A 71,636-nucleotide genomic window follows, 5' to 3' on the forward strand; every position below is an offset into this window, starting at 1 on the left:
TTTCTCCTTCCACAATCATTACTTTCTGTACTACAACAACATACGTTCTTAACCTAAGAAGAGTCACTTGACTCTAAATCCATGACTTAAGTCCTTGTTGAAATCCATATCTCGGTTTTGGATTTGTGTTTCCTCTTCTGGGTGATTTGGTGAAGTGGCCATTTTATAAACCCGATGAGCAATTATTTAGCAATCCGATATCATGACATGTATATCAAAAATAACTCTTTTTATAATAGTGGATTATAAAACTTCCAAATTTTATCCATTCGCGCATTCAATCCTATTACTACATAATTCGCTCATCGGTTAGGGTTTTCACATGACAAGAGACTGGTTATCACAAAGGTATTAAACAAGAATGCTAAGGAAACATGTTATGCAAATAGTTTATAAATTTCAAATAACCGCAATGAGTAAGCAAATATATGTAGATAAATAGTTTAAAGTGCAACAAGTTCTGGAATCAAGGTAAAACAACAGAGCAGGGTTAAATAGAGGAAAAACTGGTATCCCCTATCTACCCCTAACTTCTACCTAACTACTACTGATAAACCAACACTAAAATAGATCAAAATAACATATCATAAGGAAAACCCTACATCTTACCAAGTATTCTAAGCCTACTAACGCTGAGAAATAACAACATCAACATACTACAGGCTCTACCAGATGCCCTGTCTGAAACTCACATCCACAACTAAACATGGCGGTCAAGAATCTCTCTCAACACTGATAGCATCTATATTAATAGCTTATAAACTCCGCGGGCCTCGGTATCAGCATCACTGGAAGAAGAACCCTCATCCAAACGCCTACGGGCAACCTGCTCAACACTCTCAATATAAACACGCCACTCAGGCTCTGGTACCAATATCTATTGTCGAGACTCACGTGCCAATCTATCAACCAGGGCTCTCAACTCAGGTATACGAGAAAACACTAAGTCACGGTCCCGATCCAAATCATCACTAACATGGGCAGGTATAAGCACAACATAAACCCTATCAGGAACTGGGGACTGAAGCATATGAGCGGGAGAATCTGCCCTAACAACCAGGGACTCAGGTTCTGACATCATGGGAGAAACAGACATAGGGGTCACAATATCCTCCGAAGGATCCTCCTCGGAATCTGAACTAATATACAGGGGATCCTCAGATGGGGGTGGAGGGGTATCCACGGGAGAACCAAGAGGGCTAACAAGAGGAGACGAGTCAACATCACTACCATCTAAACTACTATCAGGATCCTGAGATAAAACATAAAACAACAACCAAGAAACAACATTAGGTTAATTCAAATCTCCGACCCACTCAACTCCCTAATCTAATCATTTTCTCAATCTACTCAACATATCAGACTATACCTAATAGTTTTAAACTGACTCTATGTGAGTCAAACACTCTCGTGATTATCATAATATCCTAATATCCTTTTTAATCCAAACTTGTCTTAGAGACTAAATCATGTAGCTCTGATACCAACCTGTGACGCCCTCAAACTCGGGGTTTGGAATGAGGACCCACAACACTAATATACTAATATAATTTAGCAGCAGAAATAAATTAAACCCCGAAAGCTACAAGGATCTAAACAGGATGAAGTATGAGACAAGATTAAAATTATCAAACAGAAATAATATTATTATACAACCTTTTTATAAATATATCCAAAAATACGATTCCGTCTTGGAATCGCCAGATAACCCAAGAGTATCTGAACAAGCTATTACAATTCCCACAAACTATCGCCACTTTCTCACGCATCATCTACTTGATCTGGCACCTGAAATCTGACGGTACGGAAAGGACCGCCCGGAAAACTCTTACGAGCGGTGTGCCTAGGTCTGACCATCTTCTTGCTTAACTGTCAAGGTTAGATCAACACAAATAAATGAGCTAAAAGGCTCGGGAAGTAACTAATAAACAGTTCTAGATATCAAAATAATAATGACATTCTTATTCTCGACAAACTAGGTGGCAGTATCTTAGCAATATCTAGGAAAGGATTTCAAGATAGAGGTTCAAGGCATTTGACATTCAAGCTCTGAATAAATAGGTTCCACTTAATATAATTTTGAAGGCTTAAAGTTTGTAACTGATTGAGCGGGGGAGATGAAAAGCCAGCAATTTGAAACTGACTGGATGTGAGAGTCAAAAAGTTATAAAAGTGATCAGTTTCAGGATGTCTTTGAAATGAGAGAAGGACAATTTGGAGGATACTGAGCACTGACACGTCATACTCCCGAGATTTTACTTTATATAGATATATAGATTTGACATAGCATACATACAACTTATCAATGTATATTCTTCAAAATTTTGAACAACATGCTTAGTATTATCTTGGATACACCTTTGAACGACATTTAAAGGGAGAAACAAAGAAGATCGAAGGAGCCTTAAAAGTAAAACATAATTTTGTATGAATCATAATAACTGAAAAAGAATTCACTTATTGAAGTATATTAAAATATACGTATATAAAGATCAAGATATCAATCTAACACTAAATATTAAACAAATTAGAGCTTAAATTACATGATGTAAATCGACATAAAACCAAACACGTGTGAAATACATGTAGAGTTGGTACAAAGATAAGAATTATTTGTAAACAACTAACTTCGATTGTGATGATAGAGATGAAGCGAGATATAACGTAATTATTGTGAGATGGCACTAAAGTGGAGTGTGTAATGAACATATATTTGCAAATTTTTTTAATTTTAATATATAAAAAACATATAATTGTAATAAATAAGTGAAGAATGTAAATTTACAAATATTTTACCAAAAATCTGTATATTTGCTAATTTCATTAAAATTAAATCAACCGAACATCCGAACCGAACCAAATCACTTGGAAACACATTTATTTTGTTATTTTTTCCAAAGTTAAAATTCGTTATTTACCTTCGAGGGCAAAGGATAACAAAAAGCTACAAACAATTATTCTCGTGACCATCGCCTTCCGTACAAACTCAACCAAAACAAACACAACATGAACAAAGAATAAACCAATAGCATCATCATCACCTATCCATCATTCACTCTCGTTTCCACTCCTTTCAACACAAACCTATACACACACCTATACACACAAACATAAATAAAGACCTATCTCGAATTGATAGATTTTGATGGTTCGAATCTTGCCGATGGCGTCGTCGACGATTCGTCCTTCTATCTCCGCCTTCAGATTCTCCGGCGCCACTCGTTTCGGTGTTCCCGTATCGTCTCCGCAACGACTCTGTTTCCGTAGCGGTAACGCACTTGAGACTCACGTTTTGTGTGTGTGTTTTTATGTGTAGTTATTGTTGATTTCGTTTATAGTTTGTTGAAGTTGTTGGATTAGGTGTAATTGAGTGATTTGATGTAATTGCGATGATGTGGAATGATTAGGTGTTGTTTGGAGATGTTGAGTGATAGTTTTGTTTACAGAATTCGCGGTTAGGTGGAATTGAAGTTAGGAGTTGTGTTTTTTGTTGAATTAATACGATTAGGTGTGAATGATTGGTTTGATGTAGTTAGTGTAGTGTTTAGCTGCTTTTAAGATACCTAGACTGATGCCATTGGTTATGTAATTCGCCTTTTAAAGGAATCGAAGTTTGATTTCTGTTTATTTGTTAGGTTAATACGATTAGGTGTGAGTGATTAATTTTATGCAGGTGCTCTGATTTTAATTTGGATTTGTGATTATGTAGACTTTTAGACCGACTCTGTTGTATAAGTAATTCGCCTATTGTTCACAATCTATTGTATATGTGCGATTCAGCTAGATTGTGAACTCGTGATTAGTGCTTATTAGTCGAAGTAATTTGATTAGGTATGAATGATTGATTTGATGTAGTGACGATGTGTACTGAGATGTTTTTTTTGACACGTAGACTGACAGCGGTGTAGATGTAATTTGCATTTCCATGGAATTGAAGTTATGATTTGTGTTCATTTGTTGAATTAGTATGATTAGGTGTGAGTGAATGCTTTGATGTAGGTGCGCTGATGCTAATTTAGATTTCTGTTTATGTAGACATTTAGCTGTTTTTTGTAGACATTTAAACCAACTCTGTTCTATACGTAATTCAACCTATTGATGGAATTCAGCTTATGTATAGAAACGATTCAGCTAGATTGTTTACACATGATTTGTGCTTATTTTTTTTTGATATAATTCAGTTAGGTATAAATGATTGATTGGATGTAGTTACGCTGATTCTAATTGAGTTTGTAGGCTTGTCATGTGGACATTTAGCTGTTTTTTGCGAGTACTTGGACTCGCAGTGTTGTATGCGTAAGTTGCCTTTAGACGGAATTCAGCTTTTACATATACACCTTGGCTTGGTTGCGGATGTATAATCTATGTTTATTAGCCGAATCTATTCATTCAGGAGTGAATGATCGAATTGATGTAGGTGCACTTATTTATTTGGGATTTGTAATTTTATAGACATGTTATTCAGACATTTAGCTGTGTTTTAGTAGACACTTATACTGTTTATGTTGTATACCTGATTCGCCTTTCTGGAATTAAGCTTGTATCATTACATTTAAGCTAGATTGTGATTTATGAGTATATAGTTTGTGTTTACTAGATGAAATTATTCAACTAGGTATAAATAAATAAATTGAGGTAATACACTGAGATCCCATTATAATATCGATTCATGACTGCATAGTGATGTCTAGGAAATGTAGTTTGAGTGGAAAATTAGGAAGTCTCATGTTCGTGTTTTTCAAAAGTCATACTCCCTCTGTTGCATTCAATTCTATACAGTTTTTTTTTCATTACTCGACACGCATTTTAAGATAAATATAAACTATACCTCCATTACTCATTTTTAAAATTTTCTTTTTTTTGTAATAGACTATAAATATTGAATTTTTGTATAGAAGAAATTTTTTTAAAATTATTTATGCAACTATACTTTAAAAGAGCGTTAAAATGCGTGCCGAGATCCCGTCCCCCAATGTACAGTTCTCAATGGGACAGAGGGAGTACTATTCTCTTATGGCATAATTCTGAGAAATACATGAATAATGGGGTCAATAGGGATAGCCGGATAGGATATTATAATGTATTTTGTTTGTTGTACTTTTCAAATTTACATCCATTTTAATCTAAATAGGAACTTTTTTTGTTTGTTGTGGTTCCCCACTTCATTTCTAGAGATGCTTCGTTGATGTTTATGTATATAGCATAGTAGTTGAAACAAGTATGATAATGAGTTTTGTACACTTCTGAGAATTTTTACAGTACTTTTTAAAAAGAAAACAAGACTCATGACACAATTTTATCATGACATGTGATGTGTTTGAATGTGTGTTTAGTGGTGCCACAGTCACAGCTTTTCAACCTGAAATCTTTCAAGCTTCTAAGAGGAGATAAGAAAAGCATTATAGTTACCAGTATGGGAAATGCTGCTCAAGCAAGCACCGCTTCTACTGAAGAAAATGTTCTACAGTGGGTCAAGCAGGACAAGCGAAGAATGCTCCATGTTGTTTATCGTGTTGGTGATATGGACCGGACAATAAAGTAATATTATTTGTCGTCATGGTCTGCTTTATGAGTATTGAAATTTACTCGAAAGTACTGTCTTGCATTTGGGTTGAACTCTAATTGTTGCTGCAGATTTTACACAGAGTGCCTGGGGATGAAGTTGTTGAGGAAACGTGACATACCTGAAGAGAGATATACAAATGCATTTCTTGGATATGGCCCAGAAGATTCTCACTTCGTCGTAGAACTCACTTACAGTAAGTGATTTCAAAATTTCTCTGTAATTTTTTTAAAGTTAACGCATTGTTAATATGGTTGATGCTTAAATCTTTTATCTTATTTTTGGATTACTTTTTTACTGTCTTTTATGCCCTTCATAATTTGTTATTTTATTAGATTATGGAGTTGATAAGTATGATATCGGATCTGGGTTTGGACACTTTGGCATAGCAGTTGATGATGTAAGCTCTCTGTCCGAGTATTTAATATTCGTATCATTCATTTGTTAAACAAATCTTATAGAATAGTTATATACTGTGTGAGAAGTTAAAAGAACTTTTTAATGCAAATTACCATTTGAAGTTGACTATTAATATTAATTCCAATCTTTTTTTCTTCGTATATGGTTCATGGTTACAAAGTTTTAGAAAGGAAAAAAAGTGTACATATTTTAATATGCATCAAGTGTGTGACTTCCTATGGTATATAACCTATGATGCTAAACATTCTTAACTATTTACACATGTTAATCTTGTGTGAGCAAACGTCCTACAAATTATCTCTCATAAGCAATGGCTTACTGGATGTGGAAGTCCAAGAATATCCAAGAATATATATGCAATGACCATAGTACACACTTTTCATTTAAATCTTGAATAGTTGACTACTTCACACTCAAGACACTATTTGGCAGCAATCTGCTGGTAGATAGCTACTTTTTTAAAGCTGTTTTTATTTGATTACCTTGTTGCTTTTTTCTACCATTACTGGATATGCGCGCACACTATTTGCTTGCTCTCATAGGCGACTATGATCAGGAATAATTTCAAGTATTTTTATAATTAATACACAGAGTATATCTATGTTACTCGGGCTCGGCTAGAAGTGTCTGACAGGGAAACGTGTCCAATTATCGCACTCGGCAAAATTTTAAAAAATATACATGCTTTTGCCTAAAATAAGTGTCCAAGTCCGAGTGTTGAGTTGTCCGACATGGGTACTTGATGGTGAATTGAAGAGTCCGAGTAACATAGGAGTATATATGATTTATTTATTAGATGACGGGATGGCCATAGAATATTTTATTTTTTTTGTTGAGGGCAAAACTTTTATATACAGTTTCTTGTTCTTTTCGTTAATATATCTTTGGGTTCGGACCACACAATATAATGAAATTGAGTCTTCCAGGTTGCCAAGACTGTGGAACTTGTAAAGGCTAAGGGTGGGACAGTGACTCGGGAACCTGGTCCTGTTAAAGGCGGAAAAACAGTTATTGCATTTATTGAAGATCCAGATGGTTACAAATTTGAGCTTTTAGAGAGGGGCCCTACGCCTGAGCCTTTATGTCAAGTAATGCTTCGTGTTGGAGATCTTGATCGAGCAATAAATTTTTATGAAAAGGTAATATTGCTTGTCCAATTTACTAATTTTTGTATACCTTGTCTTGTTCCTTCTTCCTATAATTACTTTATGATTATGAAATTAGTGGATAAAGATTCTCTATGAAGTTTTGAAATTTCTATCTTATCTGTTCACTTAGGCTTTTGGAATGGAGCTTCTTCGCAAGCGTGATAACGCTGAATACAAGGTAATTACATTGGCCTGTTTATAGTTGATATTAGCAGTTTCTTCTATGCCTTGCCATCCACCTATGAAATAAATCGGGAAATAAATATTACAGACACATGCTACATGCACAGTACTGCAATATCTTAAGTTTAATATAATCCAGTTTTCTTTCTTTCTTCTTGTTCTGCTTCTTAAGATTGTACTGTAACTTTTAATTTGAACTGGTTTCTCAAGGAAGGAGTTGGATCTATTCTCATTTATCAGATATATTGGTATTGTTGTTCTTGAACTTGTTCGGCTCTACTTGGATCTGATTTAATGGTGCACTGGTGGTAGTAGACATGCTTTGTCAGTTGGTACTGGGTAGTTTTCTCAAGGCTTTCATTGATGAGAACAAAAAAAATGCTTCTTGCTGCTGAGCTGTGAAAATTATAAATTCGTACTATTACTTGTAAACAGTTACAAGTTAATCATCTCAGATGTTTAGTTTATTAGCATAATGCGATGTGTTTAAGTTGTCCTTTATCTATTTGACTTCCCTTGCATAGGTAATTTTATAAGCAATGCGGAGTTCATGAAATAATTTTTATTTGCTGGTTTATTTATAAGGATTTGGAGGTCTGCTTGTGCAAGAAAGCTGTAGCTTTATATTTCTGGAATTTCCCGACAGATTCCTTGCAATTTTAGTTTAATTTTTGGTGAATGTTCCATGTTTTTATGCAGTTCTTGTGTTATGTCTTATGTTGTGTTATATTGGTAATAAATTGTCTTACATTGTAGATACTGAAGCAAGTTGCATTCATCTCTGCAGTTTTTTTCTCTAAAATTTGCTTTGCTACCTATTGTCATGTTTCATGAAATTAACTTGCGATATTTAGTTATGGGGTATGTGCATTGTTGAATATAACTACTTGAATTGAGGATTTTTCTCTGAACTTTTCTCCGGGTTAGGCAGTCTATGTTTTTGCACAGGCTAAACTACTGTCTTGTTTTCAGTATACAATTGCAATGATGGGCTATGGACCAGAAGACAAAAATGCCGTGCTAGAGTTGACATACAATTATGGAGTCACTGAATATGACAAAGGAAATGCGTATGCTCAGGTTGATTCTTTTTTCCTTCACTTATGTTGTAAGCTATAAGCTATAAGATACTTTATAAGCTGATCATTACTTTTACTATATATACAGATTGCAATAGGCACAGATGATGTCTATAAAACTGCTGAAGCAATTAAACTCTGTGGTGGGAAAATTACACGGGAACCTGGACCCTTACCTGGAATCAGCACAAAAATTACTGCATGCCTGGATCCTGATGGTTGGAAATCGGTATGTTTTTATCTGAGAACTTGTTTGACGCTAGTGTTTATAATTTTTTTATATGAATGAGATATTCGCTTCCTTTGGTAAAAAAGAGTTATTTTTTTGACCTTGGATCTTGATTACATCATCTGAGTCTCAAGATTACTTGCACCTCCTTTCCATATATCCAATTGAGCCTCAACATAAGTGTACACCTCCTTCCATATAATTATCTAGGACTTGGCATTATTTACAAAGTCAAGCATGCTTTTGCCTAGTACATGATCAGACTATCAGGCACAAGCTTTTAGATATTCTTGAACACTATTATTTAACTGAGACTCCCATAGTATTCGGCCACTTGATCAAATCAGGAAAAATTTCAAATCAGTTATATATCTAGATTCTAGACTATGAAGTAGAATTCTATATTCATTATAGAGGGCAGAGCCATGAAATGGTGTGGCCTACCAGCGGGCAGCTGCATACTTAACGCTCAGTTCGCCCCCTGGCTCCTCCTCGTCTTCTCTTTCCCGGAGTGCGGTGTAGCCGTGTAGCTGCTTGTAGGGTTTCTGCATAATAAATTAGGGCCTTTTAACGTATTTAGAAAGGTGTTAAACTTGTCTTTAGCCAGTTGAAATTTTATATGTACATGCTATCAGTTGAAGAGTAAAATGTAATACTGTATATCAATTGAGTACTTTATGTAATAAAATCTGTAGATATAACCTTTAATACAATAGCCGTAAGCTATATTGTTTAACTTTATAAAAATTGTAATTTGGTTTCAATCATCCTAGAAAAATTTTCTGCCTCCACCACTCGTTAATGGATGAATTAATTTATTCAAATTATCCTAATCTGATGATCCTGCCTTTTATACTGAAAATGTAGAATACTTGGTGAGAACAATTTGTGTTATTCGATCTTTTTAGTGCTAACTATGTGCTGATCACTCGTAATTTATTCACAATTTTGTAGGTTTTTGTTGACAATCTCGACTTTTTGAAGGAACTGGAATGACCTTAGAATCATTACATAATTCTCTTGTAACAATCGATCGTGTGGTCAGAGAGTAATGTAAAACTTTGTAAAGTTTTCGATAGTTTACAAGATCAAAGTGAACTGTTCTTTCAGGAAGTCCTGGCCGTAGAATGTATGATATCCTTTTTGCAGTTCAAGTTTTTAATATAATGAAAGCAGTAATAATTAGCATCTTGGTAATAGGCGAGTGGTGGCCAGATTTGTGCTGGCTAGAATTGCGAATGTTGATTCTTTTTTTTTTTGGATGACAGTATCTGCGGGCGGTAATGAATGAAAGGAATAATACAGGATAGATCATTATGCACTCTGTCCTCATGTTGGGACATTAATCCCAGTCGGTTCTCGCCTGTAGTGTAGTTGCTAGGATCTCCGTGGTGGTACCAAAATATGATCGATTATATTGTTTTATCCTTCAACAATTTCCCCCCCCCCCAATAAATAGTGTGTTTTTGGCTAAGTTCACAGTTTTTGCAGGACTATATTACAGTTGAGATGACTTCTGCTTAATATCATCCCCACTCTAATAGTAACTACATAAGATCCAAAAAATTAACAATAATGAAATTCAAGAAAAAACTATATTATATATTTTAGTACTTTTCTTAAACGGTTGTATCATAATACCAAATGTAAAACTTCTGCTTTATGCAGCTATTGCCATACAAGTGCCTTCTGAGAAATGACCTCAAAACACAAAATTTTAAATTTAAATGCATAGCTACAACTTACAAGTTTGTAACCCAAATCTATTACAGTTACCATTTTTAGAAACACACAAATTCCACAAATTCCACTTCAAGTCGGTGTTCTAAAAATCCCCGATTCAATCCGATTAATTCCCTACAAAGTATCCGACCGGTTCGAGTTTTGAAATCCGATTAATCTTTACGAATTTTACTTTATTGGAGTATATATAATTATTTATTAAAACTAAAATACTATATTAATTTAAATATGAATAATTATAGAAATTATGATATAATAAAGATATATTTGTTAATAAATAACTAATATAATTATAATAATATATTAAATATAACCTAATATTATAATACATCAGATTTTTACTCCAATTGATCCCCGATTTTCAATTAATTCCAAATCGGTAGTGCTACCGATCTTCCCCAATTCCGGATTTTTATAACACACTACTTCATGTCGATTCTGATAAATTCCAGTTAATTTCATAAAATCAATATTCATACAATATTTTTTTAGTATTTTTTCATTTTTTAAACATTAACCAAAGCCTAAAAAAAGAACCAACAGAAATTCAATAAATTGAATAAAATTGAGCCCTTTGCTATTCCCCTAAACCCTAACACGTCTCCTCTAAACCCCTCTCTTTCAAATTCCTAAAACTCTCACCAATTTTGAGAAGCTCCACTCATTCACACCAACAATGAACGACGTCGTTAAGCTAACACCCAAAGCTAAAAACTCAAACTCAAAGAAGAGAAAACGCAAAGAAGTAGCTCTCTTCGGCAACTACAAAAACTACTACGGCTATCGTGTACGTCTTTCACATCTCTATTCCCAATGTCGTTCAATAACTCGTATTTTTAATCTCGATAAATGAATAAAATTTTCCGGTCTTGAAAGTATTCAATTTATTATTGTTTATTGTAATAGTGAAGAAATTGGATTACAGATTGGTCAGGAGCTAGAGGAAGATCCGAGAGTGAAGGTGTTTAAGAAGGAGTGGTTTGAAGGAAAGGATTGTCTCGATATCGGATGTAATAGCGGCTTGATCACTATTAATATCGGTAATTACTCTCGTAAATATGTTTAATTGTGTGTATAGAATTCTGTTTTATGTTTAGGAATGGGGAAGTATGAGTTAATGGTTGTTAGTTTTCTGTTGGACAGTTGTAACTGCCTAACTGATAGCGGTGTATGGTTTTAGCAATTAACACGTAGTTAGTTCAAACTATTTGATTAAATGATTTGGAATTGGATAGCTGCGGTTTCTTTAATTGTATTTGTAGGACTCTGTTTAAAATTTCCGAGGGGGGAAGTGTGTGGTTAATTGTGGTAAGTTTTCTGTTAGACAGTTGTAACTGCCTAACTGACGGCGGTGTGTGAATTTAGTTATTAAAATGTAGTTTCAACTTTTTGGTTAAATGATTTGGAAATGGATAGCTGCGGTTTCTTAAGCTTTGTTACCTGGACTCTTTAAAGATCATAATTTTTTGTAATTTTGGGATACAGTGGAAGAATTTTTAACTCTGTCCAATTCCAAAACAGGAGTCGGGAATGTATGCTTGTTGTTTATCATTGAAGTGACTTGTGTATATGTATCTGTCTATGTGTGTTACAATTTTAAGAATAAAATATTCTACCATGCTTCTAATTGGTTTCAGACATAGTCTGTACTTTCATATGTATATTATTAATATTTGTTAATCTTATTGACCTTTACACTGTATTTGATTAGTGATAACGTGATGAAAATTTTTAACTCGTTTGTTTTGCTTTTTATCTGATAGAGAATATAGAAATTTGAGCTACATCACTATTTTTTGACTAAAAATAGGTCAGTTTGTAGCTATTGTTTCTTTGGAAATAATGAGTAAATTTTTTTTTTTTCAAAAATAATTTGCTAATGCTGATGTTATGAACTTAAATTGCAGTTTATCTTGTTGCCACCCCATTTGAATTTTGACCACCTCTCTTGATTACAGTTCTTTCATACCATTTTTCAGCTAGCTACATGCCTCCTTTGCGGTGTCTAAATTAAAGAGAATGAATATTTTTTGTGAACCTCTGTTAGTTTAGAATAAACACGCTTTTTTGAAATTACTTTTGTCATGGTGCTCTATGCAAACATTATAAGCTCTTTTTTCTTATTTGTTTTGCCTTCCAGCATGTTGAAGGTAGTACCATGTTGATATTTCCATTTTGCAATACATTGGTGCTATATAATGTCATGCATTAGGTATGCTCTAGAAGCATATATCTTTTCTGATTATATAGCTGATAGTATATCCTATGCCTATGCTACTTTATTATTTCTCAACTGCATGTTTAACTGTTTTAACACAAAAACATACTTGGAAAACTCAAACTGTAAGTATTTGCAGAATGTTTCATATTAATACTAACATAGTTAATATCTCATCTGCAGCAAAAAAGTTTTGTTGCCGAAGCATCCTTGGAGTTGATATCGATACTGGTAAGTTCTCTAAATACGAAATGATAATGTCTTTGTTCTCTGGGACAAGAGTCTGTGTTGAATGTCACACGTGTTTGTTTACTTACTGCTTTCCTTTTTAAGTTTTGTTTTTGTTATTTAGACTACACCATTACAACATCAAAACTCTATGCAACAATGTAACTTAATTCTATAGCCCACACATATAATGTTGAAAAGAGCTACTTTTAGGCTATTGGTTAAGTATATAATTAATAACAAATAATTACGGTTTTTTTATCATGCAGATCGAATTGAGGAAGCAAAATGGAATCTTAGGAGGAATATGAGGGAAAGCACTGGTAAGCTACCAGCAAAAGCTTCCCGTTTAAAAGATGCTAAGGCTGTGGAAGTTTCTGATAACAGTGTTGCTGAGTCCCCAACTGAACGGAAAGGCGAAGATTGTGAAGGCCCATCTCCATGTAATCTGTCAGAACGAGTGTTTTTCCAAAGAGAAAATTTTGTGCAGAGTCGAATTTCTGATGATAAACGATATCACACAATTATGTGGTAAGTTTGTTCTTTATTTAAATCCACTTCATTTAAAATATGTTTATTGCAAGTTGCAGCATTAGTTAGTACTTAGTAGTCGGCAGTCCTATAGGTAAGGGAGATGGTCATGTCACTGTACGTTCAAATTTAAAATTAAGATGGCTGTTGTTTGAACTTTGACAGAGGGAAGAGTGTCAGCGAGTGTACAATACCAGCTGTAAACAGCTTGCTACTTGGTTCATTTACCGCAATATGCTATGTATAATATTAGGCAGACAGAACAGAATTATAAGAATAGTAAAGTAGATAGCTAAACACTTTGAATTTTAGCTAGGTTTGGTCTCCTGATCCTCTAATTGTGGCCTACTTTCTAATATCATACCAACTTTACAAAAGATTGTGTTGATAATTATAGAATTCAACGGTCACCTCTAAATCACTTCTTATTATTTATGACTTCCCTGCTTCTTGCAAAAACTAAACCATGAACACAAAGTTCTCGATGCATCTAGCTTGTATTGAGCCTACCACTCTCTAGCCTTCTCTTGCAGCCAATTACAACCTAAAGATTGTATGAAAGGTTTACAACTCAAAAGCTATAAACTGAAAATTTAACTTAATTGTTAGCAAGGCTGTCGGTTTTTTTTTTCTGTTGTAAAAACTAAATCACTAGACCATACAAAATAGCAATGCATATTTGTACATGGAAATTAATAAAATTACACTGGGTTTAAGATTTAAAGGTGTGGAGAGACAGGAGTGTAGCTTTTTTGTGCTTGTCAGTACAATAGAGAAATGGTTTAAGGCTGTTGGTAATTTGGTATAATATCATTATTCTATTTTGTTGACACTGTTGACTGAGGGTAAAGTTGAAAGTAATTAAAAATGTACTGTTATTAATGAATAATTTCTGGAGCTTTTGGAATATTGGGAAGGAGATTATCGGAGCATTAGAATTATATTCTCAACACACAGAATTCTTTTGGAAAGAAATTTAGGAGTAACGGAGTAAGTCTTTTATATCTTTCTTATTTCTTATGTTTGTTTTCTAATTTGAAATTAGTATAAAAAAGTTCAAACCTAAGATCTCTGTTACCTGGACTTCTCACCTCAATTATGCCCTCATACCCATGTTGACCAAACATTACACCTGTGTGGGAACTAGATCTGAGTCGGATCCTTAATCGGACACCTAAACTTCAAGCAAATTAAGTTCAAAATGATTTATAAGGCCTCACTACAACGTGTTTATAGGGAGGGATTTCAATAGATTACTATTTCCATGTCATCCTTTTGATTAATGCTAGAAGTTTGACACAAACAATTATGTAGTATAATTTTTGTTTTATTGGTAGAAAATACTAATATCCAAATGTAAATATATAATGAGGTGGTATAATTTTACTTTTGTGAAGGTTAAATGCCGAACCCCGCACCTGTGTCCAATTTTTTCAGAACTAAGAGTCTGATACTTTGTTCCACACCCGTGTCCGAAACCTGTATCCAAGTCCAAGTAACATAGCCAATGATGGCCATTACAACTTATCATGTGAAAACTAATATGCCATAGATACCATTTGGTATCAGATTAATTATGCAATTTTTTTTGTATTTTTGTTGTCGTGTATGATTGAAGATTTAAAGTAATAGTATTTCTGGATTTGTTGGTAATTAGATATGTACCCTACTTGTCTGCAGTTTGAGCGTGACAAAATGGATCCATTTGAACTGGGGTGATGAAGGGTTGATAAATTTATTTACAAAAATTTGGAAGCTACTTCAACCGGTATGTTTAGTTCGTCTTTAGTTTTACCTATTAAAGGGTATTATGTTTTGTGAAGGATTCTTCCTACTGAAATCCCTTTTCCACAAATAATTTACCAATATACGGTATGTTTGTTAATTAAGTATCCCTTCCTGATCTCTGTTTAATCCAATTATATGAGCAGGGTGGCATGCTAATTTTGGAACCACAACCATGGGACTCATATTCAAAAAACCGTAAAGTATCCGAGGTACAAGTTCTAGTTGTTTGGCTTACTTAAAAAAATATCTGTCTCCTAATTTTGTTTTTATCGATCTTAAGAAGTCCTTTTTTTAACATGGTTATTATGTCTGATAGTTCAAGTTATGTCTTTGATAAAGTATAACTTATAAGTCCTTTTTTAACACGGTTATTATATGTTTCATAGTTCAAGTTATGTGTTTGATAAGGTATAGTAACTTATAAGTTACTCCCTCCGTCCCCCTCAATTCTTGGGGCTCGGCACGCACTTTAATGCTCTTATTAAATGTAGTTGCATAACTTTTTTTTAATTTTTTTTCTTTTAAATATAAATATAATGTTCAAATTTTTATATAAAAAAAGAAAATTTTAAAAATAAATTACGGAAGTATACTTTATAGTTGTCTTAAAATGCGTGTCAAGCATGTGAAAAACACTGTAAAGAAGGGGGACGGAGGGAGTATCAGAATTAAACCACGCCCAAGTACTAGAAGATTCATATAGGGTGATTAAATTTTGATGCGCATGACTTCAAACCTATGATTGAATGTATTTCTATTATATTTAGTTCATTTACATGAAAATAGAAATACCTAGAGAGAGTAAATTTTCCAAAATGGAATAGGTACTGATGTCCATATATTTAATTAAAGGACCAAGTATTTAAAAAATGAGTACCAAATTATTGATAGTGTAGGGATTATAATTCTTGCAAACATCTCTTCTATATGTTTGCCAACATGTAAACAGTAGTTAGACATTTGTACCACAAGCCCATTATGTGCAGTTGCTATGGCTCTTTTATTTTACCGCTAGTCTTTCTTACCACGAGGAATTCATGTTTTCTGTTTTCTCAGACTGCAAGGAATAATTATAGCACTATAGAAATCTTTCCTGAAAGTTTTCAGGATATCCTTTTGGACAAGGTATGCACCATCTCTTCCATGTATGAGTATTAGATAGAAATGTCAATAATAGAGAATTTATATCTTTAACATCTTTTTGATGTCTTCACTCTATCGCAGATCGGTTTCAGGTTAGTGGAAGATATCAGTTGCCATTTGTCTGGTAGCAAAACTGGATTTAAAAGACCAATTTTGGCATTCTGGAAATGAATTGCATAAAATGCTCTGTTCTGGCGGGTATTTTTGTAGTATTGTGAATGTAAAGTACTTTTACGATACATTAAAGCTGATCAGAGCTTCATATTTCTTTATGCAATTCTCGCCTCTCTTCTTCATGGTCGGATGTATAAACTCTTTAAATTACTACACTCTTCCCGTCTCCTATTGATGGCTAGCAAAATTAGAACCGTGTTCATCAAATCTAGTACAAATCAGCATTAACAGAAATCTTGAGCACAAGAGGTATATTGTTCACAAGAGGTAATCTATCATTATTACGCACATGTAACTACCAAGTAGATTTTGAGCAGGAGGCTATTTGTTAGTTGGTTGGCCTTAAAAGATGGAGGTTAATCTTAATTTAGAATCTTGAAAGACTCCAACCCATAACACCATGGCTAAAAATAGCCTGATGAAAAAGTATAAAACCAAACTTAATCACCCAAAAAAATCCAAGGGCCAAGTAAACAAGGGGGAATATCTCCAATGGCTCCCTTGTTGAAGCCCCTTCTCCTCTTTCCTCTTTTACTTGTTTCATCGGTGGTTGCTGAAAACACATCTGATCATACGGTGCACAAATCTGTGTCGTATAAGCTAGGAGAAGGAAGGGCATTATTTGGGTTTTTCCATCCGATATTTCCATTTTTTGGGAATGCACCTGCAACAGAAAACCCCGGGGAAGATGAAAGGTCGAATTTCAAGACGAAATGGAACGGACAATGGAGGGTGACAGTTGAAAATGTCGGTGTGTCTGCAATGCAACTGCAGCTCATGCCGAATAATAAGGTGGTTTGGTTTGATACAACAGCTCTTGGAGATTCAGCTCGAAAGTTGACTCCTGAAGGAAACTGCCCCATCAATTTCGAGAAGGGTTATCCAGATTGTTTTGCTCATGCCCTTGCGTATGATGCTGATTCTGATGAAACCAAAGCCTTAGATGTATGTCCAATCTCGATCCTTTTTACATATGTTGTTCCTATTAGTTTACTAGTTCTCGTAAAACCTCAAAGTACTAGAATTGGACTTACCAGGATCATATCGTATTATTAACACTTCCCATGAAAAGTAACCCAATAAAAAACCTTACATATATACACATTTTCATGCTGGAAATCATAGGTTTATTATGTTCAAGCAAATTAATTTCTTTTAACATACATGACACCTGCAGATAAAATCCGATCCATGGTGCTCAACTGGAAGTCTCTCAGCTGAAGGCAGCCTAATCGCGGTTGGAGGTTATTTCAAAGGGAGAAGAGCCGTCAGAATCCACAAGCCATGCGATGACTGCAACTTTGATGAGAAACCTGACCTTCTCGGCTCTGATAGATGGTATATATCATAATTTATTATGTTGTTCTGTACACACAACCCTTCATGAAACGAGTAAGGGCCTAAAGCTAACCCTGATTTATGTGTTAATATATAGGTATGCTTCTCAACACATTTTGGAAGATGGCAGACTTGTCATTGTTGGAGGTCGAAAATCATTCTCATATGAAATTATTCCACCAGATACTCTAAACTTTCCTGTCAAACAGTTTGATTTCCCATTTCTCCAGGAAACGACTGATCCGGTTGAGAACAATCTTTACCCTTTCCTATACCTAACTCCAGATGGAAACCTCTTCCTTTTTGCCAATGACCGTGCAATCATTTTCAACCCTGACACAGCGGAGATCATCCGTGAATTTCCTAGGTTACCAGGAGGTGCTAGAAACTACCCTGCTTCTGGAATGTCAGCACTTCTCCCCATAAAACTCGATGCTCAAGATCCACTAAATGTGAATGTAGAGGTCTTGATCTGTGGAGGAAATACAAAGGATGCCTTCGCTCACGTTGATAAGGTCCAAAAGCCTAAACCGAAAGGTGTCTATATTCCTGCATTACAAGATTGTGGTCGAATGAGTATAACAGCAGATGAACCAAAATGGGAAATTGAAATGATGAAATCACCTCGAATTATGGGTGACATGTTGATTCTTCCCACCGGAGATCTTATATTGCTTAACGGTGCCAAGAAAGGAACTGCTGGATGGTGGAATGCTGATCAACCTAATTTGACACCCGAGCTTTACATGCCAAATAAGGAAAATGGACACAGATTCAAGAACTTGAAGGCTACGACAATTCCAAGAATGTATCATTCTTCATCAGCTGTTTTGCCTAATGGAGAAGTTTTGGTTGCTGGAAGTAACGAAAATAACAGATATGTTTTTCCTGGAGATGGCGAAAGGTTTATAACTGAACTAAGAGTCGAGAAGTTTACACCTCCTTACTTGGATCCAAAACTCAATCAACACAAGCCTATAATCAACGAAGAAATAACACCTAAGAAGCTAAGATACGGACAGAAATTCACAATGCCATTCCGCTTCAATGCTGATTCTGATGCTAATTCTGATTTACGTGACACAGACTTGAAGGTTACCATGCTGTCACCACCTTTCACTACTCATGGGTATTCTCAGCAACAGAGAATGCTTGTGTTGGGGACAGTGCAGGTTACTAACACTGCCATCACGGTGGCAGCACCCGAAAATGGCAGGATTGCTCCACCGGGGTATTATATGCTCTTCCTAGTTCATCGCGGTGTACCTAGTAGGGGAGTTTGGGTTCAAATGAAGTCGAATGGGTTTTAGGGCTTTCTTCTTGGTGATGTATTCTCTTGGCTAACATTTTGTAGCACCACCATGTAACTTTAAAGAGGAATGAAGGATAAATTTGCTGCTATCATAGCTAAATATATTGTTTCTACTTTTTTAAAATGGTACCTCAATTTGTTTTGAACTAGTAAAACATGAAAGGAAATTCGAACAATTAAGTTGCAATGTTCTGAAAAATTGCCGTTTAAGATACACTACAAGAAAATTCAATTTTATCAAGGGAAAATTCTGTTGGCATATCAAGGAAATCTGTTGGTAAAACAGTTTGCCAACAGAATTATCATGGATACATTTCGTTGGAGTTAATGTCGTTGGGAAGTCACTGCCAACATAATATTTTTTTGTTATTAAATTTACCAACGAAATATTAACAAACTAATAACGGATCTTTCATTTCACAGCTAACCATAAAAACACCAACTTCCGAACAGATTATTTGGTTGCTAAAGCTAATAACACTTTACTAACGAACGTTTCTGTTGTTAATTTTAGTCACAAAGTGCCAACAGAAATTGCATACTGGTAATTTTTTGTAGCGACCCGATAATTGCCAATATTTTTATTTTTGTAGGCATGCAAATTTTTTCAAATCATAATAGAACAAAAGATCAAGTCCCATAAATAAATTTATATAAGATCTAATTTTATAAACAAAATTCATTATGCAAAGCAAAATTCAAAATCATGAAAATGAGACAAAGTTGTTTCTGTTCTTCAAAAATCCTTAGAGTAAATTCACATCCAAATCGGAAAATCTAATAGCCAACTAAACTGAATTACATTACAATTTCATTTCAACCGTAATCCATATTTTACTTATGTCTACAAGATCTTCCCCAAAGCATCATAATCAACATTATAATTAACTACTAATTTTGGTGACTATTGACAGAATTTGGGGACTGATGATTTAGGGAAGTAGCTTCCATTATGGCTAGTTGATTTTTGAGAGCTTTCACCCGGTCTTTCATTCTTCTAATTCTCGTTGTCGCTCATTAGAAAATGATGAAGTGCTAGGAAGAACTATATCTTCAAAAAAACTGCACCTAGCACCAATGCATTAAACCGTATCAATAATTTTAATACTAATGCAAATGTCAATTAATCATAATTGAATAAATTTCAAAAGGCTATATAATGGACTTGTCTTGTACGAGAAAAAAATGCACAAGTTCTACATAAATAACTAGATGCATATTTTGAATAGCGAAACTAAATCAATATATAATGAATACTGCATATTTATGGTATCCAGTGACGTGTGAATATATGATCTCTGTTTTGATTATATATGTTTATTGACGTGTGAATATATGATCTCTGTTTTGATTATATATGTTTATCTTAGGTTAGCCTGTAAAGGATATCAGTGTGTACATTTCCCATTTCTATATAAGTGGGTGAACAATTAAATTGTATGCCTGAGCACTCGCGTATAGAGATATTATTGTTACATCTGGTTCATTAACAATTTCATAGCCACTACATTTCTTCTTACTCACAAACAGAGCAAAGCCATTACCAATTCGTTGGTATATTTGAGATTTCTTGTAGTGATAGGTGCCAAGATTTATTACAAATTATCAAACAAACGGTCAAAATTAGGTCCTAACGGTTGGAAAAGTGCTAGAAAAATAATTGTTAGGACAAATGTTGTAAAAATAACGGTTGGACTAATGTACCTTTTCATACTCAAGTTATGAAAAATTTAATTTTTGACGCATAACGGTACAACTTGGAGGTAAATGTCTTTTTTGTCCATCCAATTTATACCGGTAACAGTAAAAAGAGTTAACTGGTACGAAATCTTATACATTGGGGGGTTAAAAGGTACGTATAATTTTAAGGGTCAAAATTTCATTTAGCCTTTGTAAGAATTAATCGTTTAAACCGGAGATTTCTTGAACCATGGCTAGAACATTGCTATAACATTGGAAAACAGTTTACAGCTACGGCTCTGATTTCAGTAGGCAATTTGAGCAACAATGTGTTTATGTGACATTTATAGTTCATATATATAGAGATCAAAATATAGCTAGCCAGCTGAACGGTGGAACACTACTAAAGAGGTACCTGCACGTCTCCAGTAATGAGTCCCTCTAATTGGAACCTTTGGTTTCTAATTAATCATATAATTGTAGCTGGCTACGTATATCTTCTTCTTTAGGGTTTAGTGTAATGCACGTTATAATTTTTCATTACAGACTAAAGAAACCGCGTCTTTAAGTGGACTTCAGTGTTCTTAATCATTGTAGCAAGTTAGTAACATTTATCAATTACCAATATAGTTTAATTAATTGTACAAACACAAATACACAGAAACGTAGCTGAATCCTCGAATCGTTCCAAAACTGTTCTCAAAACAAAATGGGGTCTTATTAATTGGGAGTTGCTCTTCATTGAGTCGGCATATTATTGGCTATTCTGTTATAATCGATGTGCACTCTTCGTGTATACATCTGAGTCCAAAAGAAAAACACGCGTCATTTGAAAATATTTTTTGAAATCGATTTTTTAGTTACGTAGCAGTGCTAAAAGGACAACTCACATAAATAAAATATTGTTTCTCAAAGTCAAAATATTAAAAAAAACATAGAAGATTGAAGGCATCAGAAGCTATATAAACGAGTTCATTACTAGCTTAATTGGAACAAACCATTCAACTAGAACTGATTATTTTGATAATCCACTCAAAGATATGGCAACTTTACAGGCTTTGGCTATTGCCCTTTTCATTTCATCGGTAGCATTTCATCAATGTGTAGTCGATGCTCAATTCTACGAGGGCATGTACATTAACTGGGGTGCTCACCATTCTTCGATTCTCGGGAACGGTGAAGAATTAGAGCTCGTCCTAGATCAAACTTCAGGTTCTGGTGTTCAGTCATATCAAGCATTCCTATTCGGAAGCACTGAAATGCTAATCAAGTTGGTTCCAGGAAATTCAGCTGGAACTGTGACAGCATATTATGTAAGTGCTCAGTGCTTCGAAAGACGGATTATAATCAAGTATCACACATTACTGGCTCGCTAATTTATATTTGACATATTTTTTGAATGTTCAGCTATCGTCTTCTGGAGATAAGCACGACGAGATTGATTTTGAGTTCTTGGGAAATTCTTCGGGGCAACCTTACGTTGTTCATACAAATGTATTTACACAAGGAATCGGAAACAAAGAGCAGCAATTCTACTTGTGGTTCGACCCAACTGCAGATTTTCATAATTACACTATACATTGGAACCCAACTGAAATTGTGTAAGTTCAATTTTAGTTCCTCAAGATCGGTATCATCTTGAAATGGTTTTAGCGTCACATAACAAACACTTTCAAATATAATTTTTGTTAGGCACAATTTTTTTTTTCTCGCTTGGGGCCTTGAATATCTCAGAGCCCTGCACTTTGTAATTGCTCGCTGAACTCTTTCCTTGTAATTCAGATGGTACATAGATAGCATCCCCATCCGCGTCTTCAGAAACTATGAAAATGAGGGAATTGCCTATCCGAACAAACAAGGAATGGTAGTGTACTCCAGTTTGTGGAATGCTGATAACTGGGCAACGAGAGGCGGTCTAGTGAAGATAGATTGGAACAGTGGTCCTTTTGTAGCAAGATACCGCAACTTTAAGGCAAAGTCTTGCTCTTGGGAAGGAGAACAAAGCATTTCCCATTGTGCTGCCTCTTTACCGGAACACTGGTGGACTTCGTACCTGTACAAGGAGCTGAGTTATGGGAAGCAGGGTCAGATGAAGTGGGTGAGGGATAATTACATGATCTATGATTACTGCAAAGATACGAATCGATTTAATGGACAGATGGCTGCTGAATGTAGCAAGGCACAATACTAGTGAAGGACGTGTATGGATTGAGACTCAATTTTTTCAAGATTTTGGACCAGCCTTTGTTTTTGTTTTTGTTTGTGTGAGAGTTTAAACTAATGAATTTCTTTCTCCTTCCCAACGAAAAGTTTCGGACTTACTACGTACGTTCCCAAATTAAACGTTTGATTTGAATATCCATCTTTATCGTCGGATAACACCAATAACAGTAACAAGAAACTTAGTTGCATTTAGTACACCTTAATTTATAGCAATTACAGCCTTACTTTATTTTCATTGTTAGTGGCAGTTAGAGTATAATCCATAGAGACTAAAAAATCACACAAGAAACTCCATTCTTTTCTAAGGCATAATCTTCCAACTTCACCTAACTTAGTGGCAGTTAGAACATAACCTATAGAAAGTAGCATGTTACTCATATCAGTGTCTGTGTGTGGAGCTAGTGTGTTATTTTCAGGCAATTTAAAGCACTTTTCTATTGTATCACAGTTAACATAGTGTTCAGTACCTTTGAGAGTGAAGGTAATAGTTTTGTCTCTTGAATAGTCCAGATTTCCTCGACAACTTCACAGTAGACGGTTGAGGACTCAAACATGGCATAGCTCAATTTACAGTTCAGTATGAAGTCCATCATCTTGTGATAATCTTCAGAAGCCGAAATTTGCTTGTTCACCAGAGCCACAAAGTTGTTCTTTTCATACACGAACCCAGTTGAGGACATAATCTTGACTACTGGAGCCATTTCTGTGATTGAGATTAGTTGCAGAGAGAGAGGTTGTGCTTTGGAGAAGAAGAGAGTTAGAGAAATTGCTTGAGAAAGATAAAAGTAAAGAATATAAATGAAATTAGCTTTTATACCTACTCAGAAATAAAACTGTAAAAAATTATAAAGTAAAATAAAGCAACCAATCAAATTAGCCCAAAATAGCCGTTTAAAATGAAAGAAAACTGTCAAAATTCTAAGATTATCCGTTGAAATATACATAAAGGCTGTAAGTAAATTCAACGGATGATAATAAAATTACCCAGAGTAATAATTGATATTTCGACGGATAATATAATTCAATGGATATTCATTTTCAACGGATAATGAACATCTGTCGAGATACAAATTTTGACTTAGTCAAAATTTTGTCCAAAAAAGAAAATATCAACTTTTACTCTGGCTGCATTTCAATTTGCTTAGACATGAAAATAGATTAGGAGTAATTAAGCATACCTAACTCACTTACCAACCTAGTGAAGGTGGACTCATCAAGTGGTTTGGTAAAGATTTCTGCAAGTTATTTTTTACTTGGAACAAAATGAAGTTCCACAGTATCATTCATAACATGCTCTCTGATGAAGTGGTACTTGATGTCAATGTGCTTGGTCCTTGAATGTTGTATTGGATTCTCAGTAATGGAAATAGCACTTGTGTTATCTCAGAAAATAGGAATCCTATTCACTTGTAGACCATAGTCCAACAATTGAATTTCATCCATAAAATCTGTGCACAACAACTACCAGCAACAATATATTCAGCTTCAACTGTAGAAGTAGAAACCGAATTTTGCTTTTTACTGAACCAGGATACTAGCTTGTTTCCTAGAAATTGACAGGTTCCTGTTGTACTTTTTCTATAAATTTTACAACCTACATAATCTGCATCTGAATAACCAGTTAGATCAAAGCCGTAATCTTTAGGGTACCAAATGCCAAGTTTTGGTGTTCCCTTGAGATATCTGAAAATTCTCTTAATAGCTATTAAATGAGATTCTCTAGGATTAGCCTGAAATCTAGCACAAAGACAAGTAGCAAATATTATATCTGGCCTACTAGCTATTAAATATAAAAGTGATCCAACCATGCCTCTATAGCTTGAAATATCCACAGACTTTTCAGTAGTGTTTAATTTAAGTATAGTTGCAGTGACCATGGGAGTTTTTGCAGATGTGCAATCCATTAGATCAAACTTCTTTAAAAGATCATAGATATATCTTGTTTGACTAATGAATATTCCATCACTAACGTGCTTAACTAGTAAACCAAGAAAGTAAGTTAGTTTTCCCATCATGCTCATTTCATATTTACTTTGCATCAATTTGGCACTTTTTGTAAAGTTTTTCATCTGTAGAGCCAAATATAATATCATCTACATAGATTTGAACAAATATACTAGAGCCATTAACATTTCTAAAGAATAAGGCTTTGTCAACAGTACCTCTAGTGAAGTGATTTTCTAAGAGAAACTTTGACAAAGTATCATAACAGGCTCTAGGTGCTTGCTTCAGTTCATAAAGTGCTTTCAAAAGATTGTAGACATATTCTGGAAAATTTGGATCTTCAAAACAAGGAGGCTGACTGACATAGACTTCCTCCTCCAAATCTCCATTTAGAAAGGCACTTTTAACATCCATTTGATAGACCTTGAAATTGGCATGGGCTGCCAGGCTAAAAAAATTCTGATGGCTTCAAGTCTTGCAACAGGAGCAAATATTTCATCAAAATCAATTCCTTCTTGTTGACAATATCCCTTAGCAACCAATATAGCTTTGTTCCTGAAAACTATGCCATTTTCATCCATCTTATTTCTGAATACCCAATTAGTATCAATAGGATTCTTTCCCTTAGGTTTGGGTACTAGCTTCCATACTTTATTCCTTTCAAATTGGTTTAGCTTCTCTTGCATAGCTAAAACCCAATCAGGATCCAACATAACTTCTTCTACCTTTTTAGGCTCTTCCTGAGATAGAAAGCTGCTATATAAACAATTCATCTTGAGTTTCTTTCCTTGTTTGCACTCTTGAAGATGCATCACCAATGATCAGTTCAAATGGGTGATCTCTAGTCCACTTTCTCTGTTGAGGTAGATTAGCTCTAGATGAATAGGCCTCATTGTTGTCTTGATGTGTGATAGAGTTTTGATTAGAAGAAACTCCCCCTGAGTTTGTGGATCTTTGACTTGTAGTTGGGGTCCTTTTTGATTATAATCTGTATTGGCTCTCAATTTCTACTGACGATTCAACGGATGTTGAGTTTTGCCTTTCAACGAATGATGCAGATTGTCTTTCAATGGATGATGCACTTGGTCTTTCGACGGATGTTGAATTATGTGCTTCATTAGTTGTAGATTTTTCTGCATTTTCCTTGGACATTGGTTCTTGATCACTTTCATCATCACTGTCTTCACCAACCATCTCAACATTATCAAATTTGAGACTTTTATGGAAATCTCCATCTTGCAGTCCTTCAATCTTTTTATCATCAAACACAACATGTACAAATTCCATAACAATGTTGGTTCCTAAATTGTAGACTCTATATGCTTTTTCAACAACATATTCAACAAAAATGCCTTCATCTGCTTTGGCATCAAACTTCCCTTGCTGATCAGTTTGATTCCTTAAGATATAACATTTACAGCCAAAGACATGAAAAAAGTTTAGTGTTGGCTTCCTATTCTTGAAAAATTGGTAGGGTTTCATGCATTTTGCTTGATTAACCAAAGAAATATTCTGAGTGTAGCATGCATTATTTACAGCTTCAGCCCAAAAATATATTGGTAGATCTGATTCTTCTAGCACTGTTCTTGCAGCTTCAATAAGAGATCTATTTTTCCTTTCCATAACACCATTTTGTTGTGGGGTTCTTGCAGCTGAGAATTCATGCATGTTCCCATTCTCATCACAAAATGATTTTATCACAGAATTTTTGAACACAGTTCCATTGTCACTCCTGATTCTTCTTACTTTGAAATCAGGATGATTGTTGACTTGTCTTATGTGATTGATGATGATTTCACTAGCTTCATCTTTGGACTTGAGAAAATATGTCCAAGAGAACTTTGAGAAATCATCCACAATTACTAGACAATACCTTTTCTTTGAGATTGACAATATGTTCACTGGTCCAAATAAGTCCATGTGCAACAATTGTAAATGTTCTTCAATTGTTGAATCAAGCTTCTTTCTGAATGATGCCTTGATTTGTTTCCCTTTCTGACAGGCATCACACAGTCCATCCTTTGAGAATTCCACTTGAGGAATACCTCTTACCAAATCTTTCCTAACCAGCTCATTCATGGTCTTGAAATTAAGGTGGGACAGCTTCTTTTGCCATAGCCAACTTTCATCTTGACTTGCCTTGCTGAATAGACAAGTGACATATTCTGCATTTGATGAGTTAAAATCAGCTAAGTACACATTCCCTTTTCTTACTCTAGTAAGATTCACTTTGTTGCTTCTCTTGTTGGTCACAACACAGCCATCATAGTTGAATGTTACTGAGTTGCCCTTGTCACAAAGCTGGCTGATATTCAACAAATTAAGCTTGAGTCCATCCATTAGGGAAACTTCTTCAATGATGACATTATCTTTTGAAATCAAGCCATATCCCACAGTATAACCCTTGATGTCATCTCCAAAAGTGATACTTGGGCCAACTCTTTTCTTGAACTCAGTGAGCATGGTAGAATCTCCAGTCATGTGCCTTGAGCACCCACTATCCAAATACCAAAGATTCTTTCTGTTTCCATGCACACAACAAAATCAAATCAAGTTGATTTTGGCACCCAAGTTTCCTTGGGTCATGTTTTGTTAGCCTTTTTCTTAAGTTTTCATCCTTAGTCAATTGAGTAGAACCTTTAAAATCATTCATCATTGCAGAATTATCATGCACAACTTGATTAACATTGAAAGGCATATTCTGTGCAAACATGTTATTCCAGTAAGACATGCTAAATGGCATTTATGGCATATAAAATGCAGCATAATATGGATTTTATGTAAATGGCATGTTAGCGTACTGTGCATTCAAATTTTGTGCAGGCATAACATTTATAGGCATTGTAGGCATGCTGGGAAATGAAGATGTTACAGACATGAGAGCAGGCATAGAAAGTTTGCAATTAACAGACAAATGATTAACACTACCACACTTAACACAGATCTTTCTTGGTGCATATTTATCAGGTGTGTAGTTGTTTTGTTTGTTAATCCCTACTTTCCCATTTCTATTGTTTTTCCTTTTTGACTCTACTTTCACTTCAATTTTCTCCAATCTGTCATTCAATTGCTTGATAGACATATGACTTACATTGACTATTTTGTTCTGTTTCACTTGACTTGTTTCTCCTGGAACAAAGTTCTTAGAAACTGATCCATATTTTTCATTCAGCTTAGCTAGCTTAGCTTTGCTAACTGGCTTACTTACATTCAACGGATGTGGCTCATTGTCTTTTGACGGATAATCCTTTTGATTATTCGACGGATAATTTTCATCATCCGTTGAATCCACATCCGTTGAAAGTCCTTCAACCAGATTGGAATCAAGATTCTCCTTGTTCTTTTTCCAGGCTGCATCACAAAAAGATTCTATACCTTGAACTTTAGTAATTTGAGCATGGACATCTCTAGATGATTTCCATTCCTTAATTACTTCGTATTCTCGTTCAAGTTGCTTTCTTAAAATCTCCTCTTTCTTTAAGGATTCAGTTAGTTCATCCTTAGCAATCTTGCATTCTATTTTCAATTTTTCAAACTCAACAAATTGAGCCTCTAGCACATTGTTTCTTTCACTTTAAAACACATTATTCTCTTTAATTTTTTTTAGTGAGAGACTTGAGTGTAACACGCATGTGATATAATTTAGTAGACATGTCATTTATGACATCATTATACTCAGCTTTAGATAAATGAGATAGGTTGGTATTGATTACCTGATTGCTTGATGAACTTGTCTCTGTTTCATCTAATTTGGCCATAAGTGCTAGATTGACATAGCTTTTATCTTAATCCTCTTCCAATCCATCTGCAGCCCAGTCATTTTCTTGTGTAATGAAAGCCCTTTCCTTTTGTTTGAGCAACTCAAAGTATTTCTGCTTATAATCAACAGGCTCAAATTTCTTTTTACCAGAATCAGGCTTTCTGCACTCACTAGCAAAATGACCTGCCAAGCCACACTTGAAACAGTTGAATTTAGACTTATCAATCATGTTTCTGTTTGACTTAGCTGCTCCAAAATTCTTCTTGAATTTGAGCTTGGAAAATCTCCTGGATAGAAAAGCAAGATGCTCATCTATGTCATCCATGTCATCTTGACTAAGATGGTCTTCATATTCAGCTACTAGCCCTTTTCCCTTGCCTTTACAAACTCCAGGGTTTGGTGTAGAATCAACAGCTTCAACCTTTATCTCCTTCTCCTTTTCTTGCTCAGCAACTAATGCAATGGATCCTCCCTTCTTTCTTCATTTCTCCATCTTCTCATCTTACTCTATTTCAAGCTCATATATTTTTAGGATACCATATAGTCTATCCAAGGTGAACTCCTTGTAATCTTGAGAATTTCTCAATGAGACTGTCATAGGCTTCCATTCCTTTGGCAGAGATCTAAGGAATTTGAGGTTTGAGTCTTTTGTTTGATAGACCCTTCCATGCAGTTTTAGAGCATTCAGTATAGTTTTTGGAATCTACTGAAATGCTTATATTGCTGAATCAAGAGTTGCATTTTGTTCTTTATTACTTGCTCAGTTCCATCACATATAACTTGAATTGTATCCCAGACATCCTTAGCAGTTTTGCAGTTTATGATATTGTCAAACATGTCACTGTCAACACCATTAAACAGAATGTTAATGGCTTTTTTATTCTTTTGAACTTGTTCTTTATCTGGATCAGACCATTCTGCTTGTGGCTTTGGGACTGATGCTTCATTTTCTATAGCAGCTCTGATAGGGACATGTGGACCTTTCTCAATGCAGTCCACATATGCTTCATCTTGAGATAGGAGATGCAGGTGCATCTTCACCTTCCAATGGTGATAGTTGTCTTTGTCCAAAAATGGAATCTTTACTCCAACATCTTTTCTGTTCATCTTGTTAGTTGTTGTGATCTTTAAACTCTTTGTTCTTCAAGAGATTGCTCTGATACCAATTGTTATTCCCAAACAATCTAAACAAGAATTATAGAGGGGGGGGGGTTGAATGTAATTTTTGCTTCTTTTCAAATTTTAAGAATGATTCTTCTACCAATAATAACTGTGTTTGATCTGCAATGGTGCGGAATAAGAATATAACAGAAATCAAATCACAAAGCAATTAAATACAAGTATTTAAAAACTTTTTGGTGGATTAAACTTTTTCACCAGAGATACATATTAAGTAGAAAACCCCGTGTAACAAAATTGTTCACAGCTGCTTACAAGTTGAAGTACAAGAACTACAGAGAAATTATTTACAAATTTTGCTTTATCTATTTCTCTAGTTTTTCTTGCTAACTTGGATTGAATCAATTGCTATTCAACTTGCTACCCTTGGTTTATATATCACCAAGTTACATGATAATAAGACAAGATAATAAGACAAACTATATCTAGTCTAACTTCATGCTTCTACACTTCTCTTTCCAGTATATTTGAATATCATCTGTTTAGCATGGAAATGGAAATGCTTCTTTGTTCTCTAAAACCTTCAAACAGGTTGTCACATTCCATTTGCATCTATCTAACGCATGTGACTGTCAAGTCACTGTCAACTGCTCTTTTGAATTTGAACATCTGTTGGAACTTAGATTGATCATCAGTTGGAACTTTTTCTGATCATCCGTTGAAACTCAGGTTGATCATCCGTCGAGATTTATGTTGATCATCCGAGCTTTGTAAATCATCCGTTGAGACTGTCTTCTTGATAGTTAACTCTACTTCATTTACACAAGATTACAAGACATCTAATATTTACAATTAACCATCCTATCTTGCATATCAATCTAGTAGTTAACATAACTTGGACAATCTACAATGTCTAGTTTACTAAGCTATCCAAGTGTGACGACTGAGAATTTTACGACGTAATTAAGTCAATAAAGTATGTTTTATGTGATGTGATTATAATTATGTGATTAAATGTTGATTAATTGTCTTTGCTGTATATTAGAATATAGGAGCGTAAATAAAAACGTTCCAATTTAAAGAGCCAGCTTAGGAGTTGAGCTGTGTCGTCGGACCGTCAGGTAGAATGGAACCCGTCCTAATAAGGAGTTAAAGAATATAAAATATGAATTATGTGTGATTGAATGAAATGAATGTTTAAATAAAGTATTTCATCATAAGTGATGTGTCGGTCGATAATGTTAATGAAAAGCGTAATCAAAACGCTGAGTGTCGGGCCGTCAGGTTGAACGTGACCCAGTACGCGTAAAAAGGATAAAAGTTTAAAGAAGGACAAATTCTCTGATCAGACCTGAGTTGTTATGTGTTCATATATGTGTGATTGTTTGTCTGTGTGCATGACTATGTGCCCTGTGAACTTTTTTTTTATGAATTTAAAGGAATTATTTGATTTAAATAAAGGTTTATTTAACCTTTGTGCATTTTTATAAAATTATCTGAGTAAGATAAAAACATGGGATTTGTTTTGTTATCTTCAAAATAGTCCTAGAGACTTTTTAAAAATGATGAATGGATTTATTTGGTGGTCATTGCATTTTAAATTGATTATTATGTGGAAAAATGTTATTATTAAGGCGAACTTGCGAAAATCATATAAAATCAACCATACACTCAAAACCTTATTATGAGTAATGGTTGGAAAGCTAATTTCGAGATCTACGTTTTGAAATTGTCATTTGCAATAATTTTCGACTTTCTGAGAGAGATATATTTTATATTTAATTTTTATCTTATTTGAGTAAAAAGAAAAGGATTAATCAACATAAGAGGGGATTAGTTAATTACTAAAATGCCCCTACCCTCTAAGCATATATATACAGTCATTTCCTCCCCCTTCCTTTCTTTTCCACCTGGCCACACTCTCATTCTCTCTTTTTCTCTCATCTCTCTCACTCTCGAAGCTCTCTCTTCTCTCTCTCTCTATTCCACTCGGTATATCACTCTTCTACACTTGATTTTTATGGATTCTTCCATGGAAATTCATTCTTGTTCCATATATGAGCTCTAATCCTATTGCATGCATAGTTTGATACTTGCATGTGGGTTGTGTGCGTGTGTGTAGGTTCGGCTAGGCCGAATTGTTGCTTTATAAAAACAAGATGAAGTGAACTTGTGGTGATCATGTCTTGTATGTGTTTGTTTTTGTGATTTTTAGAAATAATCGGAGGTTTTATGATAGGATACCCTCGAATGAGGGCACCACCGTGAGGCCACCGCCGCCGGTGATGAACTCCGGTGAACCGTTGGTGAGTAATGATGTAACCACTGAACTCTACTACACCAAAACTTGTTCTTTTGATTGTTGCATGTGTTAATCTTGAAAAACCCAAATGGTTTTGGATTTTGGAAGTTATTGATTTGATTTTTGTTAACTAAAGTGATTATGAGTTGATATTAGGATGATTTATGATTTAAGGATTAAGAAAAAAACATTTGCATGTGCTGCTTCTTGAAAACCCGAATGGGATCTTGGTTTTTAGAAGGTCAAAAATGATTGTTAGTAATGAATATGACTTGTTGATGTTCATTCTTGGAAATAAGTGATTAATTAGAGAGTTTGGATGATAAATTACTTAATGTTTGCATGCATGTATCAATGAGGGATTATGTTCTTTGTGATGTAAGTATGTTAATTGATAACAATGACTTTTATGATATTTGGACTTGTGTGTTTGATTGGATGCTTGAGAAATCAAATTTAGGATTGCATGTGGAAGGTTTTGGTTCGACCTTGTGCTAATAAAAAGGAAAATTGATTTTTGTGACTTGATTTTGGTATAATCTAAGTTTAACTAGGAAGAAATAAGAGTGCATGTTGATTTAAAAGAGGAATTGATGATGCATGTCTTGGTTTGAATGTGATTATTGTTAAGGCCGAATGGTTTATAGTACTTAAAAGGGGTCAATTTTAATTTAAATGCTTGATTTGATCATAGAGATTAATTAAGGATTGTATGTGGGATTTTTGCTTAATTGGATCTATTTGGTTCAAATTAAAGTATAAAGAAATGGGATGATTTAATTGTATTATCTATGGTTGTCATGTTGGTTTAAAGATGACTTTAGGGTCGATATTGCAAGTTTTGCCGTTTGTTTATCCATATAAGGATTTCTAGCATAAAGAGCTATATGTACTAATATAAAGTATGAATTGACTTTGAAAGGAGATAAGAATGTTTACAAGATGATGGTCGAGTCTATAAAGGTGTAAAGGTTAAGAGTAAAATATATGACGTGTGATGCGCTATGTGCTTATGTGTATAAGCTATACTCGTATATTTGAGTCCAGGGTATAATCGAGCTATCGTATTGAGTGATCGTTCTGGGAACGAGAGTTGAGAAACTGATTAAGGTTTTGGTTTTATTGTAGATTCGGAGCGTGAGGGCATTCAGGCTAGGAAAGGAAAGGATATACTAGGTGGCAGTAGTTCAACCTTCTGGAAAGCAAATTCAGGCAAGTAACTCTGATTACTTGTGTAAATGGTTATAAAGAGAATATTGTTCATACCATGTAGAGTATTGAACTGCTTAACTTGTGAAACCCTGATATTGATTTGAGACACCCTGCCTTTGATCTTGATAAACTGTTATTGATAAGTTTACTGATTCAACCCTTTTGATAATCTGTCCTTTCTGTTCAAGTTATTTATTAAGCCATGAATTGTATTGAACCCTATAATTATCCTTGTGAACCCTGTTTAATGATACTTTATTTCTTGATCACCCTATTGATCCCTAGACAGATGTTGATCCTTTTACCTTAAATGCCTTGTTATCCTTGATACAGAATCCTTAAGAATTGTTCCTTGTTTATCCTTGAATCATTCCCTGAACTTTGTTTTTCTTAAAATCTGACTTAAGAATGAGTTTCGATTCGAAAGAGTCTGAATGATTTCATATTCTTGGTAATGATAAAATGGATTTTAGAAAACCTATTTGTTTTTCCAACTCGAGATTTTCCAAACAAATTCCTGATGGATTGGATTGGGACGTAAGAGGCTAGCGGGGCTAGTCCAACTTAAGGCTGAAATTATGCCGATTGGTACCTTAAAGACCGGAATGGAGGTTGGTACGGGCTGATCACCCGTATTATAATGAAATGGAAAGATAAAGTGATCCAATCAAGGTTCTAAATGATTATTTAAAAGGGAACCGAAACTTCTTGTTCAATAAATTGATTCTTGAAAATGAAAATGGTTTATATTGTTTTGAAAAGAGTTGATATGAAGCTTAAAGCTCGAGAACCCTGATTCTTAAATCTGTTGATCATATGATTGATTCCATATATTGAAATACTGTTGCATTCCTCTTTTTGAAAGATCTATTCTGATCCTTAAATGATTTGTGATGAATGTCGGCTTTCGACCTACGTTGAGCCTTGTTCCTTGAAAGCCCCATATTGTTCCTTCAAAACCTTTCCTTAACCCAAAAGATGGGAATCTGCCACCTAGAACAAATAAAGTAGAATGCCCTGAGTTTGGTAAAGTATATTGTGATTTGATATCGTAGAACTGCTTTATAGTTACTTGCTGAGTTTTATACTCATATGTTTTGTTTTAATCTAACCATGACAGTTAAGCAAGAAGATGGCCAGGCTTAGGCGCACTGCTCGTAAGAGCGTACCTGGTGGTCACTACCGTGTTGAGGGCTTCCGGTTGCCAAAGCAGGTAGTGGTATTTTTGAGTGAGCACGCGCCTAGAAGGAAATGTTTAAAGATACAATGGGTTATCTGTTAGTTCCCAGCCGGAATCGATATTGTTTATTTAATAACATTTTTGGGGTCGTAAGTTATATTTTATGATTGGTAGTTGTAATCTTGTCTCATACTTTATCCTGTTGATCCTGTTAGTAGTTAATCGGGGTTTATGCTTATTTAATTATTGTATTAAAGGTGTGTGAGTCCTCATTTCCTAACCCCGAGATTGAGGGCGTCACACCAAGTATGCAGAAATGTGCTACTAGTCCTATTTTTACATAAGCTACTCTTTCAACGGATGTTGAAAATGATCATCCGTAGAAAGCTATAATATCACTTAACTAAAATCTGCTAAGTACTTTGTTCAAGTTATCATCAAGTACCCAACATATTCCTAACAATCTATATTATTAAAATAATATTTAAGTAGAGTTTGAAGGAAGAGAAAGTGTAGATGGATAGAAGATAATATATTGGAGAAGAGATTGGAAGGTGACATGGCAAATATGGGGGAGCAAATTTGGTTCCTCATATGAAGGGGTTCATTTCCTCTAACCTAAAAATTTTAGGTAAGGAGGAGAAAGGTTGGAAATGAGTTTTCGAAGTTAAACCCCAAAAATTTTCCACCTAAGCATATTATAAGTAAGGAGGATGTTTCATTGGAGTTGCTCTTACAGAAAAGAAGAGAGAAAAACTTAGAGAAAACTAATTTACATTTCATACATGTAAATATTTATATTTCTATGCACAAGTGTCTCAAACGAGTTCATATGCATGTAAGATAATTTTTTGATCGATATTTCTATGAGAAAAAGGTTTGAAAAATTGTGCATACAAATCAGTAAATCTCACCCCAATCTTTCAATGACAATTTGATCTATAACTAATGTAAACTCATCGAAAATGTTAATAAATAGGAGTTAATAGCAATCCACTAATTTAAACAAAATTTCTGACTACACGAACAAAATTTGTTCATAGCAGCAACAAGTTACTATTGAAAGTCAAAACTTCATTTTATTTCGGGCAAACAAAACTTCTAACCACAAGAACAAAATTTATGACGTTTCATGTAAAATAAGAGGAGGATAAATATAGCTATATATGACTTCTTTAGTTTATTTCAATTCAATTTCAGCCTTACTATATACTATAACAGAAGTGTACTTATTTAAGGAGCATCCTTACTTATTTATTCTCTATCTAGTCACTGTTATCTTATGCAAAGAGAAAGCTAATGTTATGACATAAATTGAAAGCCAACAATTTACCGAAATAGAGGCACCGTTTCTTGTCCAATTTGGAAAGCCAGTCCATAAGTGCATTATTAGTTTTCTATCACCAACCTGGAAAGTTAACATAATCACTAAATATTCATAAGTCGATTACCAAATATGCACAACCTAGATAATGTTCATAAGTCTGATTACTAACTATATATGCACGATCTAGATACCAAAATCCTAACATAAACAACCGCCAAATCAAGTATTTACAAAATTGTAAGCATATAAACAATAAAAGTTTTGAAACCCCTAAATTGTAATACCCTTAATTTGTAAATTCCTAAATCAAGTATTTATAAAACCTCTGAAGTCAAGTATATACAAATGATATTGTAAAATAATCTAGGGACCATAGTATATTAGGATATTAATATCAACTATTTAGAGGTTTGCATAGCAAAGACACCCGTATTAAGACAACCATAACAAAGGGAGAGCAAGTAATGTATATGATGAATAAAGTACACTTTTAAGTTACTCTGAAAACTTCAAATGTAAGATATTGTAGTTTTTTTAGAATTCAGATCATGAAATCTCCAACTTATCCTTTTCAGAATAACTAGAGACAAAATTGATTAAACCCATCTTAATAATCTAGAAATTCTATATGCATGGCATGTCCATTATAGGATTACCGTTAACCTCTTAAACATTTTGAACTTAGTAACATAATATATATATTACCATCCAAAAAACTCACTTTCGTCGCTGAATATGTTATAAAATAAAGCCCTAAAAGATATTAATTGAAATAAACAGAACAAAAAATACATAGACTAATTAAGAAAAAACATTATTTTTTTGCTAAGCATAAATAGACTTTTTTCTCATTTTTGCTAAGATGCATATATATTAAAAAACTAAAGAATATACGATGATTAACCCTTTCTATGTGAAAAACCACACAAAGAACTATCTATACAAACTTGGAGAGCTATAACATATATCCGTTGATCAGTTTATCCATTGATAATGACTTGAATGACAAGTCAGAGCTGCGAGATAAATCAGGATGTGCTGATTTATAGGATCATAATTAATTTAGATATGTATAGAAAGTAAAAGAGTTATACTGTAATATATCTTGTAATTGATAGAGATTAATTGTAGCTGTGTAGTATATAAACAAAGAATATGTTATCACTTTATGTGTGGAACTCCAATATTCGTATAACCTAGCAGCTCTTAAGAATATTGTTCTTGAGAGAGTTTTGTAATAATTTATTAAAAATCAATATAAACTGTTATTTGATTGATCCGTGCTTACTTTAATTCTTTAATATATCGATTTGTTTAGTAATTGTATCCAACCCCCTTAAACAATTACTTGACTGGGCAACACCTTCTCCTGTTGATCAAAAACTAACTGCAGCCATTCGTAGAAAGAATGGAACTCTCTATGAACTGGTTGGATATGCACTCTAGACCAGCATGTTGCAACATATGGACAAGAAACCAAGGTGTGGAGGATAGTTTCAGGAAGATCGTTGTAAGTAGGACACAGTTCGTTAACTGAAACTCTTTTTTGATGAAGAAGATCTTTGGTTGGAAGGCAGTTTGTAGAAGCACGCCAAAGAAATTTTTTGACTTTAGGTGGGATCTTTAAGTTCCAGAGTTTTCTTCAGATCCCCGAGTTTGGTTCTGTATTCTAATTTAGCTTATGCTCCTGCAGTAAAGTGTATGCGCTTTTGACCGAATAAGAAACCATTTTTTCCATTCTCCAATACCAAGAGTCATGAACTGCGTTGTTTAGAGGAGTGGACAAAATTATGTTCGCATCTCTCTTCTAAAAAATGTCCATGATAAGGTTTACGTTCCAATTACCATTTCTATCGAGTAGAGAAGACACTATTTGATTTTCCAAGCTTGGGCTTTGAGTATAAATGTATGGGTCGTGCTCTGAAGGGAGCCATGGATCTTCAACGACATTAATGGATGAGCCGTTACCAACTCTGCATCCCAGACCTTCTTTAAGCAGTGACTGAGATTCAATAACGCTTCTCCAAATATAACTAGGGTTATGACCAAGCTTAACAGTAAGCAACGATCCATGGGGATATTAACGAGCTTTGTAAACTTTACTGACCAATTTCTCTGGATGTGTCAACAATCTCCATCCTTGCTTACCAATAAGGGCTATATTGAAATCATGCAACTTTCGAAATCCCATTCCTCCAGATGACTTTTTCTTGCTCATGTTATCCCAACTTAGCCAGTAAATGCCTCTGTCTTTTGATGAATTGGTGTGCCACCAGAATTTGCACATCATTTTCTCTAGATCTTGACATAAACTTATAGGAAGCAAGAATACACCCATCACATAATTCAGAAGTGTTTGAGCAGAAGTACTCAAGAGAATTTCTGTGCCACCCTTCGATAAAACCTTCTTTTCCCACCCTTGAATACGATCCCTTAGATTCTCCTTCAAAAAACCAAATAGAGTTGATTTATTTCTACCGATTATGTTTGGTAGTCCCAAATATAAACTTTGAGCGTTGGCTTCTTGAAACCGAAGTTTCTCAATAAAATCAGCTTTTAAGGAATTGGAGGTGTTTTTGCTTAACATTACTGAAGACTTGTCGACGTTTATCTGTTGGCCAAAGCACTTTCAAAGAGATTTAACATTTGCAAGACACAAGCTGCCATTTCGTCATTGGCTTTACAGAAGATATACGCATCATCAACAAAGAGCATGTGAGAAATCGATGGTGCAGAATGAGCTACTCTAATGCCTTGAATTAGATTTCTTCTTTCATAATCGTGGAGCAGTGCTGAGAGACCTTCAATGCCTAGAAGGAATAGGTATGACGAGAGGAAGTCCCCATGTCTAAGACCCCTCTTTGGAGTGATGGAGCCGAAAATACGACCTGCATGAGTAATTTGGTACTGGACAGAAGACATACACTTTATAAATAAGTGCGAAACATTGTTATCAAAACCCATTTTTGATAACACTGCTTCTAAAAATCTCCATTCTACGCGATCGTATGTTTTGGACATGTCTAATTTCAAAGCAATCCAGCTATCGTTGCCACTACTCTTCCTTTTCATATAATGCATAACCTCGAAGCCCATCATGATATTGTTTGTAATCAAACGTTCAGCGATGAAAACGCTCTGAGTGTCAGAAATGATAGAATCAATCATTTGCTTTAGCCTATTTGCAAGAACTTTGAAAATAATCTTATACACAACGTTGCATAAAGAGATAGGACGAATATCCGTCATAACACAAAGCTAAGGATCATGGGGTCCCAACTACTTTAAGTTTCTTAATTTTAGGATTTTAGGTAGGTGGTAGGATAACCACTAATGATGTTCGTAACTTGAGCTTACTAGTTGCGCAGTTTTAGTTTGTGTGTAGCATAAGAATCCACATTTTATGGGTTAATCTATTTTTAAATTTGATGGTCCAATTTATTATTGAAATCAAAAGAAGGTTATGAAATTGACCATATGTTTTACTCCACGAACAAATCCAATTTAGATAAATAAAGAGAACAGTGGCAAGTGTACATAATTTTATACAAAAAATTTGTATATAATGACATGACAATTGATGTGGGGTGTTTTAATTGGGTTTATTGATGTAAATACAGAGGTCCCATTCCAATTAAAACACTCATTATGTACAAAATTTTGTATACCATTCAGTACACCAAATATTTTCCAAATAAAGAAGGTTAATAAAATTAATAATTGTATCTAATTTCTTATCATTTAGATAAATAAATCGAGGGTAAATCTTCCCAATAAATCATATTACAAAGCTCTTAACTTATTAATCAATCCATTCCATATGTAATCCCTCTCAAATAGTACATATAATAAACTTGTATCAAGTTATAACAAATGAGCAATGTAAATAAAGGGAAACAAAAGAGTTACAAGAAAAAAGAAAGCTGAATTAATCAGCCGCTTGCAATCTCTACTGTGCCAAAAGTCTGACCCAAACTCCCAGACTGGGCACTCCTCGGTAAACCAAGAACATCATATAATACGCTGCTGGAGAAATCTTAGTGTTTGGTGGCGCCACAGCCTCAACTTGATCACCTTTAAGCTGCACCTCTAACACAAGCATTCTTTGTTGCTGTGAATATCCATGAGTTGTGAATGGTGGCATCAACAAATGTACCTTAAAATCCGAGGGATCGGTGGGATCTTTTGGTGGAGCATCGAATGCATATTGAAAGGTGAAGGGAGCTGCGAGTGTCAACTTCTCTGGTGGATTAATTATTTTCGGTTTGTATTTATCAAGACTCTTGTCCAGATAAGGTGGCGAAAACTTTTCCACCCTGAGCTCAGTTGGGAATGGTACATGCTCATAAACATACCTATCATTTTCATTACTTCCGGCCACTATAACTTCCCCATTGGATATCAGTGCTGATGTCGAATGGTACATTCTTGGAATATTAGTAGGTGCTAGTTGTTTAAACCTGCCTCCAAGCTTTGCTCGAGGATTGTAAATCTCGGGTGTCATGTTTGGTTCATCACCATTCCACCACCCGGAAGTACCTTTCTTTGCGCCATTCAGTATCAAAAGATCTCCTGTGGGAAGAATTAACATATCTCCCATAACTCGAGGAGACAGCAGCATGTCTTTCTCCCAATGTGGATTCGGATCCATGAGTCTTATCTTATTGCAATCTTGAAGAGCTGGCCAATATACATTTTTAGGCTTTGGCCTAATAGTTACACTATCCACGGGCCAAAATGCATACGGTGAAGCTCCCCCACATACCATGATATCGAAGGATACTTGTTCTGGAGCCTTAGGGTTGATTCTGATAGGAAGAACTGCAGACATGCCTGAGGCAGGGTAGTTCCTAGAGCCACCAGGGAGTGCTGGAAGTTCCTTGATGATTTTAGCAGTTTTGTAGTCGAAGATTATAGAGCGGTTGTTAGCAAAGAGAAAGAGATTGCCATCGGGAGTTAAGTACAAGAAAGGGTACAGATTGTTTTCGACAGGGTCAGTGGTTTGTTCAAGAAAGGGGAAATCAAACTTCTTCTTCGGGAAATCTAATGTATCTGGTGGTAAGATCTCGTAGCTAAACGATTTTCTACCGCCAATTAGGATGAGATTGCCATCATCCAAGAGATGTTGTGAACCATACCTGTTAAATCCACAAATTTACACAACCATGGATATAATGTTAATTAACTATAATAAATTTGTCTAATATGATGAACATTTTATTAAAATGCGACTAACATTTAAGGATAGCATGACTTTTTGAAAAGAGGCCAGTGTCTTTTAGGTGCATGCCGTTTGCATCATTAGATTTGAACCATTAAAGGGGACTAAGAGCGAGATTTCGATGTAAAATGCATTAGGATCTCGCTCTAATTCCCATTGTCATTTTCTTTTTGAGTACGAACTATATGTGTTGACAAATTGTAACATTATTTAGATATACAAAGGACAAATGGCGCGAAAGTAGATATCATATCACATATTTACCATCTTTCTTGAGCTAGAACCTCTGATTTCTCAGTAAAATCATTGTCGGGGCCTGGTTTGAGAAGTCGAACAGCTGCTCTTCCTTTGTAGTACCCTCCTGAACTGATTAGTGTTCCACTACCAGACAAACTTCCAGTTGAGCACCATGGATCAGATTTTAACTGTGTATACATGAGTATATGCAGATTTTAAAAAATTAAATGTAGAATAGACATAATTAAACACAAAGGAAACGTGTAATTACATACCGTTAACGGTCTCACGGTATCTTTCAGTCCATCATACTCTATGCAGTGAACGAAGCAATCGGGTAGATTTGTCTCGAAATTAGGAGGACAAGTCCCCGGAGGTGTCCATTGAAGTGCAGAAGGACCAAGAAAAGTTGTATCAAACCAAACAACCTTATCGAATGGCATTGTTTGTAATTGCATGGCTGAAACTCCAACATTCGGAGTTGTTATTCTCCAGTGACCAAGAGAATCTGACTCGAATCTCGGTTTGTCAGGTCCAATTATAGGAGCACCGGTACCACTAGGATCAACCGTAACCTCAGCACCTTTATCACTATCTTTATCTTTATCTTTACCCCCAAACAGGTCATTTAAATCAGGGAGTTTCGGGAGTTTGAATTTAATGTCTTTCGATGACTCTTTCGAATCTTTCGAGTGTTTGGAGTCTTTCGATAACCCTTTCGAATCTTTCGAGCCTTTTGATGACTCTTTCGAATATTTGGAGTCTTTTGACGACTCTTTCGAATCTTTCGAGCCTTTCGAGTCCTTCGATGACTCTTTCGAATCTTTCGAGTGTTTTAAGCCTTTCCCATCTGCAGTCAACCACGGGCCTCCATCAGTTAACGAAGAAAGACCTGAATCACTTCCATCCGAATCATGGGCAGAAACTGAAAGAGACAAGAACAAAAGTAAAAAAGCTATTAAGATCGGCCTTATGGCTATTCTTGATTTTAGCCATGTAAAAATCATATCTCTCTCCATTGGCATTTTGATAGACCTACTCAAGTATTAGTAGATCATTTAATTGTTGTTATAGTTCTTGACAAGTTCTTTGCTATCAAATATATATAGCTCCCCAGATCCTAATTTTAGAAAATCATGCCAATTTATCTGTAATACAGTTGAATTTTTCATTGCTAATCCATCAACCTAAGTAAACGTTACATGAAAAAAAAAGTACTCAGTAATACAAAACTTTGTGGATGTACAGATTTTTAGCAATTCCTCTTGGAAGTAGAGTATGTGTCGTGTACACGTATAATTCTAACAGCTTGAAAGCTCTGTGGTTCTAACAATAGAATTAGAATTTCAAAGCTGTTGAAGCGGTACTATGTAATACATAAGACTGGGCAATATTTGTACAAGTGTGTTTCGACACAAAAATAGATTATGTCCTCATGTACATAAGCACCACACATCATATATATATAGTTAAATTTTTTAAACCTATGAATTTTTTTTTGTTTAATATAAAGGGATCAGTGTTACATTATAGAGCATTTCCAAGAAGTGTAGCCTGTTGAACTTTCAAATTTTTAATTTTATGATATAAAGGATATTTTCAACATTTACAATTAAATTTTTTCCAACTTTCAATTTTGATTGTCTTAAAAATTTTAAATCTTTTTTCAGGAGTCAAATTACAATCTTAATTTTTTTTTTTCAAAATCTATGTTGAGAATTCTAAATAAAAAAATATATTTTTTGGATAAAATACATATAATTTTTCGTAAAGAAGAATTCAAATTTATATCGAGACATCTAACTAAATATGTTTGAAATAGAATATGTTTATAAATAAAAAACATATAAAATATATATATACCATATGGTCTTTGTCCCGTGATAATTTCATCCAGTTCGTTAAATTTCTCACGATATCCAGTGATGTGATTACTCGTGCCTCTGTTAAGATACCAAATGTTTTCTTCACTTTCTGTACTCTCACAAGTTATCTTTTGTACACTTTCTTCATTATACAACCTTTTATTTCCAAATGCACCATGTTATACTCTGTCACCGGAGGTGCGGGTTCGTCATCATTTACTTGATCATGAGCATCTGTTTCAGTTTTTCTGCGTGGCTTCTCCTTGTGAGCATTGAGAGACCCTACAAGCTCTTCCACAGACATAGGCCCTGTTTGGAATGAAACCTCTAATATTAGTGTTTGATAGATTTTTGAATTAACTTCTTGATTCCAAAAAGCTAATTTTGAAAAAATTACTTGGAGAAATTTTTTCACGTAATTAATACAAAAACCTATAAAAACATTTATTTAGCAAGCAATATTATTCAAAACAGTTAAATTCAATCAGCTAATCAAAACAGCGGACTCAATCAGCTAATTAAAACAACTATTTCAAATCGATACAACTAATAGCTAACAACTACTTGCTAAATAGGACCACAGTCTCCGAATTTCCGAATTTCTCTATAGCTAAGGTAATTTGAATTTTTTTGCAGGAACTGCTCTTAATAATTTCTTTGATGACATTCGTCTCTTCAATTATCTCTTCTAAACCCAGATATTCGTCAGCGGACTATTCAACTTCATGCATAAATCATCTTACTCCTCCATTACTTTCATGTTTAGATACTCAAACTCAGCTCTAAGGGTTTGTGCCCGCGCCTATACATATCTGAATTACTGATTTATATAAACGCTAAATAAAACAAATAAACATGTTTAGATTAAATCCACGAGAATATTGAAGTGAAACTGTTCGAAACAAAAACAGGTCAATGTTCCTTAAGTGTGGTGGTGCATATATGAATGTCTAGTGTAGATAAAGCTTTCTTAATTATGAAGTAAAATTACAATTGACATGGTGATTAATAAAACAAAATTACAAATAAGGCAATGAATTAAGAAAATGCATATTTTAATAAACTAGGTCTCCGACCAGGATCTTTCCACAGTAGTATGAGAAAATTAATGGCACGTGTTATATTATCAAATTCAATACATCCCATCACGGTGGTGCTGAAATAGATGTGTTCAACAATTAAATCATAAATTTGGTGATAAATGCATTCATCAACAAATATATAGCTGCTAAAGCTGAAATCATAAAGAAACAAAGGTTAGGTCATGTAATAGATCATTTACACTTAAACCTTATTTGTTTCATGGTATTAAGTAGGGGATATAATTGTAATTCTTTAAACTTGTTGGTTTTATTCTAAACTTGTTTTATTTTAATGTTTTATTTCTGTCATATTTAATAATCTGCAATGTTAGAATTTTTTGGTTGGTGGACGTGGTCTTCAGAGGTGCAGAGAGTTTTTAGGAGTTTTAAGAATAAACATTAGTGTTAGAGTCAAGTTAGGAGATATAGTTGTAGTTTCCTATTTTCTAGCCACGTCTGTTTTGGTTTTGGCTACTTATTTTGTAATTCTGGTTATAATGAAAGATAGAACAGTACGTACATCTTGTGTTTTTGTTCAGTTTCATATTCAAACACTAGGGGGGAAATTATACAGGTGCTAGATTTCTCAACATTATTGGTATCAGAGCTACGCTACCTGGTGAATGCCCAAGTATATGCCGAGAATGACGACGGTGGAACCAGGAAAGAACTGAGATGGCACTGTAAGTCTGAGCTATCCTATGCTGACGAGGGGAAATTATACAGCATGGGCTATGAAAATGAAGGTATACATGCAGGCCCATGGTGTTTGAGACGCTATAGAGGGGAAGGATCCAAAGGGAGTGATTGAAGATAAAACAGATAAGATTGCTCTAGTAGCTATCTATCAGGGCATTCCTGAAGACATTCTCCTGTCACTAGCAGAGAAGAAGACTGCAAGAGAAGCTTGGGAAGCCGTAAAAGTTGTTTGTCAAGGTGCAGGTCACCACTGCCTACACCTCACTAGGGACGAGTGGCTGAAGCGAGCTAACAGGTTTGGGACAGACGTATCTCAAGGACAAAAAAATCGAGGCAGTGGTGACTATCGAGGAAGGGACACCGTTCGTGGAGTTAGAGACAAGAGTAAGGTCAGATGTTTTAATTGTCTTGGTTACGGACACTATGCTGCAGAGTATCGTAAACCAAGGCGAGAAAAAGAAAACAAGGAGGAGGTAAATATTGCACAGATTCCGGATGATGAACCAGCTTTACTTGTGGCTGAATGTGAAGGAAAAACTAAGACCACAATGCTGATTAACGAAGAGAAGATGATGCCTAAGTTGAAGGAAACCAAGGGAAGAAATGAAGCAGAATCTAATTTGTGGTACCTTGATAATGGCGCCAGCAACCACATGACGGGCCAACGATCGAAATTTGACGTGTTGGATGAGAACGTGACGGGGAAGGTAAAATTTGGTGATGGTTCAATGGTGCACATCAAGGGAAAGGGTCCTTTCCCTTGATGTGGTTCAATCATTTTAAAATGTAAGAATGGAGAGGAAAGAACTCTAAGGGAAGTGTACTACATCCCTTCACTTTGCAGCAATATCATCAGTTTGGGTCAACTATCGGAAGAAGGTAATAAAGTTATGCTCAGTGGGGATTACTTATGGATTCGTGACAAGCAGGGAGAATTGGTTATGAAGTTGAAAAAATCAGTGAATCGTCTATACAAAGTCATACTGTATAACAGTGCACCGAGGTGTTTAATGTCAAAATATGACAGGGATAGCTGGTTGTGGCACACACGGCTTGGACATGTGAATTTTAATGCCCTGAAGCAAATGTCCTCGTCTCAGATGGTGTACGGAATGACAAAAATTAATCATCCAGGAGAGGTGTGCAAGGGGTGCTTGATGTCTAAGCAAACAAGAAAAACATTTCCTTCTCAAACCAATTTCTATGCGAAGAAAGCCTTGAAACTGGTACACGGTGATTTGTGTGGTCCTATTTCATTAAGTACAACAGCCGGTAACAAGTATGTTTTTCTTTTGGTAGATGATTATAGCCGTGTAATGTGGGCATATCTTTTGAAGAATAAGTGTGAAACTCTTTATGCATTTAAAAAATTCCGAGCCTTGGTGGAGACTCAAGATAGAAAAATAAAGACGTTTAGAACAGATCGGGGATGAAAATTTTCTTCTAAGGAGTTCATGGATTATTGTGAAGAAGCTGGAATAATTCGACACTTTACAGCACCATATACGCCCCAACAGAACGGCGTTGTAGAATGGCGAAATAGGACAATGATTGAGATGACCAGAAGCTTCTTAAAAGAGATGAAAATGCCTTGTTCGTTCTGGGGGGAAGTAATACGACACTCAATCTATATCCTAAATAGACTACCCACTCGCGCTGTTTCTGGAATTACACCTTATGAGGCATGGTCTGGAGTAAAGCCTCATGTGGGACACATTAGGGTGTTTGGATGTATGGCTCATATGAAGGTACCAAACGTGAAGGTAAAGAAATTGGATGATCGAAGTAGGCCTGTAATTCATCTTGTGAAGGAACCCGGAACAAAGGCGTATAGATTATACGATCCAGAGACTAAAATGGTACACGTTAGTTGGGACGTAGTATTTGAAGAAAATCTGCCATGGCCTTGGAATCAAGAAAAAGCAGTTGCGGATGTACAGTTGGGGATATTTATTGTGGCGGGAGTTAGCGAAATAACATCAAGAGAATTCATAACTGAGGGAGAGACTGCTACTCCACAACGGTCTAGCGAAAATAGTGAAGCCACAGAATCAGATTATAGCTCAAGTGCAACCGAGACAAATTCAAGCCCAAGTTCAACCGAGGCAAGCTCATAATCTGAAGCTGACAGTGAACCTCGAAACTACAGATCTCTCCGTGACATCTACACCAACACTGAACAGATTGAATTAGAAGATGAAGAACTATTCTTGATGGGGATTGATGAGCCAGCAAACTATAAGCAGGCAGTGAAAGAAATAAACTGGAGAAAAGCAATGAGGCAGGAGATCGAGTCGGTTGAAAGAAATAATATGTGGAGATTAACTGAACTACCTCTAGGAAGGAAACCAATCGAGTTGAAGTGGGTGTATAAGCTGAAAAAAGATGCCAACGGAGAAATTGTGAAGTACAAAGCAAGAATAGTCGCCAAGGGGTATGTTAAAAACCAAGGGGTTGATTTCGATGAAATCTTCGCACCAGTTACACGGATTGAAACTATTCGTTTGTTGCTTGCACTAGCTACAAAAAACAGCTGGGAGGTGCACCATCTCGATGTGAAAACGGCGTTCTTAAATGGAGAAGTGCAGGAGGAAATCTATGTAACTCAACCTGAGGGTTTTGTCAAAAAGGGACAGGAACATATGGTTTACAGATTGATAAAAGCTTTGTACGGACTTCGACAAGCACCACGTGCTTGATACGCCAAATTAAATAAGTGTCTTGAGGATATTGGCTTCGAGAGATGTCCGTATGAACATGCAGTTTATACGAAAATGATGGGTAATGAAGTGCTGATTATTGCAATCTACGTAGATGATAGTCTGGTGACTGGATCGAATATTACAATCATAAAAGACTTCAAGGAACAAATGAACGGAAAGTTTGACATGAGTGACTTGGGGAGGCTGTCCTATTATTTGGGTATTGAGGTTAAAGAGAGAGCTGGATGTATAGAGTTAAAACAGACCGGATACACCAAGAAAATCCTCGAGAAAGCGGGTATGGCAGATTGCAACCTGACCAAGTACTCGATGGATCCTAAAGAGTGTATTAACAGAGATGAAGAAGGCATAACATTTGACACCACACAATTCAAGAGCATGATAGGAGGGCTTCGGTACTTAGTCCACACGAGACCGGACATTGCTTATTCGGTTGGGATAATAAGTAGGTTCATGGAGAGACCTACTGTGATGCACCCAAATGCGGAAAAACGGGTGTTAAGGTATGTAAAAGGCACACTGGAGTTTGGGTTAATATACACAAAGGATAGCAGGAACAATATGCTAACTGGGTATTCAAATAGTGATTTGGCCGGTCATATCGAAGATAGGAAAAGCACAGGAGGTATGGTGTTTTACTTAAACGAAATCTTAATAACTTGGGTCTCTTAGAAACAGAGATGTGTTGCTCTTTCTTCTTGTGAAGCCGAATTTATGGCAGCAACCGCGGCGGCATGTCAAGCAATATGGTTGCGAAAACTCTTAGTGCAGGTTACAGTTGAGCAAACATATCCAGTGATTTTATACATTGACAACAAGTCTGCTATAGACCTGGCCAAAAAACCTGTTTTTCACGGCAGAAGCAAGCATATAGACATTCGATATCATTTCATTCGGGAATGTGTTGAGAAGGGTGAGATCATAGTAAAGCATGTGAGTTCAGACAAGCAGCGAGCTGATGCACTTACTAAGGCTCTCACGACCTTTAAGTTCGAGAAGATGCGTCAGTTACTGGGAGCCAGAGATGTAGTTAAACAAGTTTAGACTAAGGGAGAGATTGTTGGTTTTATTCTAAACCTGTTTTATTTTAATGTTTTATTTCTGTCATATTTAATAATCTGCAATGTTAGAATTTTTTGGTTGGTGGACGTGGTCTTCAGAGGTGCAGAGAGTTTTTAGGAGTTTTAAGAATAAACGTTAGTGTTAGAGTCAAGTTAGGAGATATAGTTGTAGTTTCCTATTTTCTAACCACGTCTGTTTTGGTTTTGGCTACTTGTTTTGTAATTCTGGTTATAATGAAAGACATACCAGTACATACATCTTGTGTTTTTGTTCAGTTTCATATTCAAACACTAGGGGGGAAATTATACAGGTGCTAGATTTCTCAATAAAACTCGTATCTTGCCTGTGCTAGGCATAGGAAACAAATTCATTTATTTTATTACTAAAATTATAAAATTTTAAGCAAATCATTAAGTATAATGTTGGTGAACAATAATGACATAATAATTAAAAATTCATGCAAGTTATAAAAAAATTTAACCAAATATTTGGTGTACCTTCTATCCGTCCTCTTTTTTATCATAATCATAGCCTAACTTTATAATGCTCTGCAGTTTCAACTTAAAGCTAACTGTGTATGAAAGTAGGATTTGAATTTGTAGATGAAGTGAGATTTGGACCATCCATTCCATGTTCATTTTGTGAAATCTGATCTTGTGATACTCTTCTTAAGTGTCATCCCAAATCAGTTTAAAATTTTTATGAGTGAAATCTTTGTGCACACGTGTATTTATATAAAAATCCTAGACTTATCTTAACTTATCTTTTAGTTTAAAATTTGAATTGTAAAATTTAAATAATGTCAATAGATATGCATGTAGCTATCCTAAAATATTAGTGATAACTTTTAAAAGTATCTAATAAAAAATAATTTCATAGATGCTTATAATTTTGAAATTTTATGTATTATGTACATATGTGGTGGCAATTTAATTAAAACTATATTATAGAGATCTTTGGAATTACATAACAAAGTTATTCAAAATTATTATATATTTGAATCAAATTGAGTTTTAAATATTGGACTCGGTAGAGAATAGAGAATCGTCATATATATATATATGTATATGTATATATATATATATAATTTTAGGTGTTGTACTTTTTTTAATAGTCAAATGTAATTTTGTGTTTTATATTTTTTAATATTAAAATTTAATTGTTGTATAAGTTCTAATTTTTAAAATTTATATTTTTTTAAATTATGATGAGATTATTATATAATAGTCTTTTGTATTTTTATATATAGTTACAGATTTTAAATGTTAACTTCAAAATATGAGGTTGCAAAATTTTACAATTTTTTATTTTTTCATGATATATAGTTACAGATTTTAAATGTTAAGTTTAAAATATGAAGTTGCAAAAATTTGTTTGGTATAAAAATCTTTGAAAACTAATAAAATAGTTCAAAATGGTTTTTAAATATTAAAATGTTAATATTATATATATTAGCTCTAAATTTTATATTGGCTGAAATAAAACTTGATTACTTATATTTATTTTTTAAATTTATGAGATTATATAATATAAGTAATCGCGTTTCAATATTAAAATGTAAAGGTTATATATTAGCTCTAAATTTTATATTGTCTGAAATAAAACTTGATTACTTGCCTTTATTTTTAAAATTTAAATTATAATTTAATAGCAGAAACTCAACTTTTATATGAAAGGATTTTTTAAATGTTTTTTTGGTATAAAAATTATTGAAAATAATAAAATGGTTTAGACTCTTAGTACTTAGTAGAGTAGGTGAGATAAAGTATCACACGTTTACTGTCTTCTGATTGGCTGGAATTCTTTGTCTTCCTATTGGCTACAGAAACTCAACCTTTAGAAGGATTAGAATCTAATCTCATTTTTGTTTTATAAAAAAATAGTGATATAATCCTTTAAATTATCATATCTCATGTTTATTTTGTTGGAGTAGAATATATGATTATAATCCCCTCTAATTCTTGGTGGGAGGAGGTATTATTTTATCATCTCTTAAAGTTATGTTTAAATGATTATAATGCCTACATTGTAATCCCATGTGAAACAAACACATGATTGGAAAATTTAGAGGATTATATTTCAATCTCAAAAACTATCACTCAAAATAAACATATGATAAAATTTAAAGGATTATAGTCCAATCCTATACTTAATACATGCAAATAAACATATGATAAGATTACTTAATTAATATGAATAATTTTGATAGAATAAGTTATCCCCCGATTACTATCCCAAGATTATATTATAGTCCCATAAAACAATCATGGACTTACGGTACACCTCCACACTTTCTTTTCTTTGAATTAAAATTTGATAGAGCATTAAGTTCCTTTTTTTATTTGTAGCAAACAAATAGTTATTTTATCAGAATCCAAGTAAAACGAATATTAATGGGGTTTCTTTGTTGACATAAGATCTATATTGCCTGAAGAAATCAAAAGTTTTGGATAACCCCTGTTGTTAGGTCACACACTGTAGAAGGGGTTGAATACAGTGTTTACTACAATCAAATCAAATTAAAGAACAAAAGTAACAAAACACAGATTTTATTTAACACAATAAACTCTGTTACAATATGGAACTGTTCTCTCAGTGATGAACAAATTATCACGAGAGCTGCTAGGATTACAATAAATAATAACTTCGATTATGATAACATATATAGTGTAAACCCTATGTCTGTGTTTATATACTACACAGTTACAAGATAAGTTCTAATTGATATGGAATATAATTCTGCTTCCTAAAATATATCAATCAGATATCTTTTCTTCCAAGTATTCTATTCCTCATAGAATGCTTTCTTCATGCATATCTCTTCTTTCGTTTGTCTTGATCTTCTTTCCTTTCAATCAGCCACCTTCCTTATCTGAAAGTATCCTTAAGTCCTGATATTATCTCCTGATAAATATCTCCTGATAACTTAAGTTCTGACAACTTAAGTTCTAACTTCAGTATAAGTGCTGATTTCCAGTTAAATACTGATTTGTCCTGTTTAAGTAAGATCTGAAAACTAAACACAAATCATATTAGACATGACATTATCAAATATATCTAATAATCTCCCCCAACTTGTAAATTAGCATAATATACAAGTTTAACAGATATTTGATGATGTCAAAAATATTAAGTACAAATGCATGAGAATTTGACTAGATAACTACAACTTACAGTCCTTAAAGATTTACCATCTTTAACTTCTGATAACAACTTCAGTCTGTATACACATCAGAATTTGAGCAGTTGTAGATCTTGACTTGGCTTAAATTACTGATCTCTTTGATGTCAGGAGTTGTTCTGAGATAGTTCTTCAAAAGTGTTCTCTCAGCATATTCAAGTTCATTAATCATCCTCCTTTTTGCATCTGTAAGCTCTGCAGTATCTTCACCAGTTTGGAAGATAGCATATCTGAGATCATTGATTTTTGCTTTTCTCATCCCCTGATCTAGTCTGATGACATATGCTTTGTCAGACTCTAGATTGAATTCAAGTCCCTTAATACCAAGATATGTATTGATCTTTGCAGTATTAGGCCTCATTCCAACAATTTCTCCATTGTGAGATCTGTACTTAGGATAATATAACTTATTAGACTTTAGAGAGTAAAGTTTCTTCTGCCTTAAAATATCAGATTTTAAGTAACTGGCATCACCATCTGTTGATCTGTTTTTCACTTGAAGTAGAAATAACACATGTTGCAATTCTTTAAAATACTTCAAATGAATAGCATCCTTTCTTATCTGGAATACCCTCCCATCTGTCATAAAATATAACATGATATCTTCTTTTAATACAGAGTGGTAGACCATTTGTACAGACTCCAATTTATCCAATCTTTCAGGAGTTGCTCTGTTAGGTCACACACACTGTAGAGGGGGCGAATACAGTGTAAAGTACAATCAAATCGAACTCTAATAACTCAAGTAACATAAAACAAACTTTATTGAAACAATAAACTCTGTTACAGTATGGAACTGTTACCTCTCAGTGTTGAACAAATATCACGAGAGCTGCTAGGGTTATATTGAATAATCTTCTCGAATATATTAACACTTATAGTGTAAACCCTATGTCTGTGTTTATATACTACACAATTACAAGATAATCGCTAATTGATATGGAATATAATTTTGCTTCCTAAAATATATCAATCAGATATCTTTTCTTCCAAGTATTCTATTCTTCATAGAACTGCTTCTTCATGCATATCTCTTCTTATGTTTATCTCGATCTTCTTTCCTTTAATCAGCTACTGTCCTTATCTGAACGTCCTTCAGCACTTATGTTCTGATATCCATCTTCTGATGATTATCTCCTGATAATATAAGTACTGATATCCTTAAGTCCTGACTTCCAGTAAGTACTGATTTATCCTGTTTAAGTAAGATCTGAAAACTAAACATAAATCATATTAGCCATGACATTATCAAATATATCTAACAATCTCCCCCAACTTGTAAATTAGCATAATATACAAGTTTAATAGATATTTGATGATGTCAAAAACATTAAGTACAAATGCATGAGAATTAGACTAGATAACTACAACTTATAGTCCTTAAAGCTTTACTAATATTTAACTTCTGATAACAGCTTCAGTCTGTACAAATATCAGAATTTAATCAGTTGCAGATCTTGACTTGGCTTCATCTTCCGATCTCTCTGATGTCAGGAGTTGTTCTGAAATAGTTCTTCAACAAACATCTCTCAGCATATCTAAGTTCATCAATCATCCTCCTTTTAGCATCTTTAAGCTCTGCAGTATCTTCACCAATTTGAAAGATTGCAGCCCTGAGATCATTAATCTTAGCTTTTCTTATATCCTGATCCAGTCTGATCAAATATGTCTTATCAGACTCAAGATTGAATTCCACACCCTGTAACCCAGAAAGGTAGTTATAATCTTAGCAGTGTTGGGCTTCATTTCAACTATATCACCCTTGTGATCTCTGTACTTTGGAACATATGTGCTGTCAGACTTAACAGAATAAAGCCTTTTCTGTCTCTGAATCTGATCCTTCAAATAGTTTGCAGCACTTCCTGTCAATTTGTCATCCACTTGAAGTAAGAATAGTACATGCTCCAATTCTTCAAAATACTTCAATGGAATGACATTTTGCCTTATATGATAAACCCTACCATCTGTCATGAAGTACAACAAGATGTGTTCTTTCAAGTAGGTATGGTAAACCATTTGTACAGATTCCAGTTGATTCAATTTCTCAGGAGTTACTCCAATACCTGGTTCACTCAAGGAAGTTGGATCATTGGTAGTGTTCTGTATTCTTCTTTCATCAGCACTTCCTAATCCAGTTTTATCTCTTGCTTCCTTTCCAGTAACTACTCTTGCTTCAAAACCACTTGCAGCAGTCTTCAAAGGTTGAGTCTGTTTTGCTTTAGTGAATCCTGGTAGGAGTTTCTTTGATCTATCTTCTGATATCAAGTTAACTTGAGCTATGTCAGAGGTTACTTGTTTCTTCAAAATATCAGAACTTACTGTCTCTTGACTCTGAACAACTTGAGCCATGTCAGAGGTTGTTTTAAGAACTTTTCTTGAAGTCAGAGCAAGATCATCCTTTTCATCAGTGATTTCTTCATTCTCAGGAGGCACATAAACCTTGATAGGTTCACCAACCTTTTCTTTACCCTTGGATCTTGGATCTATCTGCGGTTGTGATTTAGCCAATGTTGCTTCAGTATTTGTCCTTTCTTTTATCACAATGCCTTTGAGTTTTGGAAGTGTCTCTTTATCAGAAGCTTCAGATTTAGATGTAACTTTCTCTGATTTAAGTCTGGCTTCTTCTTCCATTAAACTCTCCAAGTCCATTCCTGGATTTTCCTAAAGAAATAACTGTCTTGACATTTCTTCATCAAGATCTAAAAGTTCATCAGAACTTATCCTTTTACCAGTAGCAGAACTAATTCTTTTCCCAGTATCAAAACTTGTCCTATGACTTGTGATTTCAGCTTTTCTTGATGAGAAACCTCTACCTTGACTATGACCTCTACCCATTCCAGAGTTTCCTTGATCATCCCTGTTAGGTCACACTTTCACTGTAGAGGGGGTGAATACAGTGTTTATTACAATCAAATCAAACTTCAAGAACTTATGTAACAGAAAACAAACTTTATTGAAACAATAAACTCTATTACAATCTGGAACTGTTATCTCTCAGTGATGAACAAAATATCACGAGAGCTGCTAGGGTTACATTAAATAATATTCTCGATAATGATAACACTTATAGTGTAAACCCTATATCTGTGTTTATATATTACACAGTTACAAGATAATCGCTAATTGATATGGAATATAATTCTGCTTCCTAATATATATCAATCAGATATCTTTCCTTCCAAGTATTCCATTCTTTACGGAATTCCTTCTTCATGCATATCTCTTCTTATGTTTATCTTGATCTTCTTAACTTTAATCAGCTACTGTCCTTATCTGATCATCCTTCAGCACTTAAGTTCTGATATCTATCTCCTGATGTTTATCTCCTGATAACATAAGTACTGATATCCCTTAAGTTCTGACGTCTAGTATAAGTACTGATCAGTTAAGTACTGATTTGTTCTGTTCAAATAAGATCTGAAATCTAAACATAAAACATATTAGCCATGACATTATCAAATATATCTAACAATCTCCCCCAACTTGTAAATTAGCAAAATATACAAGTTTAACAGATATTTGATGATGTCAAAAACATTAAGTACAAATGCATGAGAAATAGACAAGATAACTACAACTTACAGTCCTTAAAGCTTTTACCAATTCAACTTCTGATAACAACTTTAGTCTGTATACACATCAGAATTTAAGTAGTTGTAGATCTTTGACTTGGCTTCATCATTTTCTGATCTCTCTGATGTCAGGAGTTGTTCTGAGATAATTCTTCAACAAATATTTCTCAGCATATCTGAGTTCATCAATCATTCTCCGTTTGACATCTTTAAGCTCTGCAGTATCTTCACCAGTTTGAAATATTGCAGCTCTGAGATCATTAATCTTTGCTCTTCTCAACTCCCGATCTAGTCTTATGACATAAGCTTTGTTAGACTCTAGATTGAATTCAAGCCCCTTAATACCAAGATATGTTCTGATCTGTGCAGTATTAGGCTTCATATCAACAATATCACCATTGTGATTTCTGTACTTTGGAACATATATGCTGTCAGACTTAACAGAATAAAGTCTTTTCTGTCTCTGAATCTGTTCTTTCAAATAATTTGCAGCAGTCCCTGTCAATCTGTCATCCACTTGAAGTAAGAATAATACATGCTCCAATTCTTCAAAATACTTCAATGGAATGACATTTTGTCTTATATGATAAACCCTACCATCTATCATGAAATACAACAAGATGTGTTCCTTCAAGTAGGTATGGTAAACCATTTGTACAGATTCCAATTGATTCAATCTTTCAGGAGTTGCTCCAATTCCTGGTTCACACAAGGAAGTTGGATCATTGGTAGTGTTGTGTACTCTTCTTTCATCAGCACTTCCCAATCCAGTTTTATCTCTTGCTTCCTTTCCAGTAACTACTCTAGCTTCAAAACGACTTGCAGTAGTCTTCAAAGGTTGAGTTTGTTTTGCTTTAGTGAATCCTGGTAGGAGTGTATTTGATCTTCCTTCTGATATCAAGTTAACTTGAGCTGTGTCAGAGGTTACTTGCTTCTTTTGAATATCAGAACTTTTAATTTCTTGACTCTGAACAACTTGAGCTGTGTCAGAGGTTGTTTTAAGAACTTTTCTTGAAGTCAGAGCAAGATTATCTTTGTCATCAGTAATTTCTTCATCTTCAGGAGGTACATAGACTTTAACAGGTTCACCAACCTTTTCTTTACCCTTGGATCTTGGATCTATCTTTGGTTATGATTTAGCAAATGTTGCTTCAGTTTGTGCCTTTTCTTTAATCACAATACCTTTCAGTTTTGGAAGTTGCTTTTTACCAGAAGCTTCGGATTTAGATGTGTCTTGTCATCCTTGCATTTGGACTTAATCACTTTCTCCCCCTTTTTGGCATCAGCAGGAAGTAGAAGAGAGATAAGCAATTCCACTGAAGATTGGATTTCTGTCAGTTGTGATTGCTGAGAAGCTTGATTTTGCAGAATTTTATCAATCTGTGTTCGTTGGCGATCTTGATTCTTCTCAATATAAGCAATCCTGTCCATAGATGGTTGAAAGAACTTTTTCTTATCAAGTTTCCAAACTTGTTCTTGTTTGGTAAAGTTCTCCTGAATTTTGTGTATTTCGGCATGAGTAGTTAAATGAAGACCTTGTAGATTTTTAGTACTCAATGCAGTGACACGAAGCTGAGCTTTGAAATCATCAGAATTTAACATTTCATCAGCTTTAGTAAAGTGCTCAGTAAGATGTAACGCAGATGGAATACATGAGACTGAGTTCCATTCCTTAGTCCACTCCTGTCCTGCAGGAGTTTCACTCCAAGGCACTGGTGGTTCCTCTGTAACATACTTCTTTACTAGTTCAGACTTTGAAAGAGGAATGTGTCCTGAAGGACCTGCTGCATCAGTATTTGCAGTTGGAGCAGCATCACCAGTATCTCCAGCATGTGCAGCATCAGAACTTATAGAATCAGCATCATATGATAGAATAGCAGTGTGAGTAGCAATGGAGGCGTCAGCATCCTCTAATTGCTGATCTGATGCTAAGTTCTGATCAACAGCCAAATCCTGATGCTCACCTAAAGTTTGATCATCAGTGTCTAGATGCAGAGAAGGTGACTTAGATAATTCCGGAGTTTTAATAGCATCAGTTGTTGGCAAAAGATTTGTTGCTGTTGGAGCTTCTAAGAAAATTACTCCAGGCACAACTAAGTGTTGATCAGCATTATCAGCACTTGTGCCTTGATGACCAAGAGATACAGATGGGAAATTAGCCTTGTCAGATACAGTTTCCTGAGATGGAGTGGATGGAGAAGAAGTAACTGGAGCAAATTCTTTGTCTTGTGAGATCAGAGATTCCTGATCCACTTCCTTAGCTGCTTCCTCCTCATCATCTGAAACTGGCCTTTTTGCCCTCTGTTTCTTGTATGTCCTTGGTAATTTAGAGTCCTTGGAAGTGTCAGGAATTGTCATTTTTCTAAGCCTCTTGAGAAGCTTAGATCCTCCAAGTTCAGAATCCTTCTGAGAAATCTTTTTCTCAGCTGCAGTTACCACAGGATCTGAAGAAAGAATCGGTTCCTCAGAATCTGAGTCATCTCTCAAGGTGATCCTCCTCTTCTTCTGAGGTGTGTGAGAAGCAGTCTTTGTTCTCTTTGGCTTGGAAGATGTAGGTTTCACATAGGACTTGAGATATGTTCTGAGAGATGGTTGAGAGGTTTGAGGTGGCTGAGTAGAGATGGTAGGTGCTGATGAACCAGGTTCTGATGTTTGAACATCAGGATAAAGTGCAGTGTACTTAACAGGATCATAGGTGATTAAGGCTTGTTTGACAGATAAAGGTATTAAGAGGGGTCTTAACACAGCCTTTTTATTATCAGAAGATAATAAATCAGTAAAAGCTCTCTTAGCTATTCTGAAAGATGGAATGAGATCACCAAAATTTTGGGGGGAATTACAACAAAAATTATAAATAAGCTGACAAAATCTTGCAAAATATACAGTATTGCGATCTTCTATCATCCTATCCCCAATAGAACCCAAAACTGCACGTGCATAATCAAAATCAGTGTGATTTAGAAGTGCATACCTGATTTGTTGGCTGAATATGGGAATTGCATCAAAATTTGTACATTTGTTGGCGAAAGCTTTGGTAATGCAATCAAAGAAGAAACTCCATTCCCTCCGTATGAAGGATCTCTTCAACTGTCCAAGCTTGGTCAATGTTCCTTCATATCCCAGACTAACCATCATATTTTGAAGAACTGAATCATCAACAGTAGAATAAACACAGTCCTCAGGAAGCTGTAATGCCTGTCTAACCGTAGACAGAGTCACAACATACTCATTTTCCCCTGATGAAAATATTAAACTTGGGGACCCGTGAGCACCACCATTGTCATATACTCCACTCCTCCAAAACTCCAGTACTTGAACCCCAGAAATTGATGTAGGCTCAGTTAGAGCAAACCCAATATCAGAACTTGTGAGAAAGTCTTGAATAAAATGAAATTCAGAGGGTGCCTCTGTAGTGTGTAGTATCGCAGAGAAGTTATTAGGAACAAACTTTGCTCCATCAAAGAGAATGTCCTTGGGTGCCATTATGTTTTGATAAGAAAACGGTAACCTGTAATGTGTTTGAGAAAATGCCTCTGAAACGACAATCGTCAGGAGATGAGAGAGGTTAAAGGTAAAGAGAGAGATGAAATATAATGGTAAATAAAAGATTTGACAATCTTTGCTCTCTTTTACTTATACACAAAAAGTAACCGTTGAGGACACATGGCAGACATGCATTTAAAAGTAGTGGTAAATATCTTGACACCTGTTTTTCATAGAGAAAGCAAAAAGTAATGGGCACGGTAAATAAGGAATAATTACCACCCACTTGCAGTTTTTCAAGGAAAAACAAACCGTTTCACTTACCTGGATTCCATTAATCAAGGTGAATCAGTTTTAATGTAAAATTGAAACTGTTCCCACTAATTCAAATATTTTACTCTGCAATATTAATATTCCGAAAAAAAACTGTGTGTGAGAATGAGTAAAATCAATCAGTTAAGTAAGTACTGATAAAACATTATCAGAACTTAAAATCATACACAATTTATACGATCATCAGAATATTTATCAGGATTTATCAATGCGTATCAAAATTTCTCAGAGACAAGATCATAAGACTTAAAACAAATTCCATTAATATATCAAAATAATATATTGATGAAATTGAAATTACATCAGAACTTTTACATTCTTGTCCTAAGCTTCTAAATCTAACATCAACAGCCTTAGTCCTAGCTAAGAAGCCTGACAACGCTGAGGATGAAGAAGAACAGGAAGAAGACGAGATTAAGTCATCTTCCTCTTCCTATCTTCGACAAACAAGATAGCGAGTCGAATGATTCGCTCTTGGTGACGGATAGCTTCCCGCCGTTCCGCCTCCAATCGATCAAGATGAAGCTGGTAGTCCATCTCGAAGAACAGAAGTTGGTTCAGCACCGCCTGTGGGACAGAGCCCCATATCTCTTCAGGAATGGCAGTTACATGCCACTCCTGCTGCCAGTCAGCGCAGCTAAGCTCCATATGAAAATTTTGGTAATTCAAAAACATGTTGTATCGAACCATGATGCTTTTGAAAAAGAATATGAAGTTACGAATGTGAGAAAAATTGATGAAAGGGCTAAAGTGAAGTGGCTGATTATATAGGCAAGAGAATGCCAGGAGACGCGAAGATATTTAATGCTGACAGATAGAGTTAAGTCTATCTCGTCTCCCTAGACTTGAAAAAGAATAATAGTCATTGGAAAAGGAATGTGCACATGTAACAAGAGTGAACTGTTCAAGGACGAGTGCCATTATGTTTTAACCATAGACTATTAATCTTCCACTTCAACATTTCGAAATTAATCTGAGACTGTTACCAAATTTTACTCACAGATAAGTCAAGTAAAGGGTTAGGCTGAAAAATCAGAACTTAGACCTATACCAGAACTTAACAGTCATCAGAACATAATGTCTTAACTCGAACAAGGAATATCTATCTTAGTAAGTTTTCATACAAGTTCTGAGTTATAGTCTTCAGGACTTAATCATCAGACCATATAACTAGAACGTGTCCTCAGAATTTGTGCAAAGGGACACAGTGACTTTTTTTTTTCTAAAAGAACATAGACCACCACAAAAATTTCATCATTCATATGGAGTGATTTGTGTGTGCATTAAGCTAAATAACTAATAAAGAGTAAAGTCTGATCTACTTCAGTACATCTTAGAAATAAGTCATAATTAAAATTTTGCTAAAGAGCTGTCATTATCCTGAAACCTACTGATAAATGAGTTCATGCATGAGTCCACCTCAACTGTTTTTGTGCTAATTTTATGCATCTTTGAAATTCTCTTTTACAGTGGCTTCTCAGTGTAAGTGAGTCACGACTGCTTATCAGAATTTATGCTATTATCAGAGTATTTCTCCAGTAATCATAGAGTGTGAACAGTCACCAAGAAAAATATTTTGCTTTTCTAATGCATATTTACTTAATACCAGCTATGCACTTGGGTCGTCCCATTCACATTTTTACTCTAGATCTCAAAGGAGTACCTGATATTATTCTTTGATTCTTGTTCTTCTTCTTTTGATAAGTGAGGTTTATCAGCACTTAGTACATTTAGCAGTTTTACTAGAATCAGAACTTAAACAGATGAGTAGCATTATTCTAATTTGGGACTTAGTAATAAGATGAATAAAGTAAACTAAACTAAGCTCAAGTATCAGAATTTGCTTGTGTCATAAGATTTCCACAGAAATAATTACTTCTTTCATGGGATCATTTGTTTATTGAAGACTAGTAGGTCAGTATCTAGCACAATTATCCTCATAGGATAGAATGATTACTTAAACAGATATATCACTTATTAGAGTTAAGAGATATGTATCAGACAACAGTCAGTACTTAAAAACATTTATCAATTAATGCACAGAATATACAAAGAGATTAATTCTGTAAATACTGATCATAAAGTCTGATAACATAGAACAAGTTTAAGCAGATTTAGAGAAAGAACCTGAAATCAATCCAAGTTCATTTACCAATTTTGTAAAGGTAGCTTCACGCAGTGGTTTTGTAAAGATATCTGCTACTTGTTGATCTGTGGGAACAAAATGCAATTCCACTGTACCTTCATCCACATGTTCCCTGATGAAATGATACCTGATGCTGATGTGCTTTGTCATAGAGTGTTGAACTGGATTACCTGTCATAGCAATAGCACTTTGATTATCACAGTAAATAGGGATTTTGAAATATGTTAACCCATAATCCAGTAACTGATTCTTCATCTAAAGAATCTATGCACAGCAGCTTCCTGCAGCAATATACTCTGCTTCTGCAGTTGATGTGGAAATTGACTTTTGTTTCTTGCTATACCAAGAAACCAACCTGCCTCCAAGAAATTGGCAGCTACCACTTGTGCTTTTCCTGTCAATTTTGCAACCTGCAAAATCTGCATCTGAGTAACCTATTAATTTAAAATCTGATTCTCTAGGATACCATAATCCTAGATCAGCTGTTCCTTTAAGATACTTAAAGATTCTTTTTACAGCTGTTAAGTGAGGTTCTCTTGGATCTGCTTGAAATCTTGCACAAAGACAGGTAGCAAACATGATATCTGGTCTACTAGCAGTTAGATAGAGAAGTGAGCCAATCATACCTCTGTAATCAGTAATATCTACTGAATTACCAGTATCCTTATCTAGTTTTGTTGCAGTGGCCATGGGAGTGGATGCACTTGAACAGTCTTGCATTCCAAATTTCTTCAGCAAGTTTCTGGTGTACTTAGATTGACAAATAAAAGTTCCTTCTTCACTCTGCTTGACTTGAAAGCCCAGAAAATAACTAAGTTCTCCCATCATACTCATCTGATATCTTGACTGTATTAGGTTGGCAAACTTTTTGCAAAGTTTGTCATTTGGAGACCCAAAAATAATATCATCAACATAAATCTGAATCAAAAGTAAGTCCTTGCCATGGTTGAGATAGAACAGTGTTTTGTCAATAGTTCCTCTGTTGAATCCACTTTCCAGAAGAAACTGAGCTAAAGTCTCATACCATGCTCTAGGAGCTTGCTTAAGTCCATAAAGTGCTTTATCAAGCCTGTAGACATAATCTGGATGTTTGGAATCTATAAAGCCTGGAGGTTGTTCAACATATACTTCCTCTTCCAATTCTCCATTGAGAAAAGCACTTTTCACATCCATTTGAAAGACAGTAAACTTTTTGTGAGCAGCATAAGCCATGAATATCCTTATGGCTTCTAACCTAGCAACTGGCGCAAATGTTTCATCATAGTCAATTCCCTCCTGTTGAGAATATCCTTTTGCAACCAGCCTTGCCTTGTTCCTTACAATTATGCCATCACTGTCAGTTTTGTTTCTGAATACCCACTTTGTACCAACAACCGATCTATTCTTAGGTCTTGGCACTAAGGTCCAGACTTTGTTTCTTTCAAATTCATTCAACTCTTCCTGCATTGCTTGCACCCAATCAGCATCTTGAAGAGCTTCTTCCACTTTCTTTGGTTCAGACTGAGAGAGAAAAGAATCATAAAGACATTCATTCGAAGTACCTGTTCTAGTTCTGACACCTGCCTCAGGATTTCCAATTATCAAATCAGGTGTATGTGATTTTGTCCACTTCCTTGCAGATGGAAGATTTTCTCTAGAACTGGATGCTCCCCCATGATTCATGCTGTCTTCGGTTTCATTTTCTGATGCTCCCCCTGAAACTATGCTCTCTGAGTTGGATCCTTCAGTATTTAGATTTTCAGTACTGTCAGTACTTGGCTTATCAGAACTTGATGAATCAGAATTTGAAGAGCCAGATGTATGTTCTGATGCTTCTTGAGATGTGATAATATCTTGAGTATGCTCCCCCTGCATTGGTGCATCTTCCTTTGACGTAGTCACCACAGTTTCAATAACATCAGAGTTTAATCCATCAGAATTTACAGTATCGGAACTTAGACTGTCAGGACTTGAGGTATCAGAATATGAATCTTCATTTTCAAATCTCAGCTGATCATGATCAATGCAATCTTCAAGTCCAGTGATCTTCTTGTCATCAAAAGAGACATTGATAGATTCCATGACCACTTTTGTTCTCAAATTATAGACTCTGAAGGATTTTGTAGAAAGTGGATATCCAACAAAGATTCCCTCATCAGCTTTTAGATCAAACTTGGATAGCTGTTCAGGATGAGTCTTGAGAACAAAACACTTACATCCAAATACATGAAAGTATTTGAGATTTGGCTTCTTGTTCTTCACCATCTCATATGGCGTTTTTCCATGCTTGTTAATGAGTGTTGCATTTTGAGTAAAACAAGCAGTCTGCACAGCTTCAGCCCAGAAATAAGTTGGAAGCTTTGCTTCTTCAAGCATTGTTCGTGCAGCTTCAATGAGAGTTCTATTCTTCCTTTCAACAACTCCATTTTGCTGTGGAGTTCCAGGAGCAGAAAATTCCTGCTTTATTCCATGATTTTTGCAGAACTCTTCCATTATCAGATTCTTGAATTCAGTGCCATTATCACTCCTCAAAATTTTCACAGAATCTTTGATCAATTTATCCAGATGTTTGACATGATCAATCAGGATAGATGCAGTTTCACTTTTTGTGTGCAAGAAATACACCCATGTGTATCTGGTGAACTCATCTACTATGACCAATGCATATTTCTTCTTTGCAATAGACATGACATTCACTGGACCAAATAGATCAACATGAAGTAGATAATAAGGCTCAAGAATTGATGATTCAGTCTTGCTCTTGAACGAAGATTTTCTTTGTTTAGCCTTCTGACATGAGTCACAAAGACCATCAGGAACAAACACTGATTTTGGCAGTCCTCTCACAAGATCTTTCTTAATCAGTTCATTTATCTTGTTGAAGTTTAAATGAGAGAGTTTCTTGTGCCAATTCTAGCTTTCTTCAATTGAGGCTCTATTCACTAAACAGATTGCAGAACCATCAGAACTTGTTGAAAGCTTAGCTTCATAAATGTTACCACGCCTGAATCCCTTCAGAACAATTTTTTCTTTAGATTTACTAACTATTTCACAATGTTCTGCAAAGAAATCAACATGATAACCTCTGTCACAGATTTGACTTATACTCAGTAAGTTGTGTTTAAGTCCTGAGACCAGAGCTACATCTTTAATGATGACATTCCCAAGATTGATATTGCCATATCCCAAAGTTTTTCCAATGTTGCCATCTCCATAAGAAACACTTGGGCCAGCTTTCTCCACAAAGTCTGATAGCAGGGCCTTATTTCCAGTCATATGTCCTGAACATCCACTGTCCAGAACTAAAATATTTTTCCTGTTGCCCTGCAATCAAAAAGACCACTAATTATTAGTTTTAAGGACCCAGACTTGCTTGGATCCTTTGGCCTTTTTAGGTTTGTTAACATTTGCAGCGGATTTAGCATCAGATTTTATGTTAACAGTTTTCTTATCAGAACTTATACTACCAGACTTTGAATCAGAACTTACACTAGAAGGAACAACAGAAACTTTCTTTAAAGAAGGTTTTATTTGATAATAATCATAGTACAAACTATGATATTCCTTACAAGTATAAATGGAATGCCATAAACTACCACAATGAAAACAAGGATCTTGTGGTTTGTATCTAACAGACTGACTCTTAACTCCTGATTTTGTAGATAAGGAGTTAATATTCTTATTCTTCCTGCAAAAAGAAGCCAGATGGTTAGAACTTCCACAGTTATGACACGCTTTCCTAGGAGCATCAGGAACAGATTTATAGTTATTGCTTTTATTCACACCTTCCTTTCCATTCCTGTTTTTCCTAGGTGATTTTATCTTGTTTGCATTCTTAACATCTTTCAGCTTATGCTTAAGCTGCTTCTTTGTCATTAAGCCTATGTTAACTTCAGCTGTCTTTTCCTGTTTTAGTTTGTCAGAAGCTGATTCCTTTTTAACTTCTGATTTCTCATTTTCAGATTTTTCAGTTACAAACTTAACAGGTTTTAACTTCGGCTTTTGCTTATCAACAGGCTTAATTTCTACAGTTCCTTTTTCATTTTTATTTTCTCCATAACCTAAGCCCTCTTTCCAGTTTCCACTGCTTAGCAAATTTTGAGTTGTTTTGCCAGAGTTAGTCCAAGTTCTGATAATCTCTCTCTCCTTTTCTAACTCAGTTTTTAGAGATTCATTCATTTTTAGCACTTCATCCCTAACATAAAAAGCATCATCTCTATCCTTCTGAGTTTGATGGAACATGACTAACTCTTTTTCTAAGAAATCATTTCTTTTCCTAAAAGCAAGATTTTCAGAAGTTAATCTTTCACATGTTAAAGTTTGATCTCTATAACTAAAAAACATGGTTTTAAGATATCTTCTCAACTCATTAATATCATCAGTATGAAAAGCATAAGTAGTCTGAGGTACCTTTATTTCAGCAGCTTCAGAACTGCTCTCAGAACTTGATTTATCAGCATTTGCCATCAATGCATAGTTCTCCTCACTTTCAGAGTCTGAGGTGTCTGTCCAGCTTTTCTGCTTTGTGACAAGAGCTTTGCCTTTGTCACTCTTGGTCTTCTTGCAATCAGGAGATATGTGGCCTTTCTCACCACAATTATAACATTTAACATTAGCGTAATCTCCTCTGTCAGACTTTCCTCCTCTTCCTTCAGATCTTCTGAAATTCTTCTTATCAGAACTTATGCCTTTCCTGGAAAACTTCTTTCCCTTCCTGAACTTCCTGTATGCAATCTTTGTGATTCCTTTCACCATAAGAGCACACAGCTTCATCATCTCCTCATCAGCATCAGTTTCAGGCAAGCTTTCAGAATCTGAGTCATCATCACTCTCAGAACTTGATGACTCAGTATCAGATTTTATGATAAGAGCTTTACCCTTGTCTTTCTTTGAGGAAGGTGGTTTGGGGGATTCCTCTTCAGCCTTGAGAGCAACTGTCCTTGACTTTCCTCCTTTCCTCTTGCTTCTTTGTTCCATCTCAAGTTCATGAGTCTTGAGCATTCCATAGATTTCATCAAGAGTTGTTTCATCAAGATTGTAGTTGTCTCTTATTGTTGTTGCCTTCAAATCCCAACATTCAGGAAGAGCTAACAGGAATTTAAGGTTTGTATCTTCAAGATCGTACTCCTTATTAACCAATGACAAGTCATTCAAGAGTTTGACAAATCTATCATATACATCAGTCAATGACTCATTAGTCCTAGAGTCAAAGTGTTCATACTCTTGAGTGAGTATTGTCTTCCTGTTCTTCTTAATTGTTTCAGTTCCTTGACACCTTGTCTCCAGTGCATCCCATATCTCCTTAGCAGTCTTGCAGTTGATTACCCTGTTTGACATTACATTATCAATGGCACTATGCAATAAGTGTCGTACCTTGGCATCCTTAGCAATAGATGCTATATCTTCAGCAGTGTAATCACTCTTTTCCTTTGGTACGGTCTTTGCTGCTTCACCTGCAACTACAACAGCGAGCTTGGTAGGTTTGTGAGGCCCTTCCTTGATTCTATCAAGGTATTCTGGATCTGTTGCTTCCAGAAACATGGTCATCCTTACCTTCCATATGGGATATTCAGATGGTCTCAATATGGGAACTCTGATAGTCTCATATCGACTCTGAGTTGATGTCTTTGATGATTCCTCAGTTTTGGTAGGCTTAGTTGGAGTTTCTGTGTCAGACATGATTGTGTTTGGATCTTTAACTGTATGTTTGTTAACAGAAGGCTCTGATACCACTTGTTAGGTCACACTTTCACTGTAGAGGGGGTGAATACAGTGTTTATTACAATCAAATCAAACTTCAAGAACTTATGTAACAGAAAACAAACTTTATTGAAACAATAAACTCTGTTACAATCTGGAACTGTTATCTCTCAGTGATGAACAAAATATCACGAGAGCTGCTAGGGTTACAGTAAATAATATTCTCGATAATGATAACACTTATAGTGTAAACCCTATATCTGTGTTTATATATTACACAGTTACAAGATAATCGCTAATTGATATGGAATATAATTTTGCTTCCTAATATATATCAATCAGATATCTTTCCTTCGAAGTATTCCATTCTTTACGGAATTCCTTCTTCATGCATATCTCTTCTTATGTTTATCTTGATCTTCTTAACTTTAATCAGCTACTGTCCTTATCTGATCATCCTTCAGCACTTAAGTTCTGATATCTATCTCCTGATGTTTATCTCCTGATAACATAAGTACTGATATCCCTTAAGTTCTGACGTCCAGTATAAGTACTGATCAGTTAAGTACTGATTTGTTCTGTTCAAATAAGATCTGAAATCTAAACATAAAACATATTAGCCATGACATTATCAAATATATCTAACAATCCCTTTCATCATCCTTCCCCTTCAGTGTCTTATCAGTCTTGCATTTGGACTTAATTACTTTCTCCCCCTTTTTGGCATCAGCAGGTAATAGAAGAGAGACAAGCAATTCCACTGAGGCTTGGATTTCATTAAGTTGTGATTGCTGAGAAGCTTGATTTTTCAGAATATCATCAATATGAGCTTGTTGGGTCTCTTGAGTCTTCTCAATATAAGCAATCCTGTCAAAGGTAGGTTGGAAGAACTTTTTCTTATCAATCTTTTGAACTTGTTCTTGTTTGATAAATTCTTCCTGAATCTTGTGTAGCTCTGCATGAGTAGTTGAATGGAGACCTTGTAGATGTTTAGTACTCAATGCAGTGACTCTAAGCTGTGTTTTGAAATTATCAGTATTTAACATCTCATCAGCTTTTGTCAAGTGCTCAGCCAGATTCTTTGCATATGGAACACAAGTAATTGAGTCCTTAGTCCACTCCTGTCCTGCAGGAGTTTCACTCTAAGGCACTGGTGCTTCTCTTGTAACAAACTTCTTAACAAGTTCAGATTTAAGAACAGTTTGTTGAGGGGCATGTCCTGAAGGACCTGCTTCATCAGCATCTGCATTTGGAGCAGCATCACCAGTATCTCCACCATTTGCAACATCAGAACTTACAGAATCAGTATCTTCTGATAAAACAACAGTGTGAGTAGCAATGGAGGCTTCAACATCCTCTAATTGCTGATCTGGTTCCAAGTTCTGATCAACAGCCATATCCTGATGCTCACCTATATTCTGATCATCAGCATTTAGATACAGAGAAGGTGTAGTAGATAATTCTGGAGTTTGAGCAGCATCAGTAACAGGTGTTGTTGATGGATTAGTTGCTGTTGGAGCTTCTAAGAAAATTACTTCAGGCACAACCAAGGTCTGGATATCAATATCAGCACTTGTGCCTGTATTAACAGGAGATACAGACTTTTGACCAGGAGACACAGATGGTGTGTTGGCCTTTTCAGTAACAGCTTCCTGAGTTGGAGTTGATGGAGAAGTAGAGACTTTAGCAGATTCCTTTTCTTGTGAGATCAGAGATTCCTGATCTCCTTCCTTAGCTGCTTCTTCTTTATCATCTGAAACTGGCCTTTTTGCCCTCTGTTTCTTGTATCTCTTTGAAGATATGGATTCCTTGGGAGTTTCAGCAACAGTCATTCTTCTAAGCCTTTTGAGAAGCTTAGATCCCCCAATTCCAGAATCCTTCTGAGAAGAAACTTTCTCAGCTTCTTTGACAATAGGTTCTGATGTAGAAACCTGTTCCTCACTGTCTGACTCATCTCTCAAAGAAATCCTCTTTCTCTTTTGAGGTATTTGAGGAACAGTCTTTGTAAGTCGAAGAAGGTATGGTAGTCCATGTAGAAGAACATGAGGTGGGTGAGTACCTCCTGGGGAACTGAGTCCCATATCTCATCAGGAATGGCAGTGACGTGCCATTCCTGCTGCCAGGCTTCACAGCTCAGCTCCATGTTAAATGTTTCATAGTTCAAAAACATATTGTAATTGACCATGGTGTTTTTGATATAAAGATTATGAAGGCGAGTTTGTGATAAAAGATTTGATGGGAAGGCTGATGTGAAGTGGTTGTCTATATAGGCAAGAGGATGCCAGGAGACGCAAAGAAATTTAATGCTGACAGGTAGAATTAATTCTACCTCGTCTCCCCAGACTTGGAAAAAGAAAAACTGTCATTGGAAAGGTAAAACATGGTTTAATGCGCACAAGTAGCAAGTAAAAATTGACTGTGCATGTACGAGTATCACTATCCCTAAATATAGTGACTGTTAATCTTCCACTTCAACATATTCTGGTTTAAACTTAGACTGTTTTCAAATTTTATCCACAAATAAGTCAAGTAAAGAATCAGAATTTAATATCAGAACTTAGACTTATATCAGAACTTAACAGTCATCAGTACATAATTTCTTAACTCGATAAATTAATGCCTATCTTAGTAAGTCCTCACACAAGTTTTGATATAGGTTCTTCAGAACTTAATCATCAGAACGTGCAATCAGAACTTGTCCTCAGAATTTGTGCAATGTGACACAATAACTATTCATCCAAAACAACATAGATCACAACAATAATTTTCATCATTCATATGGAGTGTTTAGTGTGTGCATTAAGCTAAATATCAGACAAAGAGTAAAGTCTGATTCACTTAACAAATGAGTAGCATTATTCTAGTTTATGACTTAGTAATAAGATAGACAAAGTAAATTCAACTAAACTCAATATTAGAATTTGCTTGTGTCAATAGATTTCCACAGAAATAATTACTTCTAACATGGGATCATTAGTATATTGAAGATTACTAGGTCAGCATCTAGCACATGTATCCTCATAGGATTGAATAGTTATCAAAACAGACATATCACTATCAGAGTCTAGAAAGTTACATCAGACAACAGTCAGTACTTAAGCAAGTTTTCAATTAAGCGCAGAATACACAAAGAGAGTAATTTCTGTAAATACTGATCATAAAGTCTGATGTATCTGAAACAAAACTAAGCAGATTTAGAAAAAGAACCTGAAACCATTTCAAGTTCATTTACCAATCTTGTAAAAGTAGCTTCACACAATGGTTTGGTGAAGATATCTGCTAGTTGTTGATCTGTTGGAACAAAGTGCAATTCCACTGTACCTTCATCCACATGTTCCCTTATGAAGTGGTACCTGATGCTGATGTGCTTTGTCATTGAGTGTTGAACTGGATTACCTGTCATAGCAATAGCACTTTAATTATCACAGTAAATAGGGATTTTGAAATATGTTAACCCATAATCCAGTAACTGATTCTTCATCCAAAGAATCTGTGCACAACAGCTTCCTGCAGTAATATACTCTGCTTCTGCAGTTGATGTGGAAATTGACTTTTGTTTCTTGCTAAACCAAGAAACCAATCTGCCTCCAAGAAATTGGCAGCTTCCACTTGTGCTTTTCCTGTCAATTTTGCAACCTGCAAAATCTGCATCTGAGTAACCTATTAGTTTAAAATCTGATTCTCTAGGATACCACAATCCCAGATCAGCTGTTCCTTTAAGATACTTGAATATTCTTTTCACAGCTGTTAGGTGAGGTTCTCTTGGATCTGCTTGAAATCTTGCACAAAGACAGGTAGCATACATGATATCAGGTCTACTAGCAGTTAAATAGAGTAGAGAGCCAATCATACCTCTGTAATCAGTAATATCTACTGATTTACCAGTATCCTTGTCCAGTTTTGTTGCAGTGGCCATGGGAGTGGATGCACTTGAACAATCTTGCATTCCAAATTTCTTCAGCAAGTTTCTGGTGTACTTAGTTTGACAAATAAAAGTTCCTTCTTCATTCTGCTTGACTTGAAGGCCCATAAAATAGCTAAGTTCCCCCATCATACTCATCTGATACCTTGACTGCATCAGTTTGGCAAACTTTTTACAAAGTCTGTCATTTGTAGATCCAAAAATGATATCATCAACATAATTCTGGACCAGAAGTAAGTCCTTTCCATGGTTGAGGTAGAACAGTGTTTTATCTATTGTTCCTCTGTTAAATCCACTTTCCAGAAGAAACTGAGCTAAAGTCTCATACCATGCTCTAGGAGCTTGCTTAAGTCCATAAAGTGCTTTATCTAGCCTGTAGACATAACCTGGAAAATTGGAATCTACAAAGCCTGGAGGTTGTTCAACATATACTTCTTCCTCCAATTCTCCATTGAGAAAAGCACTTTTTACATCCATTTGAAAGACAGTAAACTTTTTGTGAGCAACATAAGCCAAAAATATCCTTATGGCTTCTAACCTAGTAACTGGTGCAAATATTTCATCATAATCAATTCCTTCCTGTTGAG

General features: G+C 35.1%; 6 protein-coding genes across 6 annotated transcripts; 4 read left to right on the forward strand and 2 right to left on the reverse strand.

Moving 5' to 3' along the window:
* The first annotated feature begins 2,958 nt into the window (after window positions 1–2,958).
* Window positions 2,959–9,812, forward strand: LOC141677799 (putative lactoylglutathione lyase, chloroplastic). The gene is made up of 9 exons (XM_074483869.1): window positions 2,959–3,269; window positions 5,334–5,538; window positions 5,635–5,759; window positions 5,899–5,963; window positions 6,910–7,122; window positions 7,262–7,309; window positions 8,287–8,394; window positions 8,482–8,622; window positions 9,577–9,812. The coding sequence occupies exons 1-9, from the start codon at window positions 3,146–3,148 to the stop codon at window positions 9,616–9,618; spliced, it is 1,071 nt and encodes a 356-aa protein (XP_074339970.1). The 5' UTR covers window positions 2,959–3,145; the 3' UTR covers window positions 9,619–9,812.
* A 971-nt stretch (window positions 9,813–10,783) lies between these two features.
* On the forward strand, window positions 10,784–16,569 carry LOC141677800 (putative RNA methyltransferase At5g51130). The gene is made up of 8 exons (XM_074483870.1): window positions 10,784–11,152; window positions 11,291–11,405; window positions 12,767–12,814; window positions 13,081–13,342; window positions 15,023–15,110; window positions 15,274–15,339; window positions 16,187–16,255; window positions 16,355–16,569. Exons 1-8 carry the CDS (start codon window positions 11,042–11,044, stop codon window positions 16,442–16,444), a joined length of 849 nt encoding a protein of 282 aa, XP_074339971.1. The 5' UTR covers window positions 10,784–11,041; the 3' UTR covers window positions 16,445–16,569.
* Window positions 16,570–16,891: 322 nt separating this feature from the next.
* Window positions 16,892–19,187, forward strand: LOC141677798 (putative aldehyde oxidase Art an 7). The gene is made up of 3 exons (XM_074483868.1): window positions 16,892–17,392; window positions 17,625–17,785; window positions 17,883–19,187. Exons 1-3 carry the CDS (start codon window positions 16,940–16,942, stop codon window positions 19,093–19,095), a joined length of 1,827 nt encoding a protein of 608 aa, XP_074339969.1. The 5' UTR covers window positions 16,892–16,939; the 3' UTR covers window positions 19,096–19,187.
* A 2,608-nt stretch (window positions 19,188–21,795) lies between these two features.
* On the forward strand, window positions 21,796–23,013 carry LOC141677801 (putative xyloglucan endotransglucosylase/hydrolase protein 26). The gene is made up of 3 exons (XM_074483871.1): window positions 21,796–22,090; window positions 22,185–22,378; window positions 22,560–23,013. Exons 1-3 carry the CDS (start codon window positions 21,818–21,820, stop codon window positions 22,966–22,968), a joined length of 876 nt encoding a protein of 291 aa, XP_074339972.1. The 5' UTR covers window positions 21,796–21,817; the 3' UTR covers window positions 22,969–23,013.
* Window positions 23,014–37,924: 14,911 nt separating this feature from the next.
* LOC141679281 (putative mitochondrial protein AtMg00310) lies at window positions 37,925–38,431 on the reverse strand. The gene has a single exon (XM_074485784.1). It carries the CDS (start codon window positions 38,429–38,431, stop codon window positions 37,925–37,927), a length of 507 nt encoding a protein of 168 aa, XP_074341885.1.
* A 1,121-nt stretch (window positions 38,432–39,552) lies between these two features.
* LOC141678323 (putative aldehyde oxidase Art an 7) lies at window positions 39,553–42,359 on the reverse strand. Its single transcript, XM_074484613.1, has 3 exons — window positions 41,578–42,359; window positions 41,330–41,490; window positions 39,553–40,982 (listed from the first exon to the last, which is right to left on the reverse strand). The coding sequence occupies exons 1-3, from the start codon at window positions 42,325–42,327 to the stop codon at window positions 39,794–39,796; spliced, it is 2,100 nt and encodes a 699-aa protein (XP_074340714.1). The 5' UTR covers window positions 42,328–42,359; the 3' UTR covers window positions 39,553–39,793.
* Between the last annotated feature and the right edge of the window lie 29,277 nt (window positions 42,360–71,636).

This window comes from Apium graveolens, chromosome 8 (assembly GCF_009905375.1).
Source record: "Apium graveolens cultivar Ventura chromosome 8, ASM990537v1, whole genome shotgun sequence".
Classification (NCBI taxonomy): domain Eukaryota; kingdom Viridiplantae; phylum Streptophyta; class Magnoliopsida; order Apiales; family Apiaceae; genus Apium; species Apium graveolens.

What these genes read in the sequence shown, in the direction of transcription:
- LOC141677800 (XM_074483870.1), top strand. Translation starts at nt 11,042, where the DNA reads ATGAACGACGTCGTTAAGCTAACACCCAAAGCTAAAAACTCAAACTCA. An exon ending in CTTGATCACTATTAATATCG is followed by an intron (nt 11,406 to 12,766) that starts GTAATTACTCTC and finishes TCTCATCTGCAG; the next exon opens with CAAAAAAGTTTTGTTGCCGA. An exon ending in CGATATCACACAATTATGTG is followed by an intron (nt 13,343 to 15,022) that starts GTAAGTTTGTTC and finishes ACTTGTCTGCAG; the next exon opens with TTTGAGCGTGACAAAATGGA.
- LOC141677798 (XM_074483868.1), top strand. Translation starts at nt 16,940, where the DNA reads ATGGCTCCCTTGTTGAAGCCCCTTCTCCTCTTTCCTCTTTTACTTGTT. An exon ending in ATGAAACCAAAGCCTTAGAT is followed by an intron (nt 17,393 to 17,624) that starts GTATGTCCAATC and finishes TGACACCTGCAG; the next exon opens with ATAAAATCCGATCCATGGTG. An exon ending in CTTCTCGGCTCTGATAGATG is followed by an intron (nt 17,786 to 17,882) that starts GTATATATCATA and finishes GTTAATATATAG; the next exon opens with GTATGCTTCTCAACACATTT.
- LOC141678323 (XM_074484613.1), bottom strand. Translation starts at nt 42,327, where the DNA reads ATGCCAATGGAGAGAGATATGATTTTTACATGGCTAAAATCAAGAATA. An exon ending in ATACCGTGAGACCGTTAACG is followed by an intron (nt 41,491 to 41,577) that starts GTATGTAATTAC and finishes ATGTATACACAG; the next exon opens with TTAAAATCTGATCCATGGTG. An exon ending in GTTCTAGCTCAAGAAAGATG is followed by an intron (nt 40,983 to 41,329) that starts GTAAATATGTGA and finishes TGGATTTAACAG; the next exon opens with GTATGGTTCACAACATCTCT.
- LOC141677799 (XM_074483869.1), top strand. Translation starts at nt 3,146, where the DNA reads ATGGTTCGAATCTTGCCGATGGCGTCGTCGACGATTCGTCCTTCTATC. An exon ending in TTGGCATAGCAGTTGATGAT is followed by an intron (nt 5,964 to 6,909) that starts GTAAGCTCTCTG and finishes TGAGTCTTCCAG; the next exon opens with GTTGCCAAGACTGTGGAACT. An exon ending in CAATAAATTTTTATGAAAAG is followed by an intron (nt 7,123 to 7,261) that starts GTAATATTGCTT and finishes CTGTTCACTTAG; the next exon opens with GCTTTTGGAATGGAGCTTCT.
- LOC141679281 (XM_074485784.1), bottom strand. Translation starts at nt 38,431, where the DNA reads ATGTTAAGCAAAAACACCTCCAATTCCTTAAAAGCTGATTTTATTGAG.
- LOC141677801 (XM_074483871.1), top strand. Translation starts at nt 21,818, where the DNA reads ATGGCAACTTTACAGGCTTTGGCTATTGCCCTTTTCATTTCATCGGTA. An exon ending in GAACTGTGACAGCATATTAT is followed by an intron (nt 22,091 to 22,184) that starts GTAAGTGCTCAG and finishes TTGAATGTTCAG; the next exon opens with CTATCGTCTTCTGGAGATAA. An exon ending in TGGAACCCAACTGAAATTGT is followed by an intron (nt 22,379 to 22,559) that starts GTAAGTTCAATT and finishes CTTGTAATTCAG; the next exon opens with ATGGTACATAGATAGCATCC.